Here is a 68,447-nt window from a genome sequence, read left to right as displayed (position 1 = left end):
TGCTTGAGCCCAAGAGTCTGAGGTTGCTGTGAGCTGTGACGCCACAGCACTCTACTGAGGGTGACATAGTGAGACTTGGTTTCAAAAAAAAAAAAAGAGAGAGAGAGACAGATTAGATGTTATCCATGAGATTATATAAACAAATACAGGTTATAGCAGGCATAGGAGGGACGATAAACCAAAATCTACTGGCACATCTACTTCCTGAGATCCAGTTTGTTTACCCTTTGCATATTCTAATTTCTGTATAAGATCACATGGTACATTGTATGAATGAAAGTATTGCATCCATTAACCGATCTGTCTGTCATGTCTGATGCAGCAGAAAAATATTTATTGAGCTCCCCACAGATGAGTAATTTTAGAAATTATGTTAAAAGGAAAATATTCAAGAGTGGAATAATTGTTAAACCTCTAAAAACTGTTCTCTCTTCTCATGTGACTCCTGCAAGATATTCTGTGCTTTTCGCTATGTGCCCAGAACAACATTCACCCTCCAAACACCAACCTAGAGAAAACCTTACAGCAGAACCAAGATCCAAAACTAAAAATAATGTGTCACAGTTCACAAAGCACTTCCACACACAGTATCTCATTCCCTCCTCCCGTAACTCTCCTAAATGAGGAAAGTGAGTTTTAATAAGAACAGGCAATGTCAATACTAAAATAAAGACTGGTTTGAAGCAAAGCAAGTCCTGTGAATGTCTTTTTATATGTGTGATTAAGGCCAAATGCACATTATGCAGACTTTTAGAGCCTTTGTCCACCTATTACAGATTACAGAGAAGAAAGTACAAACTCACTAAATAGTCAAGCCTTAAAACATTTTATTTCCCCAGCATATAGTAGGACACAGACTGGATTAACCATGACCATGGCTGCCTTGCAGCGTGCAGGCCCACGAGCACTCCTAAAAGACACGGTTCTCATTCTCGTACCACCCAGACTCTGGAACAACTCTCTTCTTGTCTGTGATACCAAAAGTGGTCCAGCTCCTTTAAACTGTACCTTCGGATCACCTCTTTCCATGTTTTCCCCTATAATTTATCCCTAAAAAATACTACTGATTCAATCCCTCATTCACACCTCCCTAGGATTCTAATTTTAGCATGAATATTATTGAATCTCTCTACAGTGTTTCTGTTAAATAACTGTGTTCATATCTATCAGCAGTTCTCAACTTGTGGGTCGTGACCCCTTTTTAACAATGAAAATATATTGCGGCATTAGGAAGGTTGAGAACCATTGATATATATGGACATCGTGCTCTCTCTCCACTGTAAGCTGCTCAATGACTGACATATCTCTGACATTTAACTCAGATGTGTGAACCTCTTGAGTACTCATAGAATAAATATAAATACATAGAATAAGTACAAATATATAGAAGGCCTTTATTCTAATGACTTTACCACCTCACTATAAAGTAATATAAAGAAAGCTGCAAATTTATATTTGGGTCTGACACTTCCATGTCTAGGTCTTGCTGATGAAATAGCACCAACTTCATAGACAAATCCCAAGAGATGTCAGAGGAGCCACTGTCTGCCTATGATACCATCAGAGGGGGTTCTGGCTTTTAGCTAGTCTATGAACTTAGCGATGTCCTCTGGCCAAAGATCACCAGGAACATATCTGCAGTTTGACAGAGCCAGGGTTATTAATTCAAGACAAGGAGGAAAAACAAATACCATGGGAACAATGGATCATTCCAATAACAGGGTGTTAGAAAGAACCTATTATAGGATATGGGCCTGTGGGAGGTGATTTGGGAGAGTGTTCAAAGATATGGGGATCTTCCCAGAACTGAACGTTGCCTAGAAGTAACCCTCTGATTTGGTATCCTAATAGTTATTATCTAAACATGGGAAAGAATGGAGTAGGGCTAATGTTAAATTGGAAAACAGACAGCAGGTACTCATTATCAGCCAGGAAAGGGGGACGTTTGCTCATTTTTATAGTTTAGGCAAGTTTTTATTTTTGTCTGTTCAGACATATTGTGTCATGGCCTAATTTTTGTCTTGCTCCATTACAGTCACAAAGAGGTCTTGTGTGTGATGTTGGTGTTCCATGAAAGTGTTATATTAAACAAGAGGACCCCACAGCTTCATTGTGAGTGCCAGGCCAGCTCTTGGCTAGCAAGGTTGCTTTGCTATTTCTCACACTAGAAAAGAAAGTTTTGCTGAAATGACAGAGCAAATAACAGAAAATAACAACTATTATAGCTACTATTTACATATACTGACAGGTTTTTGTTTACAAAGTCCTTTTATACTCATTGTGTAACTTGAGCCTCTCAGAACAATCCTAGAAGATAAGTAGGTCACAGCACCTCCACATTACACAACTCCAGGGCTCCACTCACAGCATGTTGCCTGAGAATGACACCACCTTAGTGTGAATAAGATCTCCTGAAATTAGATAACAAAGCTGCCCTGACAGGGCAGACATTTCTATCCCCATGACATATCCCTATGACAACTATGAAAATTTAATCAAAGCAGATTCCTGAGTTTCTTCTTTCCCAATAAACCTTAAAGTTCTTTTACGACAACCTCTTCAGCGGCTGACGTTAGATCTCTCATGCAGTCATAGTTTCCCCTTCCAGACAGTCATAACCGGCATGCCCTGTGACCGAGATTATCACATTGGCTAGTACAATAAAAGCTCCTCCTCCTTCCACAACCTTGTCCTTGTCTGCCTAAAACAGGATGCTAAAATGGATGTTCAACTTATGACCTCTTTCAGTTACTACTTCTAGAAAAAAAAGTGTGTGTGTTGTTTAAAAAATTAATAGACCTTAGTATATTGTGTTTATAATCTGGAAGCAACAGATGGAAAAAATAATTTTAAATCCTAAAAAGAAAACTTTAAAAGCAAAATATCCTGCTAAATTCAGAGGCTGAAATTTTTAACTATAGGTTGAGCTACTACTGGCCCACCCTTCCACATTCTTGGGAACTTACCAAGTACAATCTCAAAGGAAAATGGAATTTCCCACAAAATGTCTATTCATAAATCTTTGTCCAGCATCGGGTTTTGTAACTGGGAAATTCCCTCTTGTCACTAAATGTCTCTACTTGGACATTGTAGAAAGTGAAACTGAAAATGAAATATCCTACTAATAAATCAAGCAGTTCCCAGAAAGTATAGAAACATTGATTCAAACAGATTTGTTCAGGAATCCTGTCTTTATAATTTTCGAAGTGTGACCTCTGACAACTTACCTAATCTCTATGGACCTCACTTTCATTAAATTATCAAGCATGTTCCCCTCCACTGTTTTTGGAAAGTACCCTAGACTTCCCTATTAGAACCTGGCTTTCATATCTGAATATTTATCACAGTGAAATTATATGTTCTGGTGTCTATCTTCCCACCCAAAGCATTTTGAAAGAAGGAACCACATGTGTTTTCTTATCTTTCTATTTCCAGCACCTAGAAAAATAGCACCAAAAAAATTTGTTTGTTTGTTGCCTTAAAAAAGGTGGACTGGAAACCGGGTATATGAGGAAGGCCCACTTTTCATATATATGAAGAAATTCATGTAGCGCTCTTTTTCAGCCAGCACTGAGCAATGAGCATCTCTCGGGACAACTAGCCCAAGTGGTGCAAGACCAGGGCCAAGAGAAAGCCCTACCACAAGAAGAGGAAGCATGATTTGGGACGTGTCACTGCCAACACTAAGATTGGCCCCCACCGCATACACACAGGGTGCAGGGAGGTAACAAGAAATGCCCTGCCCTGAGGCTGGACGTTGGTAACTTATTTTGGGGCTCAGAGTGTTGTACTAGGAAAATAAGGATCATTGATCATCACCCTACTATACACACACACACACACACACACACACACACACACATCTTTTTATTATGTTTTAATGTCTTACTATGCCCTTTTGCTACATGTATTTTTTTTCTTTTTCTTTCTTTCTTTTTTTTTTTTTTTTAGAACAATGAACGCTGTTATTACATGAACTAAGACAGGAAAGAGGAGGAATTATTTGCTTTTCTGGGTCTTGATTTTCCTCAGATAGGACTCCAGCTCCTTGCCTTCCAGCACATGCCCATCTGCTCGGCCACACTGGCCTGGTGTTGGTGCAAGAACTGGAGCAGTTGCTGGTCCTTCAGAAGACTGCTTATTTTGACATTCTTTTTCCTTTCATTATATTTCTTCTGAATTTTTTTGATCTTTTTTGTTTAAAATCTCTTCTTCCTCAGGAGTTAGCTTGGCTGACCCAAAAGCAGTGCAAAGTGAGACTCGTACCACTATCAGTGTGGCCCTGCTGTCAATAAGCACGATGTAGTTCTTCACCAAGGTCTTAGTAGAAACCAGCTCATTATTGGATGCGTTGTAGACAAGATCAATGATCTTTATTCTCTTAGTACATCTGAGCCCTAAAAGAAGTTTCCAATGTCCAGCCTCAGGGCAGGGCATTTCTTGTTACTTCCCTGCACACTGTGTGTATGGGGGGGGGGGCAATCTTAGTGTTGGCAGTGACACATCCCAACTCGTACTTCCGCTTCTTGTGGTTGGTAGTGCTTTCTCTTGGCCTCAGTCTTGCACCACTTGTGCCAGTTGTCCTGAGAGATGGCCATTGCTTGGCACTGGCTGAAAAGAGCACTACGTGTATTTCTTTTGAATTAAATATCATTAAGGAAAATAAAGAAAGAGGAAAACATAGTCCAAAACAAGAATAAGATAAGTCTACAGAAACCAAACTAAGTGATTTGGAGATATGAAATTTACCCTACAAGAAATTTAATATCATGGTCATGCAGATGCTCACAGAGGCATGCAAGAACAAACTGAAAACTTCAACAAAAAGATACAAAGTATTTAAAAGAACTAAACAGGCTCGGTGCCTGTGGCTCAAGTGGCTAAGGTGCCAACCACGTACACCTAAGGTGGCAGGTTCAAATCCAGCCTGGGCCCACCAAAACAACAATGATGGCTGCAACCAAAAAATAGCCAGGCATTGTAGCAGGCACCTGTGGTCCTAGCTACTTGAGAGGCTGAGACAGGAGACTCGCTTAAGCCCAGGAGTTGGAGGTTGCTGTGAGCTGTGATGCCACAGTACTCTACCCAGGGGGATAGCTTGAGGCTCAGTCTCAAAAAAATAAAATAAATAAAATAAAAGAACTAAACAGAAATCATAAATCAGAAGAATACTATAACTGAACTGAAAAATTCACTAGAAGGGTTCAGCAGCAAACTGAAGAAAACAGAAGAAAGGATCAGTGAATTGAAAGACAGATCACTAGAAATCATTTGATCTGAAGAGAAAAAAGAAAGAAGAATGTAAAGGGGTGACAACAGCTTATGAGACTTATATGACAGCATTAAGTAGAACAATTAATGTATTATCAGGGTGCAAGAAAAAGAAAGAAAACATATTCAAAGAAATAACCGCAGAAAATTTCCCAAGCCTAAGAAAGGAAATAGGAATATCTGGGAAGCCCAAAGGACAACAAATAAGATGAATCCAAAGACACTGACATCAAGATATAACATAATTAAATTGTCAAATTTAAAGACAAAGAGGAGGTCTTGAAAGCAGTAAGGGAAAAATGAATCACCCCATATAAAGGAAATACCATACAACCACCAGTGAATTTCTCAGCAAAAACCTTGTAGGCCATAATACTATGTTCAGAAATTCTCTCCTTCAAAACTGGACTGTTAAAGATGTTCTTAGACAAAAGACAAGAGAGTTTATCTCCACTAGACCTAAAGGGAGTTTTTCAAGCTAAACGAAGAGGAAGCTAATTAGTAAGAAAGATAGAAAGATATGAAGGTATAAAACTCACTGGTAAAATTAAGTACACTGGCAAATCCGTAACCCTCTAATACTGTAATGGTTGCAGCTACATCAGTTTTATTACTAGTATAAAGATTAAAAGACAAAACTATTAAAAACAACTAAGCTACAATAATTTGTGAGGGAATATAAATTATCAAAAGGCATAAAATAAGGCACCAAAAATGTAAAACATGGGAGGAAAAGGTAAATAGTTATAAAGTTTGTGTATACAATCAAAATTAAGTAGTTATCAACTTTAAATAGCCCATTATAAGATGTTTTATGTAAGTATCAGGATAATCATAAAGCAAAAGTCTATAATAGATACAGAAAAATAAAAATATCTAAAGCCAGGGTGTCCAAACTTTTAGCTTCTCTGGGCCACATTAGAAGAATTGTCTTGGCCCACACATTAAATACACAAACACTAACAAAAAAGATAAGCAATAAAAAAAACAAGATTCATCCATAATTATCATGGTATCTACCACCACAGACAGCAAAAAATCCCCACATAATAATCCCAATTACACAGTGACCCATTCAGAGAATCTTTTAAACTCTTTGTGCTGGCCCCACGTTTGCCATGACTAACATAGAAAATGTCTATATCTAAGTAATAAAATGTCTTTGGGGTTTTTTTTTAATTTCTTCATTATAAAAGTAAAAGTGGGCAACGTAAAACTAGTGGGATATTTGACATTGTATTTCAGAAACTAATGCATCGATATCTGGTTTGATGGAAGGAGTTGTAATTCTCAGTGAGTTCTCAAGGTGCTCATCAGATCTTTTGGTTCTAATTTTACTCTTAAGGTGCTGGACTCTTGAAAATAATTGCTTGCAAATGTAGCTGCTGCCAAAAAGCAGTGATATAAATAAGGCATGATTGTAAAGCAAGAGATACTTGTCTCTGGCAAGAAAGGACCTATAAAATACCATAAAGAGACATGATCAAATTTTTCTTTAAGGTGAATGTCAGATTACATTCTATTTGAAAATTGGCAGGTAACACTTAGGCCAACTGAACCTGGAATCACAAATGCACAAAAATATATTTCCCAGAAATCTTGAAATCTGTTTCCAAATTCCTGTATCAAATGTAAAAGTAAAGATGCATATTTTCACTCCTCACAGGACTGTGTTTAGCCAAGGTGTTGAAATGCATAAAATTGTTTGCCTTAATTTGATTTCTCATAATTTCAGTTTTATTTGGAACACAGCTATGGTTAAAACATTGTATTGACAAGTTGGTTTTCACCTTGAAGACTCATGTTTATTTAAGAGTGGTTAAATCAACTAAAAATGCTAAATCTGCAAGTCAGTTTTGTTGTCAAGTTAGGAATAAATTTGATTTTGGATACCATAAATGACTTGGTAATAGGTCACAAATCATAAAATCTTTTCAACATTTCCCCTCAACTTAGCCATCTTACTTCTAAAAAATAAATGATGGCACCACAGTCAGCATCAATACTGTTAAGGAATTCCTTATGAAATTCACAATCTTGATGATTTGCATGATGTTATTATCCATTTTTAAAGCTTATGTGAATAAATTTTTTTGATGTACTATGCAATGATACTTCATCAAACATAAGTTTTGGGTGGCAACTGCATCATCTTCTATTAATTTTACAAGTCCCTCTCTTTTACCTAAGACTACCAGGGCACCATCAGGAACTGTACAAAATATGTTGACAATGGACAAAGGAAATTGCTTTAATATATATTTTGCTTTCTATAAATCTCTTGATTTAGTTGTATCTTTCAATTGCACTAAAGAACCCATTTATTCAGTGATATTACGTCCATCATCAATACTTCTAATAAAAATGGTAAGTTGAGCTATAGTTGTATCATTAGTGTTGTCATCCATCACCAAAGCACAAAATTTAAAAGTAACAGCTTTACTCTCCAAACTTCTTTTGACAGATTTTCCAATTTCTTCAACTTGCCTGGTTATAATCTGGTGAGACAAACTGATTTTTAAAAATCCCTTTTTTTCAGGGCAAATTATATCTGCCATGCTTTCCATACCTTGCTTTATAAACTCACCATTATTAGTTTTTATTTTTTTGCTATCTCATAATTAGCTTTTACAATGGACTCCATCTATGTTGTCAATTTTTAATAAAAATGTTGTCGAGAAGATAGATTTCATTCCACTGTTCTATTCTCATGACACAATCCTTCACACACATCAAATCTGGCAGATGGTTTTTGAATATAATGCCTTTCTAAATTCTGTCTTTGAATATGTGCACCAATATTTCACATGTATAATATTAGCTATAGCACTAACTTAAGAGAAAAAGAAAAATGACCCTCAAAGAAGTTAAGCAGGCTGCCTAAAGTTACAGTGCTCATAAGTGACAAAGCAAAGAACTGAAGCCAGACATAAAAAATCCCATATGTTTACTTTCTAGATAGCCAAAAATCTCAAAATATAAATTTAAGAATAGAACTACACATATATGATCAAACTTGGCTTAAATTCAAAAAATTGTGTGCATACAAATGAGCTGCTGCTCCACATATTAGCTAATATTAAAAAAAAAAAAGAGGTAGATGCAGGTAAATGGATCCTTCATATATTGCTCTTATGAACCAGCATGGGGAAGAGGAGTGAACCAGAGTGGAACTGGTGGGGAATGACAAAAATACAGCAAAAGAGAAGACACAGAAATGAAAGATGGGATCGGGAGGTCTGACTGAGCTGATGGCTACAGCCATCCCCAAAGCACAAAATCAGTTTTATTTTATAGTATCTGTACAGGGTTGTCCAGTGCAAAGTAGCATGGACAATATGAGGAAATAGCATAAACAAGACATATTTTTGCCCTGCCACTAAGATAGGAAGATGCAAATGACTTGAATAAAGACAAATCATCTTGTTAATGGTTTCCACTCAACTTCATTAACATATGATAAGAAGTAAGAAGGAAAGATCACAAGGAGCTCAGCATAGTTAACTAGACAAAGGAAGAGCTACATGACTTCTGGCAGAGGGAGCATGAAGAAATGAATATGGTTGTTCAGGGGACAGAGGACAAGCCAATGGGGGTTCATTCCCTGAATGTTCCCCAGGTTGTGGGGGCCCTACCACCTCACGGCCCACTCTCCACACATTGCTGTGAGAATGTAAAATGGTACAGTCACACTAGAACACAGAAATAGAAAACAGTCGCTCTTTCAAAAACAAAACATACTTCTACCAGGTAATACCAGCAATTACACTCCTGGACATTTATCTCAGAAACAAATATGTATTTCCAGACAAAAACCTGTACACAGTTATTCATAGCAGCTTTATTTTTAATAGCCCAAACCTAGAAACAAGTACAATATCCCAGGATAGATGAATGGTTAAACAACTGAGATACTGTTACTATACCACAGAAACTATTCAGCAACAGAAAGGACCAATTGCTAACATAAGCAGCAATTTGGATGATTCTCAAGGGCATTCCCGAGTGAACAAAGCCAATCTCAAACTATCACGTACTTTATATTTCCATCAATATACCATCCTTGAAATGACAAAAACATACAGATAGAAAAACAGATGATCAGTTGTCAAGGTTTAGGGATGGTGGAGGGTAAGGAAGAGAGTGTGACTATAAAGGGAGAACACGAGGAGGCAGGTACTCGGTGATGATGGAATAGTTCTGTACAGAAACTACACGTGTGATAAAATACACATTGAAGGAATGCTAAATTACTTGGGTTCATATTATAATTCTGTAAGACGTAACAACAGGGGTTGGGGGCACTGGGTAAGGTTACACGAGACCTATCTGTATTATCTTTACACTTTCCAATTTATTGATAATTATTGCTTAGTAAAAAGTTTTTTTTTTAATTTTATCTGAGTGTATTAGTTTCCTGGGGCTACTGTAACAACAACAACAACAAAAAGAAAAGCCACAAACTAGGTGGCTTGAATAACAGAAATTTATTGTCTCACAAGGTGGCTCCTTCTGATAGTCATGAGAGAGAGTCTGTTCCATTCTTCTTTCCTAACTCCTGGGAGCCTTGCTGTTCCTTGGTATTCTGTGTCTTCACAACATTGTCCTTCTATGCATACCCGTCATCATATCCAAATTTCCCCTTCTTATAAAGACATGGTCAGGATTAGGGCCCATCCCAATGACCTTATCTTAACTTTATCAGCTGTGAAGGCCGTATTTCAAAATATGGTCAGTCACAACCATAGAGTACCGGGGGTTAGAACATCAATGTCATTTTGGGAGACACGATTTAACCCATAATATTGGGTCTAAGCGTATTAATTGTATAAGTATAGGAGAAAAAAAGCCTGGTTTAAATGCAATTCATATTTTAAAAGAAAAAAAAATAAGTTAACAAATGAAACACACAGTTTTTAGGGATAGGTTCTACCTAATAATTTAACAAGACTGCTTTTAAAGAAATGAATGCTGTCTTCCATTGCATTAATAGATTCAGATCAAAGATGAGCACAGCCATAACCCCTGTCACCTGTCAGATATCATATGGAATTTTCTAATCCATGTGAATGTCTATGAAATAAAGTGGATTCACTGAACTTCTGTGAATCTGAAAAGTAAGTAAATGAAGATGCTGAAGACTACAGGTGACATACTTGTCTTCAAAGTATCATCTTTGTAACAGTAAGGCCAAAAGAACTTCCTGAACTTTAGAATGTTGGCTGGGCATGGTGGTCACACCTCTAATCCTAACCCTTTAGGAAGCTGAGGCAAGAAAACAGTTTGAGGCCCAGAGTTTGAGTACAGCCTAAGCATGAGGGGGGCCATAGTCTCTACAGAAAATGAAAAATTAGCCAGGTGTGGTATTTTTCTACCAAAAATAGAAAAGTTAGCCGGGTGTGATGGGAGGCACCTATAGTTCCAGTGTTTCGGGAAGATAAGGTCCAAGGAGAGATAGAACACCTGAACACACACGTTTAAAAGAAGAAGAGCTTTATTTCAGCTGGTGGAGCCATGGCAGACTAGAGTCCAAAAATGGCAGTGCTCCCAACTGGCTCTGCCGTTTCCCTTTTATCTCCAGCCAAGGGTTCCTCATCTCCTTCTTAGAGATTTACAATATATTAGCATTTCAAAAGCTCTATAAAATTCTATACTTTTCACCACTGTAGAAAAGTTTAGAGAAAGACTGTTTCTTGGATAATTTTTATCTTTCATGGAATTAAGGTCTTTTTTAACTTGGATTTTTATTAATTTCTCACTTCGGTTGTATCCTAGATATGTATTTTGTTAAAGCTATCAAACATCTATCAACATAATTTTCCAAATAGGCAAAATGAGATAATTTACAATATGAATTACTTTATCCAATTTTTTTTTTCTCCTGAAGCCTGCCATCTTCCTGCTCCCGTGAAAACGGGCTACTCTCTAATCCTGCCACACTTCTCTCAACCTGGGGTTTCCCTTCTCGTTTTCCTAGTCTTATTTTCTGGATCTCATGGTTTTCTCTTTCTTGGCTTACTCTCATGTTTTTGGAGACATTCCTTAGAATCTTTGGATACACATTCTTTAGTATCTTTCTAAAAAAAAAAAAAAGAAGTGAATGTAAAGTATTTGCATACTTGTATACATAAAAATATGTGAAAATGTTTCTCTTCTGCTGTCTACCTGATGGATAGTTTGACTGACCAAAGAATTCTAGGTTGTAAGTATTGTCCCTCAGAACTTTAAAGAAATTTGACTTTATTGTGTTTTAACAGAGTATAACTGTTAAGAAATCCAATGCCATTCTAATTCCCATTAATTTATTCTTGTTTCTTCCTTCTGAAAATGTTGAGAATCTTCTCCTTATTCTTAATGCTTTCGCCTTTTAAAATGATATGCTTTAATATAAGTCTTTTTTCTTGGTAGGCCCTTTGAGTAAGAGGACCCCTGTCCTTCAGGCCTCTCAAAATTTTCTGAGCACTTTTTGCAGCAAAAAGTTTATTAAGCAATAAAACACAGCATATCAGACCGTTATCTTTAGTGTTAAATGTTTTATGATGAATTTACAAAAATTTTAAATGTTCTATTTGATTACAACTTCCCACTACTGTAAAGCCTAACACTGCTACTTACTTCAGTTAATGCAGAAACAGAAGTGGTTTTCTGAAGGCTGAATTCGAGGCAGGCATTCCTTACTACTGCTGTTCTACAATCCATTGTACTTAGTATGGATTTGGTGTTGTAGACAATACTTGCACTCACATTCTACAAAACAGTCACCTAACTAGAAAAGTGTTAAAAGACCGTAAGGTGTTTGCAGCTTTTTTTATGTGGCATTAAACGCTGGTTGCATTCTTCCCAGATCTGTAATAAAGAAATCTTTGCAGACTTACCTGGAGTCAGAGGGATGGACTCTGTCAAGGTTATTTTTCAATCTCTCTGTACACATTCCTGTAAGAGGGAGAGAAGCACATCCCATGTAGCGGGAATAAACACCGGACTCGATCTATGGCAGGATTTATCATCTACCCCTCCCTCCTGGGGAGCCAGATCCCTTTCCCAAAGCGCCCAGACCCCTCCTCCACCTGGAGGTTTGGAGAATCCCAGGAGACCGGGGCCCAGAAGGGAATCTCCTGGGCTGGCCAATCTGACCCTGGCCAAAGGCGGGAAAGAGGGGCTTTCCCAGATGGAAAACTTTTCCACACTAGGAGACTGGGGTTGGGGGGGCGGAGAGCAGACAAAAGGCGCGGCCCCCGGCTGCGTCTCCCACGGTCCCAGAGCCCCAAGCCTCGGCGTGGGCGGCGCGACGTGCGGAGGATCCCGGCCTGAGGCGGCTGCGACAGCCGCCGACGTCGCCTGAGAAGTTTGGGGAGGGCGGAGCTCGGCCGGCCGGGCTCGGCGGCGGGCGCGCCTGGGAGGGCCGCGGCGGCGAGAGGAAGCTCCTCCTCGGCGCGCCGCGGCGCCGCAGACTTGACCCGGTTCCCTCCGAGAGTCTGCTCGGGCCCCGGAGAAGCAGGGGCCGCCTGGGCCCCCCGGGGAATGGGCGGCCTGGTGACCTAGGCTCCCGGGGCAGGAAGGGCCCGGCGGCCTCGCTCGCTCAGGGGCGGACTCGGCCCCCGGCTCCCAGGACCCGGCGGGCGGCCTGAGCGCCCACGCCGCGGCCACCATGGACGACGGGACCATCTGCAGCGCCCTGCCCACCATCCCCTACCGCAAGCTCGCAGACCTGCGCTACCTGAGCCGCGGCGCCTCGGGCACCGTGTCGTCCGCCCGCCACGCAGACTGGCGCGTTCAGGTGGCCGTGAAGCACCTGCACATCCACACCCCGGTGCTCGACAGGTAGGGCGCCGCCGGAGTTCCCGGCAGAGTCCCCAGCTCCGCCGCATCTCCCTACCCTGCCCAGGGCTAGCGCGCTCTAGAGCCCGGATGGCAGTGACCACTGAGGGCCGTCCCATCCACCCCGAGGCAATCCGAGCGTGGGGCTGGCCTGGAGGGACGACCGACTTCTCCGGAGAGAGGGGACAGTCACATTCCTCCGCTCACGTCTCCTGCCCGCGACCTTCCTCTCTCTTGCTCTCCTAGCGTCTTCTCCATATTCCAAAAATCAGCAATCACAGTCCAACTCTCAGCGCCCAGTTTATTGATACTGATGCGTGTTTATATAGTGGGGGGCGTTGTGTTTGCTTTAATATTTCCCTTTTTGGGGGAAATGGGCGGTAGGGCGGCACTGTCCAGTAGGTAGCTCTTAGCGGCAGGTGGCTCTCGAGCGGTTGAAATGTGGCCATCCAGGCTCGGCGCCTATAGCTCAACCGGCTAGGGCGCCAGCCACGTACACCTAAGGTCGCGGGTTCGAATCCCCAGCCCGGGCCCGCCAAACAACAATGACGGCTGCAACCAAAAAATAGCCAGGCTTTGTGGCGGGCGCCTGTGGTCCCAGCTGCTTGGGAGGCGGAGGCAGGAGACTCGCTTGAGCCCAGGAGTTGGAGGTTGCTGTGAGCTGTAATGCCACGGCACGCTACCCAGGGGGACAGCTTGAGGCTCTGTCTCAAAAAAAAAAAAAAAAAAAAAAAGAAATGTGGCCATCCAAACGGAAATGCGCTGTAAGTGTATACACACTGGATTTTGGATACTTAGTAGCAATTTTAAAAACTTGTAATACTTTATTAGTATTTGTATATTGATTGTATGGTGAAGTGATATTTAACTCATATAAGATGTTAAAATTCATGTGTTTTTCTTTTTTAAATGTGACCAGTAGAAAATTTAGAATGGTACACGTGTGGTTTGCACTACATGCTTCTTGGACAGCACTGCTTAGAGTCTAGGATATTTTGGTTTGAGCTTTTTATTGTTTGTGGTTTACTATGTTTTGTCATGAAAGTTTAAATATCAAAATCGACATTAGCAGTTTAAATATCAAGTTCAGCATTAGCAGTTCAGTTCTTCCCACTCTTGCAGAGAAGTCTGTCCCTAGAGGAAATGTGTGTTACTTTTCTTACAATAAATTGAATCAAAAGAGTGTTAGATGGCCAAAATCGGGGAATGTCTCTCACATCTGGTTTGTGCCGGTTTTCAGGGAAGGTAAGTTTCTGTTTCCAGAGAAACATTCCAATTTTTGGAATGTAAATTCGTGACTGTGTGTATTTGTCAGTTGGTCTGGTCACTAGTTTTGTGTATTTTCCTTCCGAAAACGATTTAACTAAAGCGTGTTTTCAATCCCTTAGGAAGTTAACGTCTGTGACTGCATCCTTCCCTTCTCCCTATATATCAAATGGTGTCAAATACATCATCGCAGATGCTGCGATTGTCTAAAGGCTGTTAGTATCCAGTGTCAGATAATGCCTCAGCTTCAACTCTGCCAAAGGCTGTGGCTTTTCTTTGTTACCTCTCGCTATCAGGTTTGGATGGACTGGATGGCACAGTAGATTTGGGACACTTATAGAGATTTCTTCCACACTGTGTACACCCTAGTTCAAGTTCAGTGCTAAACACAGCGTGGTGTCTGTTTACTCTGGGCCTAATTTTCTGTGGAGCAGGTGCTGGGCAAGTGTGTGTATGTGAATGTTGTCGACTTTACAAGGTAGTTATATTCTAGAAAAAACTATGCAGATAGTTCATGGAAATGTAGCATGGATGGACCCATTGGCGTCCAATTGATCCTCCCATTTGGGACGCTGCTGCTCAAGAATTTGATTTATCTAAACGTTGTGCCATTTGGTGACCAAGGACTGAGGAGGGAGTTTCCTTCCCATGCTCATTAACAATTTTCATAGTCTAATATTCTTCACTTAATTGGGTAGGAAGTAATTCTGTCTTAAAAGAAGCTGTGAGATGAGTGAAACACTCTGGGATTACTACATCACATTCTTTTCTCCAGTGTGTTACGTAAGGTCTTAACACTAGCAGTATTTATGCAGTCTGAGCATAGGAATAGGCTATGCGGTTGACTCACAGGGTGTCTATTTCCTCACATGTAAAGTAGGAATAATAAACACGTGTACTGCATGGGCTCTGGTATGGCTAATGTTTGCATTGTTCTTTGGGATCACCTGAAAGAAAAATAAGTTTATGTGATGTTACGTGTTCCTATTTTAGTGATTGGTGAATCATTCTCCATAACCTGACTTCCCTCCAGTGAGTAGATCTTGCCCAACAATCTTCCTACGTGTGATGAGCAGTGGAGTTTATTTGGCTTTTGAAATATCCTGTCAATTAGAAATTTTTTTTAATTGAAATTTTGAGTTGGGTCATTTTAGTGATATGTCCATAGAAGCTGTGTTTTATATTTTTACTTCTGAAAATTTTCCAACTAACTTTTCTGATCATTCAATGGAGTAGAAGAAACACAGGCTTTAGAGTCCCATGTCTAAAATTCAAATTGGACTCAAACCTGCTACTTATTGTTGGTGTGGCTATAGAAAATTATCAATTTTTCTGAGCCTCCAAACCCTCATAAATAAAGTGTTGATAATGAAACACACTTGACAGGGTTGAGCTTCGCATGATAGTGCTTGTAAAGTGGCTGACACATCATAGGGTCACAGTGAAAGGAAGGATGCCTCATGCTCTAATGGGAGGAGGACATGGCGTATCAGTATCAATGAGACTTCTGTGGCATGCCGCTCTTTACTTCTTTCTCAGTATCCAGGAATCTTCAGGCTCATCCTCTGTGTCTTGTTGGCCCACATTTCTTGAGGCAGGTATGGAATTGTTCCAACGTCGGGAGTATAAGTTTAATTAAAACAGGTCTCACAAACTGATATAATTGGTTTCCTCACAGTTGGGTTATTCAGTGATTAAAAGACAGAGAGAAAGAAGCTTTTCATCTTATGCCTTTCTGTTAGTCTTGAATTTTGGAACATATATTACCTATTAAAAAAATAAACGACTAACATTTTGGTTTTGGCTTGTGCTTAAAGCAGGCCTCATAGTCTGGTCTAGACTGTCTGTTGGTCTTTTTATTTCAGTAGCCATTCATCTAGAACTTGGGGGGTTGAAAAGTTTCTCCTGGAACCATTTCTACTTCTATTTTTGGTACTACCAATATGTAGTCATCTGTAGTAAAATGTGATGACACTGCCAATTTACTTCCATTTTTGTTTTAAATTCCTCACATTCAGTCAGTCACTACAACATGGGCCTTTTAACCCCCCTATTTCAACTACTACCTTCATAGTTTTAGATTCTTACTACTTCACATCTTGACCAGTGTTAAAAATCCCCTGACGTGACTTTCAAACTCTACCTTATTACCAAGTTAACAATCCTAAAATTTTGTTCTACTATCATTCTGCTGCTCAAAAACCTCCAGTTATGCTGGGCACTATTTGTAGTCCCAGGTACTCAGGAGGCTGATTCTCTCATAGGTGAGAGGATCACATGAGCCCAGGGGTTCAAGTCCAGACTGGGCAACATAGCAAGACCTCATGTCTCTTAAAAAAATAAATAAATAGACTAGGCATGATGCCTTACACCTGTAATCCTAGCTCTCTGGGAGGCTCAGGTAGGTGGATTGCTTGAGCTCAGAAGTTCAAGGCCAGCCTGAGCAAGAGCAAGACCCTGTCTCTAGTAAAAATGGAAAATCTAGCTGGACATTGTGATGAGCTACTCAGTAGGCTGGGGCAAGAAGATCACTTGAGCCCAAGAGTTTGAGATTGCTGTGAGCTATGACATCATGGCACTCTACCAAGGATGACAAAGTGAGAGTCTGTCTCAAAAAAACAAATAAAATAAAAGTACATTAAATATAAGTACATTCTGTATATATATATTTTTAAAAAGTCCTTCAGTTACAACTCAATGCCAACCAAATAAAGTTAAACCACCCTAACTTGGCTTTAAGACTTTGAGATACAGCCCAACCCTACCTTATTCACCTTCACTCCTTTTCTATTATATATGCTGATTCATATTAAACAGTTTACAGTTTCCCAAACATAGCCTTCACTTTTTAACTTCTTGAATTCATTTGATAAGTATCTATTAGACATCTGCTATATTACTGTGTGCTAGGCACCGTTCTAAGTCCAAGGGGTACACAGGTGAAAAACAAAGGCAAGTTCCCTCCCTTCCTCTCCTTTCCGGGAGAAATCAGCCATCCTAGATGCCCTCTTTCCACTGTTGAAATTCTATCCATCTATAAGGTACAGCTGAAATCCTGTTTTTCTAAAGACTGTGGTGACTCCCCTGGGTCCAGATTTACTCTTCTCTGAATTTCCCATGATTTGTCTGGTGTTCCTTTCTTTTGGGGGGGGGACTTCTCACATTCTGCTTTATGGTTTTTTTTTTTTTTAAGATTTCTGAGCAACTTGAAGGCAAAGACTATATTTTTTTATTTTTATATTCTCCACAATGCTTAGCATAGTTCTTTATTTATAATAAAAGTTAAATATTTGTTCTTTGCAAGAATAAGCAAATGAACCTGGATCCAGAGTTGCCCCAGGAGTCTGTTATAAGAATTTACCTGTTCACAATGTTCCCTTCCTGAGTTCTAGTATATCATGGCTAAATTTTACTGATGTCTATGTAGCTATTATCATCTATTTATTTAAATCTATAGCATTTAAACTTTGTAACAGGCTTCTGGGAAAATGTTACATGGTATGCACCCATAAAATTTAATGTAATATTCTAATTGATTCGTTTTAATACAACATAATTGTAACAGTTTAATTAGTTCAAGCACCAATTATTCTAACATAGATAAGCTTTTTAAATTTACTTTAACACTGTGTTCCTTTCCTAGGAAAAGTACAATAATAATAACCTGTGTATAGCACTTTTATCTGTCTATGGTTTATAGAAGTTATTTTGATCTCTAAACAGACCTATAGAATATAGAGGGTAGGTGTTATCCCTATTTTAATATAATGAAACTAAGGTACAGAGAAGTTGCATAATTTACATGTGGTCATGTAGCTATTTAATGAAAAAGTACAGGATTAATTAATCTTATAAGCATGATAATTCTGTATTTGTCATTACCTGAACTAATTGTACATTTTCTTTTCCTAGTGAAAGAAATGATGTTCTAAGGGAAGCTGAAATTTTACACAAAGCCAGATTTAGTTACATTCTTCCAATTTTGGGAATTTGCAATGAGCCTGAATTTCTGGGAATAGTTACTGAATACATGCCAAATGGATCATTAAATGAACTCCTACATAGGGTAAGTATGACACAGTTTGAGTGACTATAATTACCGTTTCTGTTATTCAGACTGTATAGTACTTTGGTTTCATAGTTGATAAGCTTATTTGAGGGTACATAAGTGAATCAAAGTGAGAGTAATAAAAATCAGTCACGGGGTAAAATTTTACCTTTTATGGCTTTTTTATGTTAGTAAAAATACTAGAGCGTCAGCCCCATATTCTTTTTTTTTTTTTTTCCTGCCACCTCCGGCATATGGGGCCGGCACCCTACTCCTTGAGCCACAGGCACCACCCCAGGCCCCATATTCTAAGGGACCTAGATTATTTTGCTTGGGTTACTGTTCCTGACATTGATGCTCAATTACAGTATCCATATGGGGATTATGTAGGTAGGAATGGAAAAAAGAAAAGGCAAACTTTACACATTATACAACTGACTATTTATTTTGTACATTTAAAAAATTATTTACATGGAGCGATTTGTGGATTTGCGTGTCATCCTTGCTCAGGGGCCGTGCTAATCCTGTCCACTGTTGCAGTTTTAGTACATGTGCAGCCCAAACTGAGCACTTATTTCACATGGATAACAATTTAGGATTCAAATTTAATGTTTCTAATACCAGTTCATGAAGTTTTAAATTAGCAGGCCAAATTAATTGTCTGTGAGTACCAAATGCATTAGCTTTTCTAATAACAGACAGTAGCATAATAAGCCAATCACTCTTTTCTCAACCAGCAACTGTGGCTTTGATTGTGAAGTCCATCAGTAAGCAAAGTCAGGAGCTCTCCTTCTCAATATACGTGTACTATCTTATTGTTGTTTGCGTGAGTTACATTACTAATATGTATATTATCCCTAATCTGCAGTTTCTCTCAGGAAATATTTTTATAAACTACTTGATACATTTTGTAAGGTTAATTTAGTTAAAACTGAGTGATCATCTGAATATCCAATTAGTGAACAGTCTTAAATAATAATACATAATGGTGCTCTCTGAGTGACTGGAGGAAAGTGGTTGTCACTGTCAGCCAGTCATGGAGTAACTTCCCCTTTGTTTCAGAATCCGTTACCTTCTTCTACTCATGACTTGTGACCACCTGAAAAAGGGGTGGTCACAGGAACTGGCGTCAGTCTGTAAGATTTGTGTAACCACTACAGTAATCAAGATACAAATATTAATAAAGTACCTTTATTTTATTTTATTTTATTGCAGTTTTTGGCTGGGGCTGGGTTTGAACCGGCCACCTCTGGCATATGGGGCCGATGCCCTACTCCTTTGAGCCACAGGTGCTGGCCCTACTCTTTTTTATTTTTTTGAGAAACTAATATAAGTGGAAATCTAATATTTTATTCCCCCACCTCTGTAGATAATCTGGCACCCAATTAGAGTCCACTGGAAATTCTACAGCCTTCCCCAGAGGGGTTGCTATCTCCTGGAAGAAATCGTACAATAGGCAGTGAGCACTCCTCTAGAACACAAGCTGCTGTATAACACTCCGTGCTACAAAGAGAGACCTGGTTACTACTTTAAACTGCATAGTTTAGAAAAAGCTACATTTTCTATAGATTACAAGATTCAGTTTCTCTAGGGGAATGCTATCTGTATACATCCAAGGAAGTTATGTTCCACATTAATCTTTTGTGTTACATTTGGTTTCTAAGTTGTGTTATTTAGAGTGGGCTGATTTATCTGGAAGCATCCTCCCCCAACTTGGCGAAATTGATTGAAAAAAATTTAAAAACAAACAATCTAAAATATTGAGCCACTCCCTTGCCAGGATGATCACTGAACTATAAGCTGACCCATTTATAGAAAACTTTGCGTAGCATTCAGAAAAATGTACCCGGCACATTGTGCCTGGTGATTCATTGTCAATCTTTTAAAATTGTCTTGATCTTTCTGAGTCTGTTCATTCTCCCGGGAAGCTACATTAAAACATTTATTTTAAGAAAGTCCAGATGGATATAAATTATAAGTACCAGGAAATATAAAATACCATGTTGTAAATGTGGCTTATTATATAGGTTTAGAGACAAAAATGACTAAAACTTAGAATGGGGAGGTAAATAGGAATATAGATGTTTGTGTCTGGCTATCTGCAGATGCAGAATAATTGATATCTGTGTCAGTTGAAGAAAAAAGACCCAATAGCTTGTAGTTGCATGAATAACATAAAATGAAATGAAGTATTGGTACTGTAATGTTATCGTTTTCTCCATAGAGTCAGGACAGTAAGATGTAAGAATGTTAACCAATATGAAAGTAATGCTGTTATGAAAATGCACACATATGTTTTAACTTTATGCATATTTCCTTGTGGAATGTTTAATTGTCTAAGTGAAAATTGGGCTACTTTTCTTTTTTTTTTTTAATATGCATAAAGAAAACTGAATATCCTGACGTTGCTTGGCCGTTGAGGTTTCGCATCCTGCACGAAATTGCACTTGGAGTAAATTACCTACACAACATGAATCCTCCTTTACTTCATCATGACTTGAAGACTCAGAATATCTTATTGGATAATGAATTTCATGTTAAGGTAATTATAATAAAAAAGCTTATCTGTATCCTCACACTGAATGATTTTGAAAAGACTGTTTAGTTATTTCTTCTACCTAGCCAGTCTAAGACCACTCCCTTTTCTGTAAGCCCCTGTTTCCTGTCCTCAGTCCCCCTTCCTGTGCAGTGACTTAGTTGTTCCTAGACAAAGATAGAGTATGGTACAGAACACAGAGATACTGTGTTTCTTAATCAATTGCCAAGATTACCTTTTTTTTCCCCTTTACTTTTTATTTCAAACTTATCAATTCACAGGAAGTTGCAAAGATAATAAATACAGAGAAGTTCCATGCATCCTTCACTTACTTTACCCCATGGTTACATGACACGTAATTATAGCACAATTTCAATGCTAGGAATTTGACATTGGTATGTATAAAGGTTGTAGGGAATTGTGTGTCACTTTACTACATGTGTAGATTTGTGTAACCATCACAGCAATCCAGGTACTGTACTGTTCCATACCACGAAGACATCACTCAGGCCACCTGCCTCTTTGGGGTTGTCACACTCACCTTCTCCCTTCTACCATTCCTTATCTTAAGAACCATTAACCTCTTCTCCATTTCTGTAATTTTCTCATTTTGAGAATACTATATAAATGGAATCATATAATACATGGTATTTTGAGACTAGCTTTGTTCACTTCACATAATGCCCTTGAGCTCCATCTTAAGTGGTTGCTTGTATCAATGGTTGGTTTTTATTAATAAATAGTATTCCATGGTATGGGTGTACAACAGTTACGTAAACATTCACTTATGGAAGAACATTTTGGTTCTTTTCAATTTTTGGCAATTATAATAAAAGTGCTGTGAACAATTCTATGTAGCTTTATAAGTAAACACAAGTCTTCATTCCTTTGGGATAAATCAGTGCCCCAAAGTACAACTGCTGATTTATGTGGTAAGGGTGTGTTTAGTTTTTTAAGAAACTATCCAACTATTTTCCAGAGTGGCTGGCCCATTTTACTTTCCACCAGCAATTTATGAGAGATGCAGCTTTTCTGCATCCTCACCAGCATTTGGTATTATCACTGTTTTTTATTTAGCTGTTATAATGCTTACATAGCAATGTCTCATCATAGTCTTCATTTGCATTTTCCTGAAAGCTAATGATGTTGAATACCTTTTCATATTCTAATTTACCATCCATTCTTTTTGATGAAATGTTTCCATGTCATAAGCCCATTTTCTAATTGGATTCTTTGGGGTTTTACTGTAGTGTTATGCGAATTCTATATTAATTGAAGCATGAGTCCTTCATCAGATATGTAGTTTGCAAACATATCCTCCTAGTTTGTAGTTTTGTCTTTTCATCCTTTTAACAATGGCTTTCACAGAGGAAAAGTTTAAATTCTGATGAAATCCAGTTTATTAGGGTTTTTTTTTACTTTTGTGGCTCATGCCTTTGCTGTCACATCTAAGCCCTCTTCACCAAGCTTTAGGTACTGAAGATTTTCTTCTATATTATCTTCTAAAAATTTTATAGTTTTATGTTATACGTTTAAATCTATGATTCATTTTAAATTAATTTCTGTATTAAGATACAAGACTTAAGTGCTGAGGACAACAGATCTGCCAGTGACTGCAAAGTTGCCCTCTGATGACAGTAAATAAAAAGTAGTTGCTCAGGAATTAACACTAAACATAATTCACTATGTTTTTATGTATTATTTTGCTATGCATCTTATAATACAGATCAGATTATTATGAATATTAAAAATGATCAAAGAAATAAATAATGGAGAAAAAACAGAAAAGTTAAAACAAAAATGTGAGAAAAAGTTAAGCGAAAAAATAAATCTTCATTGAAGATACTTGCTTTCCCTAGAATAAAATGGTAGGGGAAGGCAAGGAGAAGCAAGCTTCCACCTCAAGATTGCTAACAAAAAAAAAAAAGAGAGGGCGGTACCTGTGGCTCAAAGGAGTAGGGCACCGGCCTCATATGCTGGAGGTGGCAGGTTTAAGCCCAGCCCCAGCCAAAAAAAAAAAAGAGGGGGGGGGAACTAATCTGTGGTATTAGTTATAGAACCATCAGGTACATGTACTTTAATGGTCAGCTTGTCCTCTGAGTCTTCGCTGCAACAGTCCTTATCTTCAAAGGCGGTTATCCTGTGACAGGAATCTTAACATTCTTACTTAAATGTAAAGAGGCTAAGATTTTTCTTGGCTGCTTCCACTTGTTGGTCCTAGTTCAACTTCTGTGACAGACTGAGTAAAAGACAATTCTACTTCCATAGCACAGCCCTTCAAATATTTGTAGACAGTTTTTCTCTCCCACCTCTCAGACACTCTTGCGTTTTGTCCTTTTCCCTACTAAATACTCGTAATCCCTGATGTTATGTAGATGCATGTTTGTTTAAATTTCTCTTAACTTTCAATCCTCAGAACTGATCAAAATACTACTCTTGGTGTAGTCTGATGAGTATAGAAATGAATGATACTTGGCCCCAAATTCTCATGAGTTCCTTAATAATCCATCAGCCTTCAGAGGCAGTTCTATATATCACACCATTTAAACTGTCCTTAACAAAAACTTTGAGAGGTTCTCCTTTTCAGGCACTTTACAGAGTACTTTCTGGATATCATCAGATTTTATCTTGTTAGCTTGGAGCAATGAGTTTAGCCTCTTAAGAACTTTTTGGACATTGTTTCTGTAGTCCGATTGGTTTTAAGTTTTCTTCCAGCTTCATCCTCAAATTTAATTAGGTAGTTTTTTCTAAGTTTAAGTCGTGGTTAGGTATTAACTAGTACAGAGCTCAGATCTTATCTGTCCAACATGACCCTGAGAGCCTCCCTCCAGGTCAGTATCGATTCTTCTGTTAATCAGCACTTTTGGAGACTTCTGATTCGCTTTGTTTAGAATACTCCTAAAAGTGATATCATACAGCCCACATTTTTCTATTCTGTCATAGGAATATTATGAACGTCTTAGCTTACCTGCTTTTCCCAGATATTCTCATGGTTTACTCAATCACCTTCCTTACCCTCGTTATCAAAGTGGCCTTCCTATACGCACCCACCTACTTCCTCTCTATTCGTTTTCCTTGTTTATGCTTTTCCACTGTATTTTTTACCACTTGACATACTATTTTTTATTAACATATTTATTTATTCCATCTCTCACAATGAGAATGTCAGCCCCACGATGACAGAAGTTTGGTCTTTTGTTAACTGCCATGTGCCCAGTGCATGCCATATAGAAGCATTCAATAATGATTACTTGAATGAACAAATTAGCGAATTCCTGATTTTCTCTATACACAAGATAGGCTTCATAACTTATAAGTGACAGTGTTATTAATACTATTCAAGTGCATCAAAAATATTTTATAATACACAAACCATTTTTTTATTTACTCTCTGACAGTAGTAATACTGTTAAAAAAGAAAATGAAACTAGTCATTCTTTGCTCATTAAATATTTGTGGAGCAGCTACTGTGTGCCAGGCATTGTGCCAGACCCTTGGGGTAGATCACGTGAGGTCTGAAATGGACCACTGATCTAATATATTTTTCATGAATTTTTACTAGCGCTCTCATTTTCTAATCCCTTACAGATTATCCCTTTTGTAAACTGTTCTAAATTGTTTTAAACTAGGTGCTATGGGTTGAATGTGTCCCCTTCAAAATTTAGGTGTTACCAGTGTGATCATTTAAGAGGTGGGCCTTTAAAAGATGATTGGGCCATGAGGACTTTTCTCTCCCTCGTGATTGAGATTAAGGCCCTTAAAAAAAAAAAAGGGTTTGTCCAGCCTCTGGCTAGCTTGCCTGCCTGCCTCCTGCCACATGGAGGCATAGCAAGAAGGCCCTCACCAGACCAAATATTTGTGGTTTGATTTTTCACATCCCGGCTTCTGGAGCTGTGAGAAACCAAGTTCTGTTAGTTATAAATGACCTCATCTGTGGTGTTCTGTTACAACAACACAAATGGCCTGAGAATAGAAATTGGTACCAGAGAAGTAGAGTGTGATTATAACAACTACCTAAAAATGTAGGCGCAGCTTTGAAACTGGGTAACAGGTAGAAACTGAAACCGTTTTTAAGTAAATGCCAGAAAAAGACTAGATGGCCATGAATGGGGCATTAAGGACGATGCTAGTGAGAGTGGGGAGAAGAAAGATGAGACGCCGGAGAAGAAAGAGCCGTAGAGAAAGCCACATTCTTCTTGGAGATTACTGGAGTGGTCAGGAGCAGAATGTCGGTAGAATATGAACAATGTAGGCTGTTCCGTCACAGATGGAAAGGAGAGACAAGGTGTTGGGAACTGAATAAAAGGATATCCTTGCTGTAAAGTGACCAAGAACTCGGTTGATTTATGCCTGTGCTGCAGGACTCTGGAAGACAGAACTTAAGAGTGATCAACTAAACTATTTAGCAGAAGAAATCTCCAAGCAGCAAAGTGTTCAGGACGCTGTGTAGTTTAGTAACATGCCCAAAGGGAAGAGTGGTTTATTGACGTTTAGAATCAAGTTGGAAGCAGAGTAGGGATTTGCATATTTCTCAGCCTGGCCATATAAAGAATTAAAAATCATTTTTAGGAGAGAAAACCAAATGTGTAGCCAAGCAACTGTTTGATGACGGAATTAGTAGGGACCGAGGAAGCCAAGGGCCACTCATCAGGAGTTTGGGAGAATGATCCCAAAGGCATTTCAGAAATCTTCAAGTCATCACAGGCACAGAGTGGCAGGGCCTTGGGAGCAGTAGGGTTTTGGGAAGAGAATGCTGCAGTGTGAATGTGTCCCGTCCAAAATTCAGGTGTTGCCAATGTGATTCTTCTATTAAGAGGTGAGGCCTTTACAGAATTGATTAGGCTAGGAAGGCTCCTCCCTCTTAAAAGAGATTTATTTAGTTCCTTAAAGAAAAGAGATTTCATGCCCATCGCCCCACGAATGGATCAATAAATTGTGGTACATGTACACCATGGAATACTATGCAGCCCTAAAGAAAGATGGAGACTTTACCTCCTTCATGTTTATATGGATGGAATTAAAAAATGTTCTTCTCAGCAAAGTATCTCAAGAATGGAAGAAAAAGTATCCAGTGTACACAGCCCTATTTTGAAACTAATTCATAGCTTTTATAGGAATGTCATAACCTAATTATAGCCTATTATGGGAAGGGGGTGGAAGAGGAAAAGCGAGGGGGGTGGACGGGCAGAGGGAGGGTGATTGGTGGGGTCACCTCTATGGTTTATCTTACAAGGGTACAAGTGAATCTTTCTAAAAGCAGAGTGTGAATGTCTTAACTCAATAACTAAGAGAATGACATGAAGGTTATATTAACCAGTTTGATGAGAGTACTTCAAAATGTATATGAAAACAGCACACTGTGCCCCATGATTGCATTAATGTACATAGTTATGCTATAAGAAATAAAAAGAAAAGAAAAGAGATTTCACATAGTGTTGGACTAAGACACCAGGGTTTAAGGATGGTCTCCTACTGTACGTAGATTTGCAAAACCAACATATTTTTCCTTTTAAAAATCAAACTGACTTTAGTTTTCTGATATACTGTAGTACCCCTCCATTTTGTCCCACAAAGAACACTAATACCTGTGAAGGTATTTGCAAGTTCTCTCACTAACTTAAAATATAAGATACTTGCATTTTATAAGCTTTCAAACTCCTTGGACTTTCCTTTCTTCATCTCAGAGCAGGAGACGATCATAGTTCACTGTAATCTTGACTCCTGGGCTCAAGCACTCCTCCTGAGTAGCTGGGACTAAAGGTGCACGGCCACACCTGGCTAATTTTTATTTTGTTTATTCATTCATTCATTTATTCATTCATTTATTTTGGTAAAGATGAAGTCTAGCAATGTTGCACAGGCTGGTCACCCCAAAATGCCAGGATTATAGGCATGAGTCACCAACCCCAGTGGCAGAAACTATTCTCAATAGAGAAAAATCAGAAACAAAGTAATAGTTGTTGACCCCTACTTTCTCTTTTTCCTCTGTCAACAGGAAATGCTTTTTCTCTATGAATAGAACTTAAAATATTCTTGACTTTGTGTATTTTTTTCTTAGACTTACTCTTTTATTATAGTAAACATGTGAAGATTCACTTATTTCCTCCTTTTTGGGGATGGGGGCCATAACATTTTTTATCTTCAATTCATCTAAATGCTAATAAACATTTTTTCTGTTAAAATTAGTAAAAATGTAAGACTTAAATAATTGACTCAAAATGATATGCTACATGGAGTTCATTCGGTTCTGTTGAATTCTTAAGTATACAGTATACTCTTCTAAGTAATTTAAGTTTCTTTAAATAGTTCCCATACTCCCTTTGTTCACTAAATATTGTTTTTGTTCTTACATTTTGTCTTTCATTTTTAAAAAAATAAAGAACCTCTTAAATATTTAAAGGGTTTCAAGATATTATATAATGTCTGCACAGATATACAATTGAAGCAAAACTGTAAGAGACAGATCAGAAATATGAAATATGTTACTGTTAATTTTTTAAGCACCATTGTAATGGACATAAACATTCCTTACATACTAACTATACTATTGCTACTGGATTACTGTTTTTAGCAATGGGCATGAGTTATATAATGTTGACCTTTACTATGGAGATTTTGCTTATTACAGAATTTGAAGATGCTATGTTTAAGGTATTATGAATAAGACCATATAAACCTGAGCTGTAAACAATGACCAATGACAATTATGTGAGATAAATAGACTTCTCAGTTTTGGGAGCAGGTGAATTTGGAAAGGATATACTAGAAAGCCACTTGTCATAAAATGTAAGGTATTCAGTATATACACTTATCTAAAAATCAGGCAAAAAAGTACTTGTCTTTAATTTTTCAAAACATAGTCTCTCTTTTGAAATTTGTGATGGGCCAGGTTACCAGCCTGGGCAATGTAACAAGACCCTGTCTCTACAAAAAATAAAAACATTAGCCAAACATAATGATCCATTCCTATAATCCCAGCTGCTCAGGAGGCTGATTTAGGAGGATAGCTTAAGCCCAGTGTCCCAGCCTGGCCAACAGAGTGAGACCCTGTCTGTATAAAAAAGTATAAAAAAACAAGAAAAGAAATTCTTTATGTTGTGCTTAACTTTAAGTATGTATCGCATCTAGAGTTGTTCGGCTCACCAGTATGGAATTTAATTTTGTAAGAAACTGTAGAATATATAGAAATAAAATATTAATACATGTAACATTTCCTCTGATAAACAATCTAATACTTAATACAATCTAATACAATCTAATACAATGAATATTCATAAAGACAGTCAATTCTTAGAGTTTGTAAAGAGAGAACTTTTGAATTCAATTACACTCTTTTCCCTTGCAGATCGCAGATTTTGGTTTATCAAAATGGCGCCTGATGTCCCTCTCTCAATCACGAAGTAGCAAATCTGCCCCAGAAGGAGGGACAATTATATACATGCCACCCGAAAACTATGAACCTGGACAAAAGTCAAGGGCCAGTGTCAAGCATGATATCTACAGGTACAGTAAAGTCACTTTTGCTCAGGGTTGACTTTGAAGCTACATTTTAAAGTATGATTTTTATTCTTTCATAACTGTGGTAAAAATAAACTACAGAAGCCACAGTGATTAATGTGTTTCAAATTAAAAATACCTTGCTTTAAGCAACCTCTGCATTTTTAAAAAACATTTAGGCTAGGTGTGGTAGCTCACACCTGTAATCCTACCACTTTGTTTGGAAGGCTAAAGGGGAAGATTGCTTGAGGCCAGGAGTTCAACACTAGCCTGAACAAGAGCAAGACCCCATCTCTACAAAAAAAAAAAAAAAAAAAATAAGCCAGACATGGTGACACGTGCCTGTGGTCCCAACTCTTCAAGAAGCTGAAGTAGGAAGATTTGCAGTGAGCTATGATGACACCACTGCACTGTAGCCCGGACAACAGAACAAGTTGTCTGTAAAAAAAAGAAAAAGACTTTTAAAGCATACCTTCTTGTTGTATCAATTTATAACATAATACTTAAAAGATTTGATCATATATATTTACTTGTAATCTCATAATGCAGTAACAAACATAATACGTTGTTTCTGATTGACATTATTTGGCCAGAAGAAAGGAAGATGATAATTTGCAATGCATAGGACTAGGGATTTGGAGGATTCACCTCATTCCTGACTTACATTTGTCTCTTCATAACAATGAATGCAAAATCAGACCTACTAAATTTACTATGAACACATTTTATAGCCCTTTAAAATAGCTTTTTGCTATCTTTAGTAAATTAACCTGGTAAAAATGCATCATCTTAGAAATGAAGGCTATATATCTCTACCAGAAAATTATATATTCAAATTACGTATCTCTCTCCTCCAAGAAGATTTTAATTTTTGTTACTTCTCATTAAATCCAATGTCAGCTGATTCATGTTAGTGGCTGTACCTGCCCAGTGTGGTGTTTTTTACATTCCCATTATTGTCTGAATAAATGTCTTTTATATATTCTGTTTGCTGATATTCTTAGTTCATTTTGAATTATATGTTGCGGGAGGGGGGAAAATATATCTTCTAAGGTAAAGAGCATGTTCTAGTCAACAATTCTTGAAAACCGGTTTGTTTCTATAAAAGCAGACCAATTTAAATCTATCATTTATTTTGTGAATTATGCCCTTATGTTCAATGTCAGTGTTCCTGGTCAGGGAAAAAGAAAATATTCTTTTATTTGGGTAGGAATTCCCTCTGTAGTCTTCTCTCTCCCACTAAGACAATGTGTTGGTACCTAATCAATTCCGTGAGTCCGTTTTGAATGCAGAGTTAATTTGATGATGTAGTAAAAGTCCAGTGCACATATCCTATTTAATCATTTATCTTAAACATAAATCTGTGCAACTTGAGTAAGTGATTGAGTACTGAAGTTAAATTGTGAAGAGAATATTTTTACCACCTGAGAAGACTGTACTGAGACCAGAAAGAGTCAATTAAATAGAGCCATGATTGCTCTTTATTTTATATGAAAAATAATAACCAGGTAATTAGAGGATGTGACTTATCGGGATGTTCAAGAATGAAACCCAGTGTTAAATCATCCACAAAAAAGTTTTCCTTGTATGTAACTTTAAGCTTTTATTAGAGTAATTTCTTAGTTCTTCAAATTAACTTTAGTATTTTTCTTCAAGATAAAACTTTATATGAGCATCCACCATCTTGGCTATATAAGCGATTCTTTCTATAGCATTTCACTACCTTATTAATTACAGAAATGGTATCCTAGTTCATAGTACTCTTTTTAATTTATTATGCGGAGTTAATTTGTAATGTGTAACGTGTATGTTTTCATCTTAAACAGCTATGCAGTTATCATGTGGGAAGTGTTATCCAGAAAACAGCCTTTTGAAGGTAAATAAGCTTGGATTTTCTTATAGTAGATAACATCATGTTGGTAGGCCATACTCAGAACTATCTGAAGCTCATCTTATTTTAAATATGCCTACCATCCATTTTATGAAAAACATGCAATGAAAATACCACTTATCAGCTGGGAATCCACTGTATACTAGAGAGCATACTGGATTAAGGATCAGAAAATTCTTCATTCTAATTCTTATTCTGACAGTAATTAGCTCTGTTGAGTTCTCATTTGTGTCATCTGCAGAATGAGAGGGATTTTTATTTGGGGGTTGGGAGGTTGTTTGTTTGGGATGTTTTGTTTTGTTTTTTGAAACAGGCTCTCTCTCTGTTGCCAGGACTAGACTTCTCTGACATCATCGTAGCTCACTGCAACCTCAAGCTCCTAGGCTCAGGTCATCTCCTGCCTCACCCCCTCCTCCCAAGTAGTTGTGACTACAGGTGCACACCACCACGCCTAGCTGATTTCTTAATTTTTGCAGAGACAGTGTCTCACTGTGTTGCTCAGGCTGGTCCCAAACTCCTGACCTCAAGCAATCTTTCTGCCTCAGCTTCTCAAAGTGCTAGGATTATAGGCATGAGCCACCTTGCACAGACAAAGTGAGAGTCTTGAATTAGTATCTCCCAAATTCCATTCTAGCTATGAAACTTTTTATATGAATATTTAATCACTGTTCATTCTGTAAAGACCAAAAACATTGAAGAATAATCTATTTTATTCTCTGGATTATTTTGAGATTTATATTGGTCAGCTTGTTGTATAACTAACAGCAACCTCAAAATCTCAGTAGCTTATGGAATAAACATCTGTTTCTTATTTACATTACATAGTAATTCTGTAGCCTTTCATCATTCTACTAGGTTTCACTTAGCTTTGCTCTACTCTTATTACATTGACCAAATCAAATTACACAGCCAAACCCTGAATTAATGAGATGAGAATGTAAAGTTCTCCTATAGAAGATAGACAAGTTTGGCAAAGTCTATACACACACACACACACATATATATATATACACACATATATATTCTTTTTACAGAAAGGGGGGTAATAAATTATTTCTTAAATTTTAAGATTCCCTGATTTTCTTTTGGTTAGTTTTAGAATATATTTAAGACACTAGATCACAATAAATTTCTAAGAAGTTAAATCTGTTTGTTTTGGCAGAAGTCACCAATCCTTTGCAGATTATGTATAGTGTGTCACAAGGACATCGACCTGACACCAGTGAAGAAAGTTTGCCATTTGATATACCTCATCGAACAACTATGATCTCTCTAATAGAAAGTGGATGGGCCCAAAATCCAGACGAAAGACCATCTTTCTTAAGTGAGTACACAATTTTAATCAGGACCTTTTGAATTATAGAAGTAGTTTGTATACCTTGAATAAAATATTCCTTGAAAAATAATGCAAATTTAATGACCAGCTCAAAGTAGTCGCTAAAATTTCCATTGAAGTGTAATTCGTATACTATAAAATTCATCTATTTTAAGTATGTTTATTGATTTTCGGTAATTTTACAGTTTCAAGCCAAGTGAACTTTTCAAGTTTCAAGCCATCACCATAATTCAATATTAAAACATTTCCACCAGCCTGAGCAACATAGCCAAGCCCTATCTCTATAAAAAATAGAAAAATTATTCAGGTATGGTGGCATGCACCTGTAATCCCAGCTACTCAGCAGAGTGAAGCAGGAAGATAGCTTGAGCCCAAGAGTTTGAGGTTGTACTGAGCTATGATGATGTCATGGCACTCTAGCCTGGGCAACAGAACAAGACCCTGTCTCAAAAAAAAAAAAAAAAAAAATTCATTTTTTCTATCACCCTAGAAAAATTCCTCATATCCATTTGTATTCACCACCTGTTCTCACCTGTAACTCCAGGCAACCACTAATCTGTTTTTCTCCCCATAGATTTGCCTTTTCTGAGCATTTCATATTAATGGAATGATAACAATGTATGGTACTTTGCATCAAGCTTGTTAGACCTGGCATCATATTTTTCAGGTTGTAGCATGAATCAGTAGTATGTTCAGTAGTTTACTGCTGAATAATATTCCATGATATAGATGTCGCACATTTTGTGGATCCATTGGCCAGTTGATAAACATTTTGATTGTTTCTACTTGTTGGGTATATGGATAATAATGCTGTAACTATCCATATACTAGTCTGTGCATGAATGTATTCTCATTTCTCTTGGGTAATTATCTGTGAGTAGAATTGCTGGGTGATATGACAAATTTAGCCTTTCATTTTTAAGAAACTGCCAGACAATTTTTCAAAATAGCTATATCATTGTACGTTCCACCAGAAATGTGTGAGGATTTCAGTATTTGCACATCACTGCCAACACTTGTTACTTTCTGTCTTTTTAATTAGTTATTTTAGTGAGTATGGAGTAGTAGCTCACTGCAGTTTTAGTATGCATTTCCCTATGATATTAGGCATCTCTTCATGTGCTTTCTAGCCATGTGTATATCTTCTTTAGTGAAATTCAGATCTTTTACTTGTTTTTTAATTTCATTGTTTATTCTATTATTGAGTTGTCAAGGCTCTTTACGTATTCTAGATACAAATCCCTTAGCAGATACCTGATTCAGAAATACATTCTCCTCGTCTGTGGCTTCTTTTTCATTTTTTCTCAATAGTGTTTTGAAGTGCAAAGGTTTTCTATATTTTTTTCATTCCACTTACCAATTTTTTAAGGATTTTGTTTTTGATGTCCTAAGAACTCTGCCTCGCCCAAGATCTTGAAGATTTTCTCCTTTATTTACATTTAAATGTAGGATCCCTTTTCACATTCATTTCTATGTATGATGTAACTGTATCTTATTTCCAAGTGGATATTCGACTCTTTTTGTATCATTTATTGAAAGACAATCCTTTCCCCTTTTGATTAGCTTAGCACCTTTGTTGAAAAGACGTTGACTGTAATTATAAAGGTTTATTTTTAGACTCTCAATCCTATTCCTTTGATCACCTTGTCTATCTTTATGTCAGTAACAAAGGCTATTTTGGAAGTTGAATATCATCAGTTTAAGGGAAAATTGACTTGGGGCCTTATCAGTTCAATATTAGTATTTCAGTTAAATGATTAGAAATAATATAAACCTAAATTGTATTTTCTTTCTTATTTAGAATGTTTAATAGAACTTGAACCTGTTTTGAGAACATTTGAAGAAATAACTTTTCTTGAAGCTGTTATTCAGCTAAAGAAAACAAAGGTAAATTGCCAAATGAAATGGAAATTAAAACTTCAAACAACTATGTATTAATTATGGAGGTGTTAGTTTTTAATTAAAATACTTTTCACAGATAGAGGCTGAAGTTTGGGGTAGGAGAGTTTACCAAAAAATACTACCTTACCTTTTCTTTGTTACCAAAGAGATTTTATTTTTATAAAAATAAAAATACTACCTTACCTTTTCTTTGTTACCAAAGAGATTTTATTTTATGCAAATGTCCACCTAACAATCTTGAAGACATTTCCAGTATTCTTATAATCCGATGCAAATTTCCTTTTTTTTTAGAGACAGAGTCTCACTTTGTCACGCTTGGTAGAGTGCTGTGGCATCACAGCTCGCAGCAACCTCCAGCTCTTGGGCTTAGTCAATTCTCTTGCCTCAGCCTCCCAAGTAGCTGGGACCACAGGCACCCTCCACAATGCCCAGCTTATTTTTTTGTTGTTGCAGTTTTGCTGGGGCCAAGTTTGAACCTGCCACGCTGGGTCTATGGGGCCGGCGCCCTATTCACTAAGCTACAGGCGCTGCCATGCATGAAGAAGGCCAGTTGTGTACAGTGAGAGCCCTGAAACACCGGAGATGTTTATTTTTTAATCTACATTTATTATCCTAAAAATTTAATACCTTTAAAGTAATAGAATTAGGATTCTATATTTAAGACTTAGTTTTAAGAACAAATTTGCGCTTTTTAAATAAAGTGTATATTTCCAGTCATCTTACTTCTGTTTAATAGTGGCATTGCTTTCTTCAGTGTTCAGTGTTATTTCCCTTTTCTTCTTCACTTCTTTTTTTATTGCCAGTTAAGCTGTCAAATTTTTATAACAACCGAGGCCAAAATGTGTACTTTTTCATTGTTTTTTTAAGTTTTCCCACTCAAACACTCCATGGGACGTAGACTAAAGTGGCAGTGGCATTTAACGCTGATATGAATTTCCTAGGACAGGTGTCATATTCACTCAGTCTGGCTCTTGTGGATCAAACAATTGAAAGAGCCTTTTAACTGTAGGACATTTTAATATTATCAAAAATTGTTTTGATATTATTACTAAAAAGCAGCTACAGTCCTTTCGGGCAAAGTAAGTATAGTTTAACCCTTGCTGGGGTTTATTACAATGTTCTTAACATGTGATGATAAAAAGTAGCAGTTTGCCAAATTCTTGGGGTGTGAACGAGCACGGTCTACGATTTACTCCTAAAAAACCCCGCTTGCCCCCATAGTTTGCGGTATCTGTTAATAGAACCTAAGGTTTAAAAGGGAAGTGCATAAAGCAGGAACTAGAGGAGTTTTGTTTTAGTTCTGATAACTTTTCATTCACTCTCTTAATGCTGGTGAGACACAGTCTTTTCCAGAGTATGCCAGGTTCTTAACTTCTTGATAGATACAGATTTCTGATAACATTTATTCTTCCTAATCTTCTTAGTTCCCTTTTTTCTCCTCGTAGCTTTCCCTTTTACTTCTTCCAAACAAAGGTGGAAAGAAGGGCCTGTTGTCTTGATTATTATGAAAAGGAAGAGAACCATTCCCGCTCCCTTTTTGTCCCCAAACAATTGAAACATTAGGATCCTATATTTAAGACTGTTCATTTAAGAAGAAATTTGCGCTTTTGAAATGAAGTGTGTATTTTCAGTCATTATAACGCTATTTAATAATAGCATTGCTTTCTTCAGTGTTCAGTGTTATTTCCCTTTTTTTGTCTTTTTTTAGATACAAAGTCTGGCGGCTATGTTATCCAGGCTGGCCTTGAATTCCCCAGCTCCAAGTGATTCTCCCGCCTCAGCCTCCAGAGTAGGTGGGATTGTGTAACAGGCACCACCACACTCAGCTACTTTCATCAGTATTTTTATTTTGCTGTTCTACTTTTACTTAGAGTTGTTGTAATTGTTTTTTCTTTTCTTTTTTGACATGAACCTTTGTGTCGATTCTGTGAAACTACAAGGGCAAGAATATCATCTCATTTTTTTATAGATAAGTGAGGTACAGGAGTTCTCATCCACTGGGATACAGTGCAAGACCCCCAGTAAATGTCTGAAACCACACAGATCGTACCAAACCCTGTATAGAGTATGTTTTTTCATACACACACACATAGACATATATATATACCTATAACAAACTAATTTGTAAGTTAGGCACAGTGAGAGATTAGCAGTAAGTAATAAAGTAGAACAATTATAACAATATGCAACATCACTGTTCATGCACTTCGAGTTCATCATTAAGTAAATTAAGGGTCACTTGAATGCAAGCAGTGCAATACGCAGTGTAACTGAGCCAGCTACCAAGTAACTAAGGAGCAGGTAGCACATACAGCACGGGGACACTGGACCGAGGGATGATTCACATCCTGGGTGGGACACAGCTAGACGCTATGGGATTTCATCATGCTGCTTACAACTGTGTGTAACCTAAACGTTATGAATTATCTGTGGAATTTTCCATTTAATATTTTCAGACCACAGTTGACTAAGGGTAACTGAAACTGCAAAAAGCGAAACCACGGAGAACGGGGGACAACTATAAAGGGAAGTTAGTGACTTATGCAACACACTTCACACAGCTAGCTCATGTCAGGACCAACTGTTTGTGCCCATAGTCCCAGACACTAGGGAGCTGAGGTAGGAGAATCACTTGAGCTCAGGACTTCCAGTACAGCCTAGGAAACATGGCAAGACCTCCCCTCTTTAAAAAAAATTCTTGGCTCGGCACCTGTGGCTCAAGTGGCTAAGGCGCCAGCCACATACACCTAAGGTGGCAGGTTCAAATCCAACCTGGGCCGCCAAACAACAGTGACGCTGCAACCAAAAAATGGCCAGGCGTTGTGGCGGGCGCCTGTAGTCCCAGCTACTTGGGAGGCTGAGGCAGGAGACTTGCTTGAGCCCAGGAGTTGGAGATTGCTGTGAGCTATGATGCCACAGCACTCTACCCAGGGGGACAGCTTGAGGCTCTGTCTCAAAAAAAAAAAAAATTCTTAAAACAAACATCATTATTATGGCGACCTCTTTTGTTTGAGTTTCCTACATTTTTTTAGTCCTTTTAAACTGGCTTCTGCAATTCAGGTTTTCATAGGTAAATGATTCCTCTATCTTGAATAGTAAAAACTAAACACAAATGATTTTTCCTTAATATTTATTTCATTTCTTTTTAGGGGCTGATTTAGTAGTTCATAAGTCATTTGAATTATGACTGATCATTTATGAAAAATAGTGTTACTGGGTAGCTCCTATGGCTCAAAGGAGTAGAGTGCCAGCCTCATATGCCAGAGGTGGCGGGTTCAAACCCAGCCCTGGCCAAAAACTGCAAACAACAAAAACAACAACAACAACAACAAAATAGTGTTACTAAGTCAAAGATTTTGCATTATCAGAAATGTTTTGATAAATTTTGTAAGAGTATTAAAAACCTTGCATAATAGAGACATAGCCAAAAACTAAAAATATCTGTAAATCCACCAATTTGGGAGGCCAAGGCAGGAGCATCACTTGAGACCAGGAATTTGAGACCAACTGGGCAACTTAGTGACACCTCAATCTCTACCAAAAAAAAAAAAAAAAAAAGTCAGATGTGGTGACTTAAACTATAGTCCTAGCTATTCAAAAGACTAAAGTGGGAGGATCACATGAGCCCAGAAGTTCAAGGCGGCAGTGGGCTATGATCACACTACAGTACTTCAGCCTAGGCAGCAGAGTAAGACTCTGTCTCTAAGAAAAAAAATTTGAAATATAAAAATTTAAAAATATTTATTAAACTATTATGTACAAAGTACTATGCTAGGTACATTATATACATAGTCTACATAGATGAATAGGAGTATCTTCCTCCTAAAGTTCCTTAGCCGTGTAATGGAGCAGATAGTCATAAATGTGAATAATGGAGGGCTTAGTGTGGAACCCACCAATCTCCAAAGCTCTAAGGGGTAGCTAGCATTACATTGGTCTGGGGGGAAAAAAGCAGACTGAAAAGGTTTGTTTTTAAATCACTTAGTAGTGATGGCAATTAATTCAAATTAATTCAAGTCTGATTTTATAGAAGTAAATCACTTAATAATTTTAATACAAAAGTATATTTAAATAAATCATCTGTTTAGCAGCTACTATTAAATACTTACCTTTTTGCAGTAATCCTGGAAAACAGATTTGGCGGGGGGGATGAAGTCTCACTGTGTTGACCTGGGTACAGTGTCATGGTGTTACAGCTCACAGCAACCTCAAACTCTTGGGCTCAGGCAATCCCCTTGCCTTAGACTCCTGAATAACTGGGACTACAGAAACCCACCACAATGCCTGGCTAGTTTTTCTATATTTAGTAGAGATGAGGTCTCTCTCTTGCTCAGGCTGGTCTTGAACCTGTGAACTCAGGCAATCCACGTCCCTCGGCCACCCAGAATGCTAAGATGCGAACCACTGTGCCCAGCCTGCAAAACATATTTTTAAATCTCATGCCCAAGGTAAATTAGGTATCCCAGGAATCTAAACCATGATTGGCTGCATGGCCCCACCATTCCAGTATGATGCACTACCTCTTTTACCTAGTCCTAGTATCAGCTTCTTATCTATAAAATGAAAATAATAACAGTACTTGAAAGAACAGTGCCTGAAATATAGTAAATGTTTAATAATTATAGACAGACATACATATACACACATATGCCCAAATTTATTATCTAGTTTGTACCAGATACTGTACATCAATAGTCTCAATGTCTAAAATAATTCTGCATATACAGGGTGCAATTTTATTTTTTATTTTTTTTTATTAAATCACAGCTGTGTACATTAATGAAGTCATGGAGTACAATGTGCTGGTTTTACATACAATTTGAAGTGCTTTCATGAAACTGGTTAACGTAGCTTTCATGGTATTTTCTTAGTTATTGTGTTAAGACATTTATATTCTACACCTAGTAAATTTCACATGTACCTTGTAAGATGCACTGTAGGTGTGGTCCCACCAATTACTCTCCCTCCACCGATCTTCCCCCCCCTCCTCCTCTCCCTTTCCCCTTTCCCCTTCTTCTTGGACTATAATTGGGTTATGGCCACCCTGTATTATTACATTTTAAAAGATAAAGCCTTGAAACTATAAGAGACCAATAATTTGCTGAAAGTCACCTATTAATATTAGGCAGGATTCAAAGCCTGTATCTCTGAAGTTATTTCTCCCATTCTACATGGTCTCTACCTATAAGTTATAAGTTATGTTTTCAACTCTCTGGATTTTCTTTCCATTGATTTTGTATAAACTTAAAAGCATGTTAAGTACATTGCATTTTACTTCTAATCACCTCCAATTAAAGTGCATGTCTGTATTCAGTTACAGAGTGCTTCAAGTGCTCCTCACCCATGTGATAAGAAGAAAATGGAATTATCTCTGAACATACCTGTAACTCATGATCCACAAGAGGTAAAAAAGACATGTTGCACTCAGAATATGGGAAAAATATGGAAATCACTCCATCTAACTCCCTGTCTTATAAATTGGAAACTAAAGCCCATAGATTTTTTAGGATTTGTGTGGTAGCTCATGGCAATCTACAACTGGAAACCCAGCTCTTCTATTCTCAATTCATTGTTCATCCCATCAACTCACAATTTTTGCTTCTTTGTCACTGAGTTCTGTCCCTGGCATTGTTTTATACAAGGAATGGCATCCCAGTTTAACACATAGGCAAATCAGTGATTACAGTTTTACCACTGTATTTATGCCTCTTGGTTCTTACCTTTTACAGTAATTAATAAGAAAAAAGACAGTTGTGTTACCATCAAAGAAGAAAGATTTCTTTAGCTGTATTCATTGAGACTTACTTCATATTAGTCATTTTCAAAAGAATCAATACATTCAGGCCCAGTGTGGTGTCTCACATCTATAATCCCAACGCTTTCGGAGGCCAAGATGGAAGGATCATTTGAGGCCAGGAGTTCAAGACCAGCCTGGGCAACAGGGTGAGACCTGGTATCCATAGAAAAAAAAAAAAAAAAAATTACCTGGGTATGCTGGCACATGCCTATAGTCCTAGCTATTTGGGAAGCTAAGGCAAAAGGATCACTTGAGCCTGGGGGTGGAGGTTACAGTGAGCCCTGGTCACCCCACCACATTCCAGCCTTGTCAACAGAGTGAGACCTTGTCTCATCAAAACAAAACAAACGAAAGTATACGTGTGTATGTAAACTCCATAGATTCAAAAAAATAATGCAGGTTGAGATTCCTGATCCATACGTTGGAAATTCAGGAGGCTCCAAAATCCAAAGTTTTTTGAAAACCAACATGATGTCATATGTGGAAAATTTTTAACCTGGCTTAATCTGTTTTGTGTTGCTATAACAGAATACTCAAGCCTGGGTAATTTACTACATGTAAGAGGTTTATTGGCTCACGGTTCTGCTGACTGGAACGTCCAGGATTGGACAGCTAGATGCAGTGCAGGCTTCAGGCTCCTCCCTCTCATGCAGGAGATGGATGGGGGAGCAGGCTGTGCAGAGAGATCAGGTGACAAGACAGGGTGCAAGGGGGCTGGGCTCCTTAACAAGCCTGTCTTGGGAATCCCCTCACCATTCCTCGAATTTCACCATGCCATTCATTGGGATCCTCCCCCTGTGACCCACACACCTCCCATAGGCCCCACTTCCCAGCCCCACTGCATTGTAGATGAGATTTCAGCATGAGTTTTGGACAAACCATAGCAACACCTGACCTTACGTGATGAGTCACAGTCAATACTTTGTTTCAAGCACAAAATTATTTTAAAATATTACATAAAGTTACCTTTAGGCTTTGTGAATAAGGTATATATGAAACATGAATGAATTTTGTGTTTAGATTTGGATTGCATCCCCAAGATATCTCATTATGTATATGCAGATATTCTGAATTTGAAAAAAATCTGAAATCTGGAATACTTCTTATCCCAAACATTTCAGCTAAGGGATACGAAATCTGTAATACCTTCAAAATGAATCTTAAAACACAATACATAGTTTTTCAATCACCTTGACATACATTTGAGGCCAGGAGTTCCAGACTAGCCTGGACAGCTCAGTAAGAACATCATGTCTGCCAAAATAAAAAAAAGCCGGGCACGGTGTCCTATGCCTGTAGTCATTTGATCCTTGAGTCCATTCTTGCAGTTTTAGACAGTACACATATTATAGACAGCCTGAGAGCCAGGGAGCTAGAAGTGGACTCAAAATTCTCCATTACTTTTTTAATGGTATTCCACCCCTCCCTGTTAAAAGGAATTTTATGTGCTTTGAAAAGGCATTTCTAAATCTGTAGGTGACTAGAGTTGCAGACATAAAATGTATCATCCACTATTCTGTCCTCTGGCCAGATCCTTGGAGTTCATGTGGAAAATACAGAAAAAAATAATTATTTTCAGTGTTCCATTTTTGCCCCATTTCTGCCATTTAAGTTGATTAAGAAATTAAGTTTATCTTTGTTGGCTATTTTTTAGATGCATGTGTTTCTTTAATTTCGTGAAGTATAATTTTTAGTAGTTTTGATTATTTATAATAAGACACAAGCAAGAACTGTTCAGAAATTAAAGCTATGTAACTTTAAAAACGGTTTTTTATTAGCCTAAACCCTTTACCTTCTATGTGCTTTAGGAATCGTGTGGATCCTCTCAGCTCCACAAACATAGTGGTTCTCCTGGAACCTCCAGGTCCCTGTCAGCTCCTCAAGACAATGACTTTCTACCTAGTACGTAAATTTTCCCATCGGTATTGACTGGCAGGTTTTCCATTTTCTTTCAAGAGCATATCCTTGGCAAACAGTCATGGTTTATATAGAACGTTTCTTTCATTCGCATTTGTAACTCATTGTTTAAGAAGTGACATGAGCTGAAGATATGAAATAGTAGTGGGATGTACAACAAATACATATAAATATTACAGGTATTTACGTTAGATGCTTTGGAAAGACATGAAAAAAGCAACCCCTATTGTAAGTAAGAGGAGTAGTGTTTCTAAGTAACCCTACTGAAAGAGAAAGTGATGTCAAATAGCTCTGCACCTAGAACTGGGGTTGAACAGTGGAAGTTGCAAAGTACTTTCACGACAACCTGTGAGGGGAGATAGTCCTCCTCTTATAGATTGAAGACTCTCTGGATCTTGTAGCTGGCAAATCCAGAACTTGAAGCCAGGGCATTTGATAAATATTTTCATGTCATCCACCACTCTGTGCTGTCATCCTGAAGAAACTCTTTCTGGCTGAAGTCTGGGCCTCTAGTTCTAAAGGATGGACAACTCAGGGAAAAAGGAACAAGGAGGCACAGAAGCAAGACAACACAGAATAGTGAATAGTTTGGCTGAGCTGATGAAGAGGGTGGACGATGAAAGATAAGTAGGGTGGAGTCATCACGAATTTTAACACTCAAAGATTTGGGCTTTTTGCTTTGAAAGGGAGCAACAATTGCAAATTTTTGAGCAAGGGTGTGACATGATAATTTTTTTTTTCTTTAGGAAGATTCTTCCTGGTTAGAATATGTAGGAAATTTTGAAAGGGAAAGGAGACTTGAAATGGCAAGACTAGTGAGAATAGTATTTACTGTAGTGCCAGTGAGAGAACATGAGAACTGATGCAGTGTGAAAGAAGTGGGGGGGGGTGGGGGGGTGGAGATGTCCTAGAGAAGCTGATGGCAGGACTCTGTAACTTTTCACTTACCCGAGTAAGTTGTTGACCCTTGTGACTGGGAGAACGTTAGTACAATTAACAGAAATAGAATAGAAGTTGAAGTAGGTTTTAAAGGAATGATGAGTAATTAACTTTTTAATTCTTCTTTAATTTGCTGTACTAGCAGCATATACAGGGGTGATGCCAGAAGGGTTTTGAAACTGTAAGGCTAGGGTTTAATGAAGATAGAAAGTTTAATTATATGGATTTGGGAATAGGGGTGATGATTAAGGCCTTGAGTCTGAATAAAATAGCCAAAGGAGAAAGTAGAAAGACATGTATCACATGCAGATTCAGAAGACACATTGAAAGTGCAGAAAGAATAAGAAGAATGTGAAGTGCAGGGCTATGCGACGAAAAAAAATCCATATTCAAAAATCCATATTCGTAATTTACATAGGATAGCAAGTCATACCTGGAAGTTACAGTATTATAAAAACATTTTGTATAAACCCTTTTTTGTTTTAAAAAAATACTTAGTTGCAGAATTAGGTTTCCTAACCATCTACAATAGCAGCAACAAACTAAATACAGTAGCACCTCCATAGTGGACCACCCCTGCATTGCCCCACCTCCTTCTGTTGACCTAATTTTCATAGACCAACCACACATGTACCACATGTACATATCCACAGAGTAGGCCTAGGTCCTTAGGTTGACCAATATGTCACAGTTGCTAGATGGTCAACTTACAGAGAGGTTCTGCTGTACTTTGGAGCCCACCTTCTATTATATATGCTTAGATGTTGATATTTTAGCTAACAGAGATAAGTAAAGACTGTTCTACCCCTAATGAAGATATGTTTTGTAGGAAAAACTCAAGACCCTTTTTCTGTGAAGCTGCATCACTGTCCAGTAAATCACAGTTGGGATAATACCATTTCTGCATCACGAAAGGCGATATTCTGTGATAAGACTCTTCCATACTCCTTACCAGTAATTAATCTACTCACAGCTGAGGGAAATCCAGGTAAATATTTACTGTAAGACACTTTGTAAATGATGCCATTTACCTTGCAAGTAGATGTTCAATAGATTTGGCGTATGCTAAGGTTTATTTGTCTTTATTTCCTTAATAAATGCATACCTTCCTAAGTAAGGAAGCGCTTCAAATCCCAGAAGATGGGAATGCTGACGTATAATAACAGCCCAAACAGTATTCCATGAGTATTTATCTAGGGAGGGAGAACTGAGATGAAGTTTTGCTTAATGTTATTAAAGGTTAAAAATTACCCTTGCTTATTTAACACATATGCAGGTATATTTTATATTTGGGGGAAAAAATAGACCTAAAGACAAAAACTGAAAAACTAAGTTTTAGGCCAGGATTTATAGCCTATAATAAGGCAGTGTGTTTTATGGGTGGTAAGGGGAAAGATAATTACATTGCTGAATGTTTCCTGAAAAATAATAGCATCCATCCCCCAAAATATTGGCACAATATTCCATATTGGCACAATCATAGGAAAATGTATTTTGCTCATTGCTACCTATCTGTCCTCACCTTTTATTTTCTTTTTATTTTATTAAGTCAATTACACATAGATCATGAATACATTCATGCATATGTGGGGTACAATGTGCTGATTTTTTTTATACAATCTAACGTGGTTACATTAAACCAATCAACATAGCTTTCACCTCATTAACTTGATTATTGTGCCAAAACATCTATATTCTACACTTCACAGATTTGACTTGTTTATTCTTGGCTGGCTTGTCAACAGAGCATCCCCAGCCAGGTATGGCCCAACAGTGGATCCAGAGCAAAAGGGAAGACATTGTGAGCCAAATGACAGAAGCCTGCCTTAACCAGTCGCTAGACGCCCTTCTGTCCAGAGACTTGATCATGAAGGAGGACTATGAACTTATTAGTACCAAGCCTACAAGGACCTCAAAAGTCAGACAATTACTGGACACCACTGACATCCAAGGAGAAGAATTTGCTAAAGTTATAATACAAAAGTTGAAAGATAACAAACAGATGGGTCTTCAGCCATATCCCGAAGTACTTGTGTCCTCTGGATCACCCTCTTTAAATTTACTTCAAAATAAAAGCATATAATTGAGTCTTTTACAAGAAAAATGTTAGTTTATAAAAGGATATTTATATCTATGTTGCCTTGATACTGTTTTTACAAAATCTATATGAGAATTAGAGGCTTTACTAAAGATTCTGCTTTTATCAAATATTAGTCTCCTTCCGTGACATTGCAGTATTTTTTTAAATTAATGTAAGTAAAAAGCTTGCATTTGGCTACATAGCTCAAGTTTTTATGTCTCTTTTGTTAATGAAAGTACTTTTTAAAGTGTATAATTATTATTCTTGTCCATAACAGCGTCTTAAGGTATAATGTGTTTCTGACAGAAAGTTATTTTGACATTACATTCTTTGTCGATTATTTATTACTTCAGATGCAGTTTGACTTTATGAAATGTATACCCTTTCCACACCAGAGAAAGTTCAGCATTCCTACCCTATAAGGCCAGAATCAAATGTTTTTCAAAGGGTTACTCATTTTAAACTGTATTATTCAGATTATAATTTAAAGTTTTATTAATGTATTCTTTTTTTAAAAAGTTGTTTCAGGCTCACACCTGTTATCGTAGCACTCTGGGAGGCCTAGGCAGATGGACTGCTTGAGCTCAGGAGTTTGAGACCAGCCTGAGCAATAGCAAGACCCTGTCTCTACTAAAAATAGAAAAATTGAGGCAAGAGAATCACTTAAGTCTAAAAGTTGGAGGTTGCCGTGAACTATGATGCCAGGGGTCTCTACTCAGGACACCAGAGTGAGACTCTGTCTCAAAAAAAGAAAAAAAATAGTTGTTTAAAAGTTAAGACAATACAAAGTATATAAAGAAAAAATTTATGTCTTCAAATACTGGTTATCTGCCCCAACTGTTAAGCTCAGCCTTCCCCACTGTCCAACAAAAGTGAAGCTAATGTCTATTCTTCTGCAGCCTTCCTCCTGATCACATTTAAAGTCTATACTCTTTGGGGAACAAGTTGTTTCTTCATATTATTATCATTGTACAACATCATACTACCACCTGCTTTTTACCTTTAATAAGTACAGGGTATATAGCTTTAGAGAGCAGATACAGATCTAACACGTGCTCTTAAATCACTGCACGATATCTGTACTGTTGCTTTTATTTTCTTAACTCTCATTTACACCAAGTTTAGGGCCTTGGTTGATGGGATATACCACTAAATGAAAATGTACAAAGAATAATGGCCCTTTTCTGAAATAGCTTAGCAAAGTCGGCAAAATGTGAGATACAGGATAAATTTGGAAGTACAGAGTTTTAAGAAGCACCAGACCCACAACCTGAAAAAAGCTGAAGAAGAGTAAAAGCAATTAGATAGCATTGAGGTGATTAAAGATTTTATTAGAAATATAAAATAAGTATTTTAATCTCTATTTTGGAACTTGACATTAACCCGCAGTACTACTTACTGTGTCTTTTGAGAAATAAGGAAATCAGTATAAAAAAATGAAAACCAAACACAGGGGTTCTCATTTACATTTTTAAAAGTGTTAAAGTAAAGATTTAATGTAGGAAATAATAAGTAGAGAGAAAACTTTTTTTGAAGCCCTTTTCTTTTCTCTATACCTAAGAAGAAAACCCTTTTGAATATTATTAGCTTCAAATTGACTTTAATATCAATTAAATGTGGTATATCTGGATTAATAAAATCAGCTTTGCCCTGATCTTTGCAGTTTCTGTAGAGATCTAAAAACTCATAGTTTATGACGTGCTTACCAGCCACTTTCTTCTATAATTTATTATATGGAAGACACACAGGTCACCATCTATCATCACAGTCTGCAGACTTTCTACATGAATTATAACAGATTGATGAATAAGGAGACAGTGTCAAGGATCAAATTGAATCTGCAGTGAGCTCTCATCTTTTCCTAGCAGGGATGTTTAGGGGAGATGAAGCTAAGTATGACCAGTGATAGGACAGGATCTGGCACAGAACAGGCACTTTCTAAATAACTCTTTAGTGAATAGTTCTGTGGAAAGATGTTTCCTTTAAATCACCTTTCCCAGATATAGTACAGCTAATAGTAAGTGGGATTATTTTAGGCAATTATGTAGACAGTACTAAATAACATTTGAGTTATACAGAAAGGAAGTTCTTTTATGAGCTTTCTGATTAAACAAAGGAGAATATCTCAATTTTGTGCTGTCACCATTTTATCCCCCTTTTTAACAAAAACAGACAAGGCTTTGGGCTGAGAACTCCAAAAACAATATTGAGCAAGAATTTGATAGTTATCTTTTAATTGTACTCAGTTTGAAAATAAATTTCTTCATGTGACAAGTACTGTTTTTTATCTCTAATGTATAATCTTTCATTTTGTTTTATTCAAATAAAGATAATTTTAATTATTAATGAAATCATATAGGTAGTATATGAAAGTGCTAATAATCATAGAAGTAATAAGGAGAATGACAGATTAAGATTCAGTTTCTCCAGAAAGGGACCTAATAATCTGATCTTTATTTATCTATTTTTTTTTTTTTTAGAGACAGAGTCTCATTTTATCACCCTTGGTAGAGTGCTGTAATGTCACAGCTCACAGCAACCTCCAGCTCTTGGGCTTAGGTGATTCTCTTATCTCAGCCTCTCAAGTAGCTGGGACTACAGGCACCCGCCACAACACCTGGCTATTTTTTTGTTGCAGTTTGGTCAGGGCCGCATTTGAGCCCACCAACCCTAGGTATATGGTGCCGGCGCCTACTCACTGAGCCACAGGCGCCACCCAGATTATTTCTTATAGCATATTTTAAGACAGTGCTACCAAAAAGTATAGTCCACAGACGAACACCATTAGCATCACCAGGAGCTTGTTAGAAATGAAAATTCATGACTCCTATCTCAGACCTACTGACTCAGTCTCTGAGGCTGAGGTCTAGAAATCTGTTTTAACAAACTCTCCAGGCAATTTTTATTCACGGTGAATTTCAAGACCTTTTGCTTTAAGAAACACTGGAGATTTGTTCATAAAATAATTTCCCTTTAAGTTCACAGCTGTTTTCCTGATGTCTGATTGCCTCACTTATCTTCAGAATTTACAGTCTCTGAACTTCAGTTTGATTAAACAATTTTACTTTTGTTTTGCTCCAATTTGAATTCCAAAAATAATTTTAGTCATGTTTTCCATTTTGGAAAGACTACTTCACTTAAATATGATAATAAGATCAATGGATTAGAATCTACAACTTTCTTTAGGGAAGATCTTCAGAAAGGAGAAAGACTTGAATTATAACAGGAGAAAAGTCAGGTTGTAATAGGAGGAACAATACGAGAAACAAACCAAGTTCTGCTGGAAATTATATTAAAGAAATTTGCTACACTATGAAAGACTAGAGTGTTGCAGCAATAGCATCAAACAGGGGGCTGGTTTTTTCCTCCTCTTTCTTCTTTAATCCTCTGCCCCCTAAGTCAAATACTCAATGTTCTAATTTATGAAGAAAAATTATGGCAAATTGAGAAGGAATGAAAATCAGTAACTTTCATGCTTAGCCATCCTCACAAACATCTCATTAGTTTCAGAAATGTGCTTCTCCAGAATCTTCCCAAACTAACACCTGCTCTTTCTTGCCTCTGGATCATGTCTTTCCAACTCAAACACCCAGATTCCCTTTAAAAATGAAATGTCTTTCCTTGGCCTTCTAATACTTTTAATACTTTTAATACTTTCCTTTCCTTTTAATACTTTTCCTGGAAATGTTTCTACCTTTCCTCTATGTAACCTGTTTCTTAATTATTTAAAATGTGATGTCATATAATTACTGAATGAGTTGAAGGGAATACCTATCCATCTGGTGCTTCAAATTTTTATAAAAATGTTAATAGATGTTTATCTCATGATTAAATACTTCTGTTGATAAAGGGAGAGATCATTGCCTCTTTAGGCAATTTATTTCCTCTCCAAACAGTACTATCAGTACTTTCATACATTAGTTTGAGAATCTATTTCTCTGTAGTTTATGTATCTATTGGTCCTGGTTCCAAACCTTTCAAATAGAGCTTATAAGGTAATTCTAATCCCTCCTCCTCATGACAGTGTTTTATATATTTCCATGCAACTCTCCTGCTTCTGATGATTTTTTTTTTTTGGCATCTGAATAATTACTGTTTCCTTCGATACTTATTTAAGAAGCAAGTTCTATATTCCTGTCAAAGTATGTTAGCCATAACTGGACATGATGTTCCTAGTCGGGTCTTCCCAACACTGTTGGGATACGTGGCATTTCCTCCCTTATACTTAAGAAAGACAAGAAAAACCCATTTATTAGAAGTCACATATACCATATACATAGTTGAATTGATATTTACTAGCTAACAAATCCTTTGTCTTTATACCTGTGTCGTTTTTCCTTCTTTTTTACATTCAAGGAATTAACTTGGGTTTTTAGGCCCATATATCACAGTTTTTCTTTATTCCTCTTAAATTTTTTAAATCCATTCCTACTTCCAGGCATTCAGAATCTTTTTTTTTCCCAAATCTGGAATCTTCCAGTGTATCATTCACATATTTGACAAACTTCAGGTGTTATAATTTTATCCATGTTACTAATTAAAATGTAGTAGAATGGTGCTAGGCCTTGTACAAGGATTACAAAATGCCACAAGGCCTATTCCCTTGAATTTGACAAAGTTCATCCCTACTTAGGTGCAATCATTCATCTAATCACTAATGAATATAACTGAAATAGTTTTTCAAGTGTTTAATATTAAAAAATGTGGAGTCCACCAACTTAACCCAGATGATTTCTATTTCCAAGTCAGTTTTTAAAGCATTGGGCTTGTTTTTTCATCTAAAATGTGTGTTTCAAATATAAGTATACTTTTTTTTGCTACTGGTACATTAAGTCATTAAAATGGGGCATGTTTCATCTTTTAAAATATTAAATGGGCATTTCTCCGGCTCTGCTTATAAAATCCAGTGTAAATCACTGTGCGTGCTAAAATACCATGATTTAAGGATATTAACCACATAAAGAACTCCCAAATTCAACACCTGAAGAAAATTCTAAAAAACAGAAGATAACCTTCAGCTTCAGCCCAGCCACCAAGTTTGGTTCTGTGGTAAGTATTCAATTAAGAATTTCTCCTGATCAGCAAAGACTGATTTTTGCTGGCAAACAACTGAAAGATGGATGTACATTGTCTGACTACAACATTCAAGAGAAGTCCACACTTCGTCTTGTGTTGAGACTTGTGGTGGTGCTGAGAAAAGGAAGAAGACATCTTACACCACCCCACGGATAAGCATAAGAGAAAGTAGGTTAACTTGGCTGTCCTGAAATACTATCAGGAGGATGAGAATGGCAAAGTTAGTCACTTTCATCAAGAGTGTCCTTCAGATGAACATAGCGCTGGAGTTTTGTTTTTGTTTTTGTTGTTGTTGTTGTTGTTGTCATTGTTGTTTGGCAGGCCCAGGCTGGGTTCAAACCCACCAGCTTTGGTGTATGTGGCTGGCGCCCCAGCTGCTGAGGTACAGGCACTGAGTCTGGTGCTGGAGTTTTTATGGCCAGCCACTTTGATAGGTATTTGTGGCAAATGTAACTGCTTTGAGAAATCAAAAGATAAGTAGTTATATATGAATTAATAGAAGACATGAACTAAAACAAAGGGAAAAGAATACTAGTGATATAGAAAAAAGAATGATTCCCAAAATAAGAACCCAGAACCTATTCATTCTTGAAAATTTTGCCACTTCTCATTAAGACTGATTAACCTAGAACTTTGTTATGATACTCAGTCCAAACCTCCAGCTTTCATATTTTTTTTAGCTTTCATGTTTTCTGTTGATTCCTTTTTGAGTAGAGTGATTCTGAGCATGTGGGGACGCTATCAGCAAACAGCTCCAAGTCATCGCTTGCAAGTCTGAAGTCTCTTCCCCTCACTAATCATATACTGGTGAGCTTTCACCTGCTCACTTCCCTCCCACTGTGTCCAAGGCACTTGCTAAGCAGCTTTCAACCCTGAGTCTTGAAGAGATCATAGTCAATAGGAAAGGCTCTGAGCCGGCAGGATGGCCACCACTCTGTTTCCAGCTGTGTCCCTTATTCAAATGATACAAAATTTAAAGGGATAAGTAAAGGAAAAGATTTTTTTGTTTTTTTTGAGACAGAGCCTCAAGCTGTCCCCCTGGGTAGAGTGCCGTGGCTTCACAGCTCACAGCAACCTCCAACTCCTGTGCTCAAGCGAGTCTCCTGCCTCAGCCTCCCAAGTAGCTGGGACCACAGGCACCCGCCACAACGTCTGGCTATTTTTTGGTTGCAGCTGTCGTTGTTTGGCGGGTCCGGACTGGGGATTCGAACCCGCCACCTTAGGTGTATGTGGCTGGCGCCTTAGCTGCTTGAGCCACAGGCGCCGAGCCAGGAAAAGATTTAAAAAATAACTCTGGTTTTTTGGGCACAGACTTCTTCGTGAATAAATGAAAGATACTTTATTTAGGCTTCCGAACAGTGTTAAAAGACTCAAAATTCTACCCCTGGAGAGAATAAAGTTTTAGAAATTTAGGTTCATTTTGAGCAATCATACTGAATTTATCCTAAGGGAGAAATAAGAAAACTAATACCAGGAGCCTAGGGACCATGAAAATGTTTTAACTTCAATTCTTTTAAAATTAGAAGGAAAATTGAATATAATAACAACAAATACAGCTTGGATTTTACATGTCTTTATACATACTCAGTAATAAAATATAATGTTTTAAACATTTTTTATGGAGGAGGGAGCCCACGAAGTGTATGTATGAGGGGTTCATGAACATCCAAATATAACTGATTGCAAAGCGGCTTCCCTGCCAGTGGTTTAGGACGTTAACTTGGGGCATAGAGACTACACTCAGTGTGAAAGTCGCTTTTACAAACCGGGTCCTTCTTGTCATGTTCCACTAAAGCAGAGTCAAGAAGCCAGTGGGAAAAAGCAGTCTAGACACATAGCATTGTTCCCAGAGTGTAATCCTCTGCCAGCCTGGCTTCTGAAACTGCCTGCTGTGACCTGAAACCAGTCTTATCTATTGGCTACTGAAACAACCCACTCCAATTCGAAACCCAGTTTTACCCGTTGTTGTAGCTCAGCAATCAGAGTTTGCCAGCTCCCCCAAAGGCTTCCTAGTGTCCATAAACTTTCTTGGGGGAGCAATTAATAATATTTCTCCTTTTCATAAAACATCTAATTTTCTCTTTGTTCTTCAGACATGCATGTCAAAGACCACTCATTCTGTATGTATGTCTTGAATTGCAATTCTTTCTTCCCGATTAAAATGTTTTAATTTCAGAGATTTGTTTCTGTATTTTATTTGACCTGGACACCACTCAAGCACAGAACTCTAAAGGGGCCAGAGTGGAGGGCAGAGGGTAGGAGAACTGAATCAGAGAGAACTGGGCTCGTGCATGTCAGCAGGGGCCAGTACTTTACAGCAGTAGCACCTACAGAAGAAAGCAATGGGAAAGATAACAAGTTCTGGAGGTTAAAGCTATTATCCTTGGAGCAGGAGTGTTCTCGCCATTCTACCTGCCAGGTTGGATACAGCCCTCCATGTTGGGAAACACGGGCTTGGCTACCCACTATTCAAGAGCCAGACACAAGAGGTAAATACTGGTGAAGAAATGGTAGTTTATTCAAGTTCTGGCAGCCTGTGTTCTATCAAAGATCAGGAAAGTACAGCAAAATACCATATGTTCAGGCCTGTATGATTTTACGTAAGAAGGATTCAACTAATAAGGGCTCCAATGTGATGGTGTCATGGGTAAAAAAAGAACAGCCATACCTGGAAAGTAAGACACAAGAGGAAAAAGATAATGAAGACTTAAGTCAGATTAATTCCCTGAGTACCCCACTACCAATAGTAGCAAGACTCCTAGCCCTTGGGGAATGGGCCCCTGTTCCTCCAGGGGGATTGTGTCAGGGGCAACAGCCCCATCACAGTATGGAGAAGGTGCTGAAATGGTCTTCCCCCTCAAAACCCAGCAGTGCTCCTAATTCAGCTGTAGCCCTGCAGGCATGTCCTGGGGCAGGACAATCCTAACAAGTCAATATCCAGTAGAAAGATTCGGTAATCAAGGGCAACCCACTGGGCTTACACTGGACTTAGAGCTTTCTTACCCTCTAATTTGTTATACTGAAAAAACTCTCATCCATTGTATAGAGAAGATCTCCAGAGAATGAATAGTTTATTTCTGTTCTCCCTACCCACCCACCCATGTGGACTGAAATTCAGGCTCAATTAAATATTCTGTTAACAGACGACAAAAAGAGGCAAGTTTTAGACAAGGCAGGTGATGAAGCGTAGAGACCCCATGAGGAGGACCCAAACGGGCCCCCTGAAATAGCAGGGCCAGTTTTTTCAGGAGACCCCAACTGGAACCCTAATAATGGAGGGAAGGCCTATTAGACTATAAGTAAAGAAATGTATCTTGGTTGAACTAAGAGAGTACCGAAGAAACAGTCTCAGTAAGGTCCAAGAGGATTCCCAAAAATCTACTGCTGAGTCCTCTGAAATTTTAGTATGTATATATCAAGCCTACTATAAACACAGAGATGTAGGTCTGGAAGCCCCTGAAAATATAAGCACGGTCAACATGAACTTCTTTCTACACAGCACTATAGATATTAAGAAAAAAATCCTAAAAATTAGGTGATGTATTTGGGATGAACCCTGTAGTGCCAGAGGTTGAGCTGGGGAGGTTTGCATTGGATTCGGACAGACCAGGGGAACGCTGAGGAGCTGCAGGGAGCTGTGACGTGCCCTTTACTCAGCTCATGGCAGCCAAGCAGGGGGACATCCATCTTCATTCAGCCCTGGGACTGGTGAGCTAGCTTAAGAAGCTTCCCCATAGGAAGTCCAGCAGAAGTCTACACAGCAGAAAGCCCAGGAGCCAGAAGAGCAGGGACTCCGGGTCAAGAACGAATTATATAAGAATGATGTCACATTGCTTAATTATGATTAGTTAAGGTAACATGGCACCTGCCAACTTAATCACAGTTGCTCAAACTAATCTGGCAGTTGCTGGCCTTCAGGCAAGAAAGGCTAATCAACTCATCTTCCCCACAAACCCCTTCCAGTTGGGGGATGTAGACGTTAATGTACACCATGCCAGAGGAGCCAATCGTATACATAGACACTGTGGGAAAGGGACATCACCAAACAGAAAAAACCCTCACTGCAGGCCAGGGCAACAGCCTCCTCTTGGCAAAAATCAGTTTGCTCATGAGGAGAGGAAGGCAGATTGTTCCAAGCCAAAAAAAAGAAAAAGAAACTGCAGGAGGAAATGGAGAAAAATCTTCATGTCAGATGCTAGAACAGGACTGGGACTTGGACAATAGGGGCCCAGGGCTCCCCTTCCCCGCTCCAGTCCTGTTGTAATATCTCCACAGGAGCCTAGGTACAATTGACAATAGGGAACTAATGGACCTCTAGTGGACACAGGAGCTACACATTCTGTGTTAAATATAAAACTGAACGAGAGCATGAAGCAAACAGTGTGTACAGTAAGGGTAACTGGAAAATTACAGCACAAAGTTTGTCTTCAACTGTTAGAGTCTCTGATGGGCGATCTGGAACTAAAATAGAGTTTTCTATACACATAGATGCCTGAATGCCCCATCCAGATGTTAGGTTGGGACTTGCTTTGTAAATTAAATGCACAAGTAACTTTTTCTCCAGAAAAACAACAACTCCGACTACAGGTTCTGCCTGAACATGCTCTGTGTTTTCAGATGCTCCTCCCCCATTCAGAGGAAAGTGGTAACCAACTCTTCAAACTCCTCCCACTGGACCTCTACAATAAGGTAACCAAGTCTGTGTGGGCAGACATCAGATAGGACTACAAATACTTAACTGTTACAAGGAGTAGCAACTGGGGGTTCTAATCCAAATGTTCAGAAGCTCTGCACAGTCCATAGCATATTTTTCAAAATGTTTGTATTTGTTTGTTAAAGGGTGACGGCCTTGTTTCCGGGCAGTTGCTGCCACATGCAATATACTCCAAGAAGCAGAAAAATTCACTTTGGGATAGGCCATTATGGGATACTTTCGGCATCAAGTGCTCACCCTGCTGGAACAGAATGGGAGGCTACTGACTAAAGGTAGGAAGGATGGGACCCTACCAGGCCATTCTTTCAGCCAATCCATATGTCACTTTACAGACAACCTTTTCACTAAACCCTGCTACTATGTTACCTGCTACTAGATCTGAGATAAAAGAAAAAACACAATTGTCTAGAGATTCTCAACAGCATGTACTTTAGTCCCCTAGACTTTCCAAATCGTCCACTGACATTACCAGACCGGGAACTGCACATGAGCAGGAGCAGCTTCCTGGAAGAGGGAAAATGATGAGCTGGGCATGCTGTGGTCAGCACAAGGTAATAAAAGCCCATGTGCTCCCCGCTGGGAACTCAACCCAGAAGGTAGAAGTGATTAGCCCAGCTAGAGCCTTGAAGTTGGCTGAGGACAAAATAGGAAATACATACAATGACTCCAAATACGCCTTGATGGTGGCCCACACACAGAGAATAGTTTTGAAATACAGGGGGCCTCCAACATCTAATAACAAAGTCATAAATCCCCCTACAGAAATATTAGCACTGTTGGAAGCTATTGCTCTGCCCTCCCAGGTAGCTCAGACACTGCCTCACACATCAAAGGACAACTCCCACGTGGCTAAAGGCAACTGTTCTGTGGACAAAACAGCCAAACAGGCAGCCAGGAAGCCTGACTTCCGTGAATACGTCATTTGAGTCTATTTGATTCTAGGCTCTAATATAAAAAACAGGATGAAGAACAAGCCCAGGAATGAGGTTTCACCACTGTGGACTTAAGAACACGGTAGAAAATTAATGATTATTAAGTAATTTTGCTCCCAGAACCATTGTTGTATCCAGTCTTAAAACACCTACATGCGGGGACTCATTATGACCAAGATGTCTTAGCGATCTGACTCAACTGTATTTAGAAGGCTCACACCTAAGAAATGTTATACAAAACACTGCTAAGAGCTGCCAACTATGTGCTAAAAATAACCCTAAGACTGAATGTTACTTGTCTAAACAAGGAGTACAATGCAAGGAAATGTGCCCTCTTGAAGACTGGCTAGTGGACTTGACTCAAACACCTAAGGCTGCTAGAAATTACAAGTTCCAACTGGTGTTTGTAAATGCCTTCTGTGGACGGCTGGAAGCCTACCCCATGGGGCCTGGGAGGACCACAGAAGTCACAGAGGTTTTGTTACAAGAGATAATTCCCAGATTTAGACTACCACAGTCTGTTCAGAGTATCAGTGCCCTTTTCTCTGCATCTGAAATTACTCAGAGAGTAAGTCAGGCCCTACCGGTCACATGCAGGTCACCCTCATCATGGAGACCACAACCTACAGGTCAAACAGAAATGATGAGCCATACACTCCCTCCCACCAAATTCTGCCAAGAAACAGGCTTAACATGGAATAGGGTATTACCCACTGTACTGAGCAGGATCAGGGTGGCACCCCCTAAAGTGAGCTCAAGTTAAGCCCTTTTGAGATAGTCTCTGGGAAACCCTTCCTGCCCCCACTAAGTGGTATCTCTGATCCCAGTGTAAGTAATGAATTAAAGAGAAAACAGTCTGTCTCCCCCAGCTTGAGTTTCATTAAGATTTATTTCCATATGTGCACTTAAATACTAATTGATAAGTTCCAATTTGGTATTTAGTACATGTGTTTGTTTCTCCATTATTGTGATATTTCACTTAGAATGGTTTCTAGGTCCATCCAGGTTGTCAAAAAAGATTCAGATTGCCATTTTTATGGCTGAGTAGTACTCCATGGTACTGGTAGCTTGTACATACTAGCAGCTAAGAATCCTAGAGTGAGTGGTGATGACATTGTACAAGGCACTTTCCCTAGCTTGTTGAGAACTGAATATTTTTCCTGCAAGTAGTCCAAAACCTGGAAGAAGGGGGAGTCATCTGGGGTTAGATCTGGTGAGTATGGTGGATGATAGTTTCCAAGTCCAGCTTCTGTAGTTTGAGCAGCATTGATTGTGCAATAGTGGTGTCTTAAAAGAGGTTTGGCCTGTCTCTACTGACCAATCATGGCTGCTTAATCACAGCGTCCTCAGTCCTCAGCATTTCATCCAAATGGTTACAGTAGACATCCACTGTAATCATCTGACCAGTTTTCGCAAAGCGGTAGTGGATAATACCAGCTCTGGACCCCCAAAAAGATGCCATTAGCTTTTTTGTTGTTTTTGATGAATATTCGATTTTTGAACTGTGTTTCAGCACTTCTTCTTTATCCAACCATCATGCCAAAAGCTTGCAATTGTCACAAAAAAATGAAATTTTCATTTAACATAATAATACAGTATAGAAATGGTTCATTTTTATGCTGTGACAGCAAAGAAAGGCAAGCTTCCAGACAATTTCTTATCCAATACTTGTTTAATTCATGTGGTACCCATCTATCCAGCTTCTTTACCTTGCCCATTTGTTTCCAATGGTCCAATATTGTTGGAATAGTAACATGAAGCTTTGCTGCTAATTCATGTGCAGGTTGAGATAATTCACTTCCACTACAGCTTTCAGTTCATCACTATCCACCTTGGTCTCAGGTTGCTCACATGATTCATTTTCAAGATTAAAGCAATCAGAACAGATATTCTCAAGCCATCAACTTACTGCGCATTTATTAGCTACCTCCTTCCCAAACACTTCACAGATACTTCAAGCTGTGTGCACTGCCTTGTCCTCCTCAGAAAACTCACGTTCAAAAATAATATAAACTTTTAACTGATCCAGAGTTTCACACAAATTGCTATAAAAAAAAAATATTTTTAAAGAATGAGGATGTACCTTCACAATACAAACGAAACAAGAAGTGTCCAAGTGAAATGTCAGAGCTATCAACTGTCAAACTCAGTACGTAAGGAAATTAGACATTTCACATTTAACCCAACTAGATTTTTAGGAAATACCCATCCTGTATTACACAGTGGCTACACTAGTTTACGTTCCCACCAAAGTGTATACCTAGGAGTTCCTTTTTCTCTGAATCCTCACTGACGTCTGTTATTTTTGGTTTTTTTAATAATAGCCATTCTTAAGGAGATAAGATGCTAATCTCATTGTGGTTTGGATTCGCATTTCTCTACTGACTAAATGTTGAGCCATTTTTCATATAAGCAGGAGGCTATTTGCATATCTTCTTTTGAAAAGTGACTGTGAATGTTGCTTCATATGACAAAAAAACGATTGTGCCTTCTGGCAAAATCATGAGATAGGGAGATTATCCTGAATCTTTGGACTGGGTTGTAAATATAATCACACACATCCTTAAATAGGGAGAGAGAGAGAGGTTTTATTATCCAAGAAACAAAGCAGGTGACCAAAGAAACAAACATCTAATTGAAGATGTTATGCTGCTGTCTTTAAGGAGGAGGAAGGGACCAGGAGCCCAGAGTTCAAGGAGCACAACTCTCGAAGCTGGAAAAAGCAAGGAAATGGATTCCTCCTGAGAACCTCCAAAAAAAAAAAAAAAAAATGATTCCAGACTTCTGGCCAGAATTGGAAAAGAAAAATATGAAGAAAGAAAGAAAAAGCCATTTTAAGGCTTTAAGTTTGTGTTAATTTGTCGGAGCAGCAATAGAAAAGTGATAAACCCAGCCCATCACTATTTTAACTTGCAAAAGGCTGCTATTTGTCTGTATCCCACATTAGATAGTAAACTCGTTGGAGACAAAAATTATGTCTTATTTATACTGACTTTCAATAAGCCTAGCAGAGTGCCTGTCAACTGATATTTCTTGAAGATTGTTAAATAAGTTATAGCACACCTCCATAATAGAATACATATGTATACACACACATATGTGTGTATACATATGTATATATATACATCCTTAACATGAAATTGTAGGAAAGTATCTTATGCCATTGAAAAGTAAACAGAATTACAGGGCACAGTGGCTCACACTTATAATTCTAGAACTCTGGGAGGCTGAAGCAGGTGGATTGCTGGAGCTCAGGAGTTCAACACCAGCCCGAGCGAGAGCAAGACCGTATCTCCACTAAAAATAGAAAAAACTAGCTGAGCATTGTGGCAGGTGCCTATAGTCCCAATACTCAGGAAGCTGAGGCAGGAGAATCACTCAAGCACAAGAGTTTGAGGTTTCTGTGAGCTATGGTGCCAGGGCACTCTACCCAGGGCAACAGAGGAAGACTCTGTCTCAAAAAAAAGTGAACAGAATATATTTAGTGAAAATTGTGAGTTTAAAAAATAAATGTATACTTTGATTTAAAAATCTATAAATTAGATATGTGCTATGTATAGAATGTACAAAAAGACTTTAACAACAATCTTTAGGTGTTGAGATTATGATCATCTTATTTTAATCTTTTAAACTATCAGTATTTAAATTTGTTTCTATAATATAACAAACAGATATTTGGTTTGTAATAGAAAAATATGATGCTTTAAAAAGAATGCTAACAATATGTAAGCTGGCCATGAGTCCATCACATCTAATAATATTGCTCTTAAAAAGATAAATTCTTTCACAGGCTACAAAATTAGCAGCTTCTTCATGGCAAAAAATGAAAAAATTATCACTCTTTAAAAATTAGTATCCTGGGCGGCACCTGTGGATAAAAATCAAGGAGTAGGGCACCAGCCCCATTTACCAGAGGTGGTGGGTTCAAACTCGGCCTCAGCCAAAAACTGCAACAACAACAAAAAAAATTAGTATCCCTTTACCAGCAAGGGAAAGAATCAAAAAAAAAAAAAAATGACTTCGACTAAGTTTATTTTAGAAGCCTCCCTCTTTGCTGGTATCTCTTTCATCTTGTGCCTATGTAAAATAAATAGTCTTTGGGCAAAAGCACTAATGCACTTCTGAGTAGTTGAGCAATAACCTGTTTAGCAGCCACCAAAGGAGTCTGGCTCCTTGTAGAAAGCCAGTACATCATTTGCCAAGGAGGAGAAGACTGCTTTAGAATCCTAAGGAAATAACTTCACAACAACTGCTCCTGGTCTTTTTTTATTTTGAGACAGAGTCTCACTTTGTCCCTCTGGGTAGACTGCCATGGTGTCATATCTCACAGCAACCTCAAACTCCTGAACTCAAGAAATCCTCTGGCCTCAGCCTCCTGAGTACCTGGGACTACAGGTGCCCGCCACAACACCTGGCTATTTTTAAAGATGGGGTTTTCTGTCTTGCTCAGGCTGGTCTGGAATTCGTGAGCTCAAGCACACAACTGCTCTTCTTCAACTAGCAAAATTCTTCACTGACCATGACTGTTTGCCACATGGAAAAATCAGATCTCCTTCTTCTCATTATTTCCTGTCCCCAAATCACAACCACCTTCTCTCACTCCTCCCTAAGTGTAGATGCAAGATTCTGTATGCCTGTTTTATTAAAACAATACCCAACAATTAGACACAATGGTCTGGACTTTCCAATCATGTCATGGGCAGAAGCTGTACTGTTCTCAGGTCAAGCCTCAGAAAAAAACAACCCACTCCAGGAAGTCAGGGAACTCTCCTATTGACCCAAGACTGCTATCTGACTCAACTAATGGCAAACTCAAACCAGATGGGACAGAAGGAGCATGACTGGATTTTCCTCGGGAGAAGGAAGTTTGACATCGTAACCTAACTCTCCAATTGCTTGAACAGAGAGAAAAAATATGAAGAGTATACCTTTTCATCCTGGAATTTCTAATTGCTTTTCTTAGAAAGCCCAGTGGTATATCCAATGGACTTGCTCTGTGAAGCCTGTAGATGTCTTTCAGACACATAGTTCATACTGCTTATGATGGGGTTGGAGAGTGAGGGTGTGATCTAAATGATCAGATGTTCTGATTGCTTAGAAAAGATATAAATAGATTGGGTGTAATATGGATTTATTTTCCTGCACTTTAACAATCAAAAATAACTTCCACCTTGTGGACTTCATCTTTTTGTGCAATTTATTAAGATAGAATTTATTAACCTCCTATTCTGGATTTTCACAGGAGAACCTGTGCTTTGCCCAGGTCAACCCTTAAGTTTTATCTTCCTGAAATAAAATCAGAACTATACCAGTCTCTGTACCATGCTGCCTCTGTGACTGTTTTGAAAGGCTTTTTTACTGTTGTAATTTGCTTCCCATTGACTTTTAATTCAATGAGTTTGCAGTGATTCATGTGCCACATCTAACCTGCATTAAAGCATTTTTGAACCTAATAAACACAGACTATTTTCTGGGACTCAGAGGTATGTTTGCTTCCACTTAAATTCACATTTTGGCATAATTGTACTTCAATTCCATAACAAGTATGCACAAATATTTCCTTAAATATTATTTGAAGTTCAAAAATAATAAAACAGTGTATTAATAGAGAAAAATGCAATACCAATGAATGAATTATTATAAAATTAATATCCCTTAGAGGTAAACTTCCTTTCAATGCCATATAACTCTACCAAAATATCCAAGCCAATCTATCCTCTGTGATTATTTTCACTAGGAAACATTGCAGAAATTTCCCGTGGGGTAGCAAAGGAAGAAGTACTTAACAGTACTGGCTCAGGCCAGGCACAATGGCTCATTCCAGTCATCCTAGCATTCTGGGGGGCTGACGTGGGTAGAGCTCCTGAGCAAAGCAAGACCCCCTCTCTACCTTGTGACAGGTGCCTATCTTCCCAGCTGCTCAGGAGGCTGAGACAAGAGGATCACTTGAGCCGAAGAGTGTGAGGTTGTTGTTAGCTATGACACTACAGCAATCAACCTCAGGGTGACTGAGTGAGCCTCTGTCTCCAAAAATAAACAAACAAACAAATAAATAAAAGTAGTAGCTTAGCTGACATCCTGGATACATTCTGCTAAGGAAAAAGAAGAAAAGCCACGATTGCCTCAGACAGCATCATCTACATCGTTAGATTTCTTGACTTCTTGCTGACCTATCCCTCCCCCACAAGGAATACACTAATGGAATTTACTTTTCATTCTTCTAGAAATTGCTAGTAAACCCTGACTGTGTGTTAGGCACTGTTTTAGAGAGTAGGAATACAATGAAAAAAAGATAAAATCCCTGCCTTCGAAGTGTTTGCATTCTAGTAGGGAAAAAGAAGACAACACTCTTTAAAGTTAGCAGCCCTGTCTCCATAGATCTTACCAAGGCCCACTCCTAGTGCCACCCTCTCTGTGGCCTACACTTCAGGTGCACCAGTCTACTAGGTCATGTGTCATTGCCTTTCACAGGCTGTGAGCTCCACCTGTAAAGCTACTTTCTCCTCCTCTTTCATGCCCCTGAGGAATGCTGAGTCATCATTCTGAACCCAAAAGAGACTCCCACCCAGCAGATGTGCTGTTGGGGACCAGCCCCAAACTACAGGGTGAGTTCTATCCCAGTGACTGGCAGAGAGGAGAGGATGAGGGAAAATGAGAAGTCAAGACACAAAGAGAAAGTTTTTAAAGAACTGGATCGGGGTAACTGTACACCTCCAAGTATGAGGACCACTGGACAGTCCCTGGCTCTGGACTAGATCTGTTTTTATCACATACATTAAAGTTGGGAGACTAACCGTCACATCATGGTTCTTGCTGGGCTTGCATTTTCTATCCAAACTATTTCTTTAATTAACTACCTAATTGCACTGATTTACTTCTTACTTTTATCACTCTAAGTTATTTTTGATCCTAACACAAACAGAGCCTGGGACAGGAACACTTGCAGGAAGTGTTCAAGGCTGACCCCCATTAGACCAGGGCATCCAAATCCCAGGAAGCCTGGTGAGCAGTGGAGTGCAGTGCCTTACTGAGAAATGGGAACGGAGGGGCACTTTCCCCTCACCTCCTCGAAAGACTTTTTCTCTCCTGCAGTGTTTCACCTTCTCTTTTAAATCTTCCCAAACCCCTGTGCTCATTCCCTCTAAGACAGAGCAGTCCCACCTGCAGAGCCCACCTTCTCAGTGCTCAGAGACCTGGGAGCCCAGTCTTGCTGGGGAAGGGGTGAAGCTCCAGCAAGAAGTCTCCTCATTTTAAAGGGCCAGGTTTCAAGCTGTCGCTTTTGCAACAGATTTTGGTTTGTTCAATATTGATCCTGTAGTCTGAATATGTCCCTGCTTTTCTCTGATCCACTTCTCTCCTGTCTCTGTTCCCTTTGTCCATCATCTGAGGTCATTTCATTAATTCAATTCCTAACTTACTTATAAGGAACAATTAAGAACTAATTTCAAACTTATTAAAACACTATTTCTAACAATGCAAACACATCAAGAGATGACTTTTCCCTTAAGTGCCCACCAAGTCCACCTGCGGTGTGCCATACTCAACTACAAGAGGGATGGATGCTACCTAACAAATGCAAACAGTGTAACCTAATCCTATGTAGCCTTTATTAATCCAGAAAAAGAAAGAGGGACTTCCACGGTGCAGAGACAGCGCTGCTTCCCTCACCAGTTTATTGCAGCCCAACTGACTTTTTACATTGTGTCCTAATTTCTCTCAGCAGGCTAATATCCCTATGGGAAAGGATTATTGTGTATTACTTACATTCCTAGAGCCTGTGCTTCTTTAATTCTTTAATTGTTTGTGGAAATGAATAAATAAATTAATGAAAGGCCAGTGCAGTGGCTCATGTCTGTAATCCTAGCACTCTGAGAGGCTGAGGCCAGTGGGTGGCTTGAGTTCATGAGTTTGAGATCAGTCTTAGCAAAAACAAGACCCCCCCATCTCTACTAAAAATAGAAAAACTGAGGTAAGAGGATCACTTAAGCCCAAGAGTTGGAGGTTGCTGTGACCTATAATGCCATGACACTCTACCCAGAGTGACAGCTTGAGACTGTTTCAAAAAAAAAAAAAAAAAAGAAAAATAATCAGAAATGAATGAACCATGCTAAAATAAATTTATCCAAGGAGAGGGTAAATAATAAAAATAATATAAATGTATTTATTACCACTGAACCATTACTTAAAGTAGTAATCAATTATATATGTATATTTTTCTTCAATAAAAATTTTAAAAATAATAATTGTCAGTAAAACAATTAAAACACTGATACTAAACCCAGCAGAAATAAAACATGAAGCAGAAAAGGCCAGGCACAGAGGCTCACACCTGTAATCCTAGCACTCTGGGAGAGTGAGGCGGTGGATAGCCTGAGCTCAGGAATTCGAGACCAGCCAAGCAAAAGCAAGACCTCTGTATCTAGTAAAAATAGAAAAGTTAGCTGGGCATAGTAGTGCGTGCCTATAGCTCTAGCTTCTTGGGAGGCTGAGACAAGAGGATCATTTGAGCCTAAGAATTTGAGATTACTGTGAGCTATGATGCCTCCGAACTCTTATCAGTGGGACAGAGTGAGACTCTGTCTCACAAAACAAACAAACAAACGAAAAACCATGAAACAGAAAAAAAGAACAAATCACACTCTGGATATCATTGCAAATCCTTAGAAAAATTATGACTAAATTAAAAATTTGAAAATTGCACATTAAAAGAATAATGTACATTGATCAACTTGGGTGTCTTCCAGGAATGCAAGTATTAGAAGATAATATAAAAACCATATTAATCAAGCAAGAAAAAAGGTAATATTTTTTCATACATGCTTAAAATGTGTTCAATCAAATTCGCATTTGTTTTTGCTAAAAATAAAAACTGCTACAATATTAAGGATTTGAAATGGTCATCCATTATATTCCTTTGGTGACAGCATATTAGAACCTTCTAAAAGGATTCTTTAACCACTCTTCACATTGACGGGTGGCTTGAGAGTTGGCAAGAAGTTTTTGCCCCCTTCTTGTGCAGTCTTATTATAGCATTTTCCTTTTCTCTCATCACTCCACATAGGTGTGATGCCAACACCAGATGGCCAGCCTTTTTTCCTATGTGCTGCAGCAAACATCTGAGGCCTAATGAACAACAGAAAGCAAGTAAGATGAGGAACAAGAAGAAAAAAGTCCAAATGAAGCAGAACATCATTTTAGTGAATGACAACTATGCATGGTGAGGCATGTAACTTGGCCCAGGTTTGTTAGTATCTTCAAAGGGTGTTCTGATAAATAGCACCTCCCGTAGGCTTTCCCTGCTTATATGGACTATTGCTGGAGGTTTTTTCACAATTGGAGATCTTATGTTATGTAAATCAAAACCACCTTGAGATACCATCTTACCCCTGAGGGAATGGCCCACATCAAAAAATGCTCAAAACTGCAGGTGCTGGTGTGGATGTGGAGGGAAGGGAACAACACTTTTACACTGCTGGTGGGACTGCTAACAAGTATGGAGAGCCCTCAAAGAACCCAAGCTAGACCTCCCACTTGATCCTGCAATCTCATTACTGGGCATCTACCCAGAAGAAAAAAATCCTTTTATCGTAAGGACACTTGCACTAGACTGTTTATCACAGCGCAATTGACAATCACCAAAATGTGGAAACAGCCTAAACGCCCACCAACCCAGGAATGGATTAACAATCTGTGGTATATGTATACCATGGAATATCATTCAGCCATTAAAAATGCTGGAAACTTTACATCTTTTGTATTAACCTGGATGGAAGTGGAACATGTTATCCTTTGTAAAGCATCATAACAATCCTATGTACTCAATTCTGATATGAGGACAATTAATGACCTAATATAAGGTGGGGGAAGGGGATAGCAGAGAGAGGGGGTGGGGGGTCACAGTCTGTGACACACCTTTTGGGGGTGGAGCACAATTATAAGAGGGACTTTATATAACAAATACAATCAGTATAACCTGGCTCTTTGTACCCTCAACAATAAAAGATAAATAAATGTATAAAAAAATGCTATAATATTTCAAAAGTGAGAGAGTACCTTTGGATTGGGTTTAAGAAACAGTTTCTTAGAGAAGGTGACTATCAAGATAGACTAAAAGACTAGATTTTTGAACATAAGGGCAAGGCCAGGCATAGGGGCTCACGCCTGTGATCCCAGCACTCTGAGAGGCTAAGGCAAGAGGATCACTGAGACCAGGAGTTGAGGATCAGTCTGGGCAGCACAATAAGACTCCATCTCTGCAAAACTTTTTAAAAATTAGCTTGGTATGGTGGGGCATCCCTGTAGTCCCAGCTACTTCAAAGGCTGAGCCAGGAAGATTCTTTAAGTCTAGAAGTTAGAGGTTGAGTGAGCTACAATTAAGCCAGTGACTATAATCCAGTCTGAGTGACAAAGTGAGACTCTCTCTCTCTCTCTCTCTCTCACACACACACACACACACACAATAATAAAAATAAAACAACATAAGGGTGTATATAAGAGACCATCTCATATATAGAAAACAGAAGGAAGTGGGAAATAAGAGCTATTTTAGCTTTTCCCACCAAGTAGAAGAAAAGACTGCGGGGTCCAGCTTGGGCATTTAGGCTCAACTCTCGGATCTCCTTTATGAACATTTTCAGAAGGCATGGAGCCCTTCTAATCAAAGGGTAGGGAATGGTAGGGAAAATAGGAACAGACAAGTTTAAGAACTGCTATGCAAAATCTATCTCATTAGTGAATACAAAGTGGTTTAATTTCCTTAAATGTAGATTTAAGATTTTTATTTTTTAAACAACAAGCTCTTGTGCTGCTGAGAGTTTTCCTGAACCGTGGTTCTTGCAATGATCTGTTCCTGTGACATAATCATCATAATGTTGCATTTTGCTTACTCTATTCACTTTTCTCTGCAGGCACTTTAACTTTAATTTTAAACTGCATGAATGTCAAGGGCAAGCCCAGAATACAGGAAATCATCATGTTTGTCAAGGTCTTGACTCTCATCTTAATTATACCCATGGTTAGCTATTTCATTATTAAAAGTAAGACCAAAAGCTAGGCATATGTGTGAAAATAAGCATGGAGGAGTATAAATAAATATAAGCTACTACTAATATATGACATGATTAGTAATCTGCTATACAGTTTTGAGGGACTAAACTAAACTGATTAGTAGGCTCTAAGTTGGCTAATATTGCAGATTAAAGAAAATGTTCTAGATTCTCAGACAGCCACTTTTAAATGTTCTGACCACAAAAAAAGTAAATCTTACCTAGCTTTTAAGTTTTCAGCGGGTTTTTTTGCATAGTCATCTAATCTAATCATCAAAACCAATCTGTAGAATAATCACTTCATGGATCAGGAAAGTGGGAATTAGGAAGATAAAGTCTGCTGAGGCTACCCAGGAAAGATACTCATTAAACCTTTCTTTTTTTTTTTTTGAGACAGAGCCTCAAGCTGTCCCCCTGGGTAGAGTGCCGTGGCATTACAGCTCACAGCAACCTCCAACTCCTGGGCTCAAGCGAGTCTCCTGCCTCCGCCTCCCAAGTAGCTGGGACCACAGGCGCCCGCCACAACGCCTGGCTATTTTTTGGTTGCAGCCGTCATTGTTGTTTTGGCGGGTCCGGGCTGGGGATTCGAACCTGCCACCTTAGGTGTATGTGGCTGGCGCCTTAGCCGGTTGAGCTATAGGCGCCGAGCCTAAACCTTTCATTTGAAAAATACTAGCCCTGTGCCTGGCACAGTGCTAAGCACTTACTATCCAAAAACAAACAGGACATATCCCTGTCCTTCAGAAACAATTTCGCCATGTTCATCATGTCTTCAAATTTTTAGATACATATGAAAAAACAGTTGTAGTATTAAACTATGGAAAGCACACTAGAATATCAAGTAAAGGACCCAGATTCTAATTCAACTCTAGTAGTTGAGATCCATAGTAGTAAAACTATGCCAAGTTTCAGTTCTCTCAGCCATTAAATCAGAGTGACCCTGAGGTGGAATTCCCAGGACCTTCTAGTAACCAAAGTTCAACAAGATGTAGAGCTTTAAGAATTGATACATAGAAGTCCAAAATCAAAATTTATATCATTGTGTGATAAATATTATCCTTTATTATGAACTTGCTACTTCAGTAAAATATACATTTTCCAAAACATTCTGATAACACCAGTTATTTCATTTATTTCTCATATACTTTAAAGCATGCAAATTAGCACCACCCAAAGTTCAGATTCTTTAAATTAAACCAAAACCTTCACAATGTTATTTCTTGAACAAATACGGATTAAATGTTTAGAGGAGAAAAAAAAAAGTGGGAAAGGAACATTCTTGCCCTCGAGGAAATCAGACTAGGGACAAAAGAATAAAAAAACAAAATATAAACCAACCATAACGTCCCTACCTACTAAGGACAATTGGGCTGTAGGAACTAGAAGATCTTCACTAAATTCCATATGGAAATTAGAAAGAAAATGGCCAAAGTTGACGTGAAAGTATAGCCAGGAGAAGCCCAGTTAACTCTTTCCCAGAAGACCCCACATGGCATTCTCGCCTTACCTTAGCAAATGTCAGCCTCAGGTCCTCCGTTTTGTCAGCTCAGACACAGATGTTGGCATTAAGCTGAAAGTGGATCCAACTGTCAGATAAGTACACACAGATTCCAAGATTAGTAAATTAGATTAGAATGAAATGCCATTTTTAAGAGCAAGAAAGAGAACTATTGCTGGGCCTTCACGATTTCTCAAGGAACACATTCTCTTCCAGTGGTCAGATCTGTGCTGAAACCTAAATTGTAAACAAAAGAACACAGAATAGGAAGTATCTGGTCATCTTCCCAGAGCGATATTCTAATAGAGGTTTTAACCTTGAGTACTCTCTTACTTGTGAAATGCCTGTGGATCCTATGAGGGTCCTTCTCAGATCCTCTGCTACTGATTTTAACTAGTTCATTCTTTAGGTATGTTAATACTTCTCAGAAAACTAACTCCTTTTCAAATTATGAAATATTTCAAATGTACAGAATATAACAAGGATTCCGTGTAACACACCAGAGTGGTAAGATTTTACGATATTTGTTATGGACTCTGTTTAAAAAATAAAACACTACAAATTGAACTCAAGCTTTATCTCTATCCCTTTATCTTATCTGTCCTCACCACCACTTTTTTCCCTCCCTAGATTAAATAACTATCTTGAAATAAATATGAATTATTCTTAAGTATTGTTTAAAAATCGTATTACATATAAATATATCTATAAATAATGGTGTCATATCATAAATGGTACTATGCTACTCATATTAATTTGCAAACAGAGGTATTTTCTCAACATACTGTTTTTGAGAAACATCCATCCTACGTTTCACAGCAATGGACATAACACCCCACAGCAGAAAAATGGAAGAAAAAGTACTCCACTTCAGGAGGAAAGGT

General features: G+C 38.3%; 1 protein-coding gene and 1 non-coding gene across 4 annotated transcripts; one reads left to right on the top strand and one right to left on the bottom strand.

Annotated features, from left to right (window-relative positions):
• The first annotated feature begins 12,680 nt into the window (after positions 1–12,680).
• On the top strand, positions 12,681–44,500 carry RIPK2 (receptor interacting serine/threonine kinase 2). 3 transcript variants are annotated; one of them, XM_012809813.2, is made up of 11 exons: positions 12,681–13,092; positions 18,268–18,421; positions 20,790–20,945; positions 28,285–28,442; positions 30,263–30,312; positions 31,490–31,651; positions 33,465–33,550; positions 38,880–38,969; positions 41,171–41,264; positions 43,048–43,206; positions 43,964–44,500. In XM_012809813.2, the coding sequence occupies exons 1-11, from the start codon at positions 12,920–12,922 to the stop codon at positions 44,299–44,301; spliced, it is 1,620 nt and encodes a 539-aa protein (XP_012665267.1). In that variant the 5' UTR covers positions 12,681–12,919; the 3' UTR covers positions 44,302–44,500. The 3 variants fall into 3 exon arrangements, with proteins under 3 accessions (XP_012665267.1, XP_023373676.1, XP_023373675.1); XM_023517908.1 differs by having other exon boundaries at positions 43,961–44,500; XM_023517907.1 differs by having other exon boundaries at positions 43,928–44,500.
• Positions 18,869–18,974, bottom strand: LOC111728053. The gene has a single exon (XR_002775465.1). It is a non-coding gene; the product is annotated as a U6 spliceosomal RNA (small nuclear RNA).
• Positions 44,501–68,447: the final 23,947 nt, after the last annotated feature.

Source organism: Otolemur garnettii, unplaced genomic scaffold (assembly GCF_000181295.1).
Source record: "Otolemur garnettii isolate 467f Iridium unplaced genomic scaffold, OtoGar3 scaffold00004, whole genome shotgun sequence".
Taxonomy (NCBI): domain Eukaryota; kingdom Metazoa; phylum Chordata; class Mammalia; order Primates; family Galagidae; genus Otolemur; species Otolemur garnettii.
The sequence above is the reverse complement of the archived record's forward strand: the minus strand, read 5'-3'. Positions and strand labels throughout refer to the sequence as shown.

Excerpts from the sequence above, each read along its gene's own strand:
- RIPK2 (XM_023517907.1), top strand. The coding sequence starts at position 12,920 with ATGGACGACGGGACCATCTGCAGCGCCCTGCCCACCATCCCCTACCGC. Across the intron at positions 13,093-18,267 it reads CACACCCCGGTGCTCGACAG|TGAAAGAAATGATGTTCTAA; the intron begins GTAGGGCGCCGC and ends TTCTTTTCCTAG. Across the intron at positions 30,313-31,489 it reads CAGAAAACAGCCTTTTGAAG|AAGTCACCAATCCTTTGCAG; the intron begins GTAAATAAGCTT and ends TTGTTTTGGCAG.